This window comes from Paramisgurnus dabryanus, chromosome 20, assembly GCF_030506205.2.
Source record: "Paramisgurnus dabryanus chromosome 20, PD_genome_1.1, whole genome shotgun sequence".
In the NCBI taxonomy this organism is placed as follows: domain Eukaryota; kingdom Metazoa; phylum Chordata; class Actinopteri; order Cypriniformes; family Cobitidae; genus Paramisgurnus; species Paramisgurnus dabryanus.
Window position 1 is genome coordinate 33,517,657 of NC_133356.1, and position 60,948 is coordinate 33,578,604.

At 37.2% G+C, this 60,948-nt stretch overlaps 2 protein-coding genes across 2 annotated transcripts; one reads left to right on the top strand and one right to left on the bottom strand.

Annotated features, from left to right (window-relative positions):
• Positions 1–21,489: 21,489 nt before the first annotated feature.
• Positions 21,490–33,582, bottom strand: plek (pleckstrin). The gene is made up of 9 exons (XM_073812843.1): positions 33,428–33,582; positions 31,560–31,715; positions 31,296–31,477; positions 31,088–31,179; positions 29,623–29,807; positions 28,759–28,863; positions 23,226–23,309; positions 23,069–23,141; positions 21,490–22,852 (listed from the first exon to the last, which is right to left on the bottom strand). The coding sequence occupies exons 1-9, from the start codon at positions 33,467–33,469 to the stop codon at positions 22,713–22,715; spliced, it is 1,059 nt and encodes a 352-aa protein (XP_073668944.1). The 5' UTR covers positions 33,470–33,582; the 3' UTR covers positions 21,490–22,712.
• Positions 33,583–37,414: 3,832 nt separating this feature from the next.
• cnrip1b (cannabinoid receptor interacting protein 1b) lies at positions 37,415–51,542 on the top strand. Its single transcript, XM_065248126.2, has 3 exons — positions 37,415–37,718; positions 38,689–38,833; positions 50,256–51,542. Exons 1-3 carry the CDS (start codon positions 37,540–37,542, stop codon positions 50,418–50,420), a joined length of 489 nt encoding a protein of 162 aa, XP_065104198.2. The 5' UTR covers positions 37,415–37,539; the 3' UTR covers positions 50,421–51,542.
• Positions 51,543–60,948: the final 9,406 nt, after the last annotated feature.

Here is a 60,948-nt window from a genome sequence, read left to right on the forward strand (position 1 = left end):
GGGCTGCACAAGATGAGGATGCTGCAAACGCTGCCGTGGTGGGCTAACTGTTTAAATAATTGCTTGAATTGTGTATCTGAATTTAGCAGGATGCGCCCAACAATATTCAACAACAAACAACTGAAACCTACAACAAAGGTAAACAAGACAGCGTTTCTTAGGAACAAGACAGGTTTCTGTAGACTTCTCTTGGCATCTATACTCTGTATATTGAGCTGAGAAGATTGTAGATCATTACTGTAAGATTGACACTGATTCTTTCTCTTGTACAGCTTTAATCTCCACTGTGAATCATTGATATCTTTTATAAGCTTTATTTAAATGGCATGTGATAAAATGAAACAAAGCACTTCTATAGCTTTCTGTTTAAAAGCTTACAATTTAGAACGGTTTTACAAACCTTTTCTCTGTATCCTCCTTCCCTTTACAATTGTTTTAATCTCCCTCTTGATGTTTACTTAATATTTAAATGAATGTATTTTTCATTGCAATGTTTACTTTATAAATGTTTCTCTTCTCTCAAATAATTAACAATTATCTACACTGAGATGTAGTGTTGGTAAAGTTCCATCTGTATCTGTACAAGTAAAAAACTTGCATAGATTTTTATGTAATTGTTAATTGTCAATCTACAGTTACTACAGTTAAATATTATGTATATTAGTCAACAGTACTTTTGTCTATTTTTTTCTAACTTTTCAACTGAAGTGAGTGCTCTGATTGTAGTTTGTGTTACTCTTAAGACACATTTTTTGTAATTTTTGAGCAAGAGGTCTGGGCCCGGTTGCATAAAGCACCTTAAGTTTTTCCCTTAAAGGGGCCATGTCACAGGACTTTTTTAAGATGTCAAATAAATCTTTGGTGTCCCCAGAGCACATATGTGAAGTTTTAGCTCAAAATACCATATAAATAATTAATTATAGCATGTTAAAATTTCCACTTTGTAGGTGTGTGCAAAAATGTGCCGTTTTGGGTGTGTCCCTTAAAATGCACATGAGGGGATGAAATTCAAACAATGATCACAATGATGGTGGTTTGTTGAAATTGAAACTCAATTGTTCTGTGAATTATTTTCTCTCTGCACTAAATAGCAGTGCTGTGGTTGGATTAAGGGGTGGTTTTATTATAATAAGAGCTCCTTATGACATCATAAGAAGAGCCAATTTTCAACAACCTATTTTTTCAAGTGCTTGTAGAGAATGGTTTACCAAAACTAAGTTACTGGGTTGATCTTTTTCATATTTTCTAGGTTAATAGCAGCACTAGGGACCCAATAATAGCACTTAAACATGGAAAAAGTCAGATTTTCATGCCATGGCCCCTTTAAGTATGACACTTAAAGGATTAGTCCATTTTCTTAAAAAAATCCAGATAATTTACTCACCACCATGTCATGCAAAATGTTGATGTCTTTATTTGTTCAGTCGAGAAGAAATTATGTTTTTTGAGGAAAACATTCCAGGATTTTTCTCATTTTAATGGATTTTAATGGACCCCAACTCTTAACACTTAACAGTTTTTTCAACTAAGTTTCAAATGACTCTAAACGATCCCAAACGAGGCATACGGGTCTTAATTATATATCAATTTCTGTAATTTAATTTAAAATGTATATAAATCAAAGATCAAAAAAAAAATACATAAATAGCTACATTATCAGTGGTTTACCTTACATAATGAACTTTTGTGTTTTTATTACCTTACAGTAATAAAATGCATTAAATGGCAATTGCATTATCCCTTACCGTAGAACATCATTTGCCCAAACTGCCTTTTCAATAAAAGGGGTGAAATTATGGAATTCTCTGCCAGGCCACTTGAAATGTATTCCAACGTTTTTCACTTTTAAAAAACATACTAAATTGTGGCTAATTCAGGAACAAAACTGCTCTCATATTTAGTTTTTATACTGCTCTTTTTGTATTTAATTTAAACTGGTTCTTACTTCACTTAATGTTGTTCTGTATTTCTTTTTTTCTTTTCTCTTTTTTTTCTCTTCTTTTTTAACTAAAAGCCCCTCTAGGGGCAAGTGTTGTAAACTAGCTTCGGCTAAAAACACTATGATACATACATCAAATGACTGTTTACAGTGTATTTATGTCTCTTCTTTGTATCTGTCCCTACTAAAATAAACGTAAATAAAATAAAATAAAATACAGTAGAATGAGTTGTTTTTATCCACATCACCAGGGGTCCCCATACATGAAAGTCTTAATTTTGCAACTCCATGGCGTTGGTTGGATCTGCTATATGAGTGGAGTGCTTCCCTGGTCCCAGCCACTGTGATCTCTGGTGTGTGTGGCTCCGCCCGTATCTACTGCCGTCGAGGAGTGTGCGTTAAACATCTACGTGCTTTCCCTCGGGTGCGGGAGTCGGAGGAACTGAAGGAGTTGTATAGGCCGTGTCTATTCAAGCTGGGTCTTTTAAATTCGAGATCGGTGGTAAACAAGACTTTTATTATAAATGAACTGGACTGCCTATTTATTACGGAAACCTGGCTTACCGTTGGGGATTTAAGCCCCCCCTTTGCCTTCAAAATGTTTGTTTTTAAATTCGCCTTGGTTGATTGGCAGGGGTGGCGGACTACTTTTAAAGATATTTTCTCATATCACCAAATAGTACAAAATGACTATAGAAGTTTTGAGCTGCAATTATTTGTATTTGAACTGAGTAGTCCATTGTTGATTGCTTTGATATACTGCCCTCCTAAACACAATGCAGATGTTTTAAATGAACTTGCAGACTTTTGGGTCAATTTGTACCAAAATATGATAAACTGTTAATTTTAGGAGATTTTAATGTGCACGTGTGTTGCCCAACAGACTCCTTAGCTAAAGAGTTTATTACCTTGATAAATGCCTTTGATTTAGATCAGCATCTTAATGTTCCTACCCATCAGGGTGGACATACACTAGATCTTAGCCGTTTCTCAAAACCAAGTACGCCGAACTCGGACTTGTGTCCTTCGTAGTTCGAACTTGCAAGTTCAGACTCGGAAGAACGAACTTCTGACGCGAAATGCATTCTGGGAAACTTCGCTGTCATAAGTCCACACAAGTCTCCTCTGATGCATCCTCGATAAAATGGGCGGATCAAGAACACATCCGGGGATTTTATGTGAACTTGGGCTTGATGCGAACTTTGAATTGGAACAGTACTTGGGCCGCGACTGATGACGTTTCACAAGTCCGCAAGAACACAAGTACAGACAAGAACGCATATTGAGAAACGGCTCTTGTGTTATCATATGGTATCTCTTTGTCTGCTCTGGAGATAGTGGAAAATGGGTTTTCAGATCATAAATGTGTTTTATTTTCAATTCCCACAACTTCAAGCTCTTTGAAACCCAAAAGACAGTAAGTTCGTAAATTGCGATTAATTAATTCAGATACTTGTGCAATTTTTTCATCAGCCTTCTGTGATACTATGCACATTATGAATACAAACCAGTATGCATTAAGTGCAGAGGAGCTTTTGTACGAGTTAAATTCTAAATGTGTGGATGTTTTAAATACAGTAGCTCCAGTGAAGACTCTAAAATCTAAACCAAGAGTCGACCCGTGGGTTGACGAAAATATACCTTGCAGGAAAGCTGAGCGCAGATGGAAGAAGGATAAGCTTCGTGTTTCTTTTGAAATGTTAAGTGATTCGTTGTTAAACTACCAAAAGGCCTTGAGAGCAGCAAGATCTGACTTTTTTACAAAACTCATAACAAACAATTACCACAGGCCAAGAACACTTTTTACTGTTTTTAATTCTGTTATTAATCCACCTGTTAATGAGTATTCTAATGTATTAAGGACCCTGTGTGATGACTTTCTGATATTTTTTATGTGAATAAGATCAATGACATTAGAATGGGGATTTGATGTGCGTCCTTTGATCCGTCGACCTTGATGGCCTGTTCGGCGGAGCTGAAGAAATTTGAACCTGTCTCTCTTTCTCATCTGCAGGACATAGTGAGCCAGTTAAAGCCGTCGGGCTCCTCTATGGATGCCATCCCGCCCCTGCTGTTGAAAAAAGCTATGGAGACTTGTTAATTATTATAAACCGATGTCTAAAAACCTGTGTGGTAACTGACTCATTGAAACATGGTGTAGTTTGTCCGCTGTTAAAGAAACCCAACCTAGATTTAAATGTTACGGACAATTTTAGACCCGTTTCAAATTTGCCTTTTTTTTCGAAGATTTTAGAGAAGATAGTTTTGAACCAATTGCAGAATTTTTTAGATGAAAATAAGATATTTGAGTGTTTTCAATCAGGTTTTAAAAAATATCACTCGACAGAGACTGCACTTTTGAAAGATGTGTTAATAGCTGCCGACTCTGGGGTGTCTACTGTATTATTATTACTAGATCTGAGTGCTGCCTTCGATACAGTAGATCATTCGATTCTTCATGCTACATTAGGGTCTATTCTCAGGAAACACGGGTTGTCGTTTCACTGCTATGCAGACGACACTCAAGTTTATTTACCCCTAAAACCAAACTGTAATGGACTGGAAAAATTAAGGCGTGTATATCTGATGTGAAAGCTTGGTTAGCTCTAAATTTTCTTAATTTTAATGAAAATAAAACCAAAATTATAATTTTTGGCTCATCAAATTCTCCAACTCAAATAACCCTAGGTAATTTAACACTGCCTGCAAAGACTTGGATTAAGAATTTGGGTGTTGTTTTTGATGATGGCCTGAAATTCCACAAGCAGATAAGTTCAGTAGTCAAATCCTGCTTTTTCCAGCTTCGTCTTTTAGCCAGAGTAAAACCAATTTTATCTTTTAAATTTTGAAAGATTAATACATGCATTTTTGACAACAAGGCTCGACTATTGCAACTCACTGTACAACGGGATCAGCCAATCAGCTTTATCCCAGCTACAGATCCTAACAGGTACTAGAAAACGGGCAAACGGGACCATATTACTCCAGTGTTATGTCGGTTGCACTGGCTGCCTGTACGATATTGTGTAGATTTTAAAATTCTTCTTTTGGTTTTTAAATCTTTAAATGGGTTGGCACCTACTTATCTTTCGGATCTATTGATAGAACATTGTCCAGTTATGTCTCTTCGGTCCTCAAACCAGAGATTATTATTTATACCGAAATCTAAGTTGAAAAGTAGGGGAGATCGCACGTTTTCAAATGCGTTACCTTTTGCTATTAGATCTGCTCCATCCTTGCCTGTTTTTAAATCTTTTTGATTTGGCATATGCCTAAGGGATGAAATGCACTGTAGGTATTGTGTATTAATGTATTTTTTATTGTTGTATTTATGTAAAGCACACTGTTCAACTGGTGTTGTGTTAAGTAGTGCTATAGAAATAAATTGACTTTGACATTGACATTGGCTTCAGCCCGTTCTCCCGAACCCCCTTTTTCACCTCCGTTCTTCAAGCCAGCAGCTTCACTTCAGACCTTTAAGTCATTCATGTTACACTGGTCTGTCAACCTCTCAGGTTCCACCAGATTCTTTATCTCTGTGGGCTCTGCCTCCTTTTGTAGGCACCATGCTCCGATCAGAAGTCCAGTTGAGGCTCCGCCATGGCTCTTTCTCCCTCTGATGGCTCTGCTGTTCCCAGTGCCTCCTCTCTCCACTATGGACTTCCTTAGCAAATTTTTCTTCAAGTTCACTTTATTTCTAGATCACAATTTTAAAACGATGGGAGGGATGTTACAGTACAGTTACAGTACAGAAATGTAAATAAAAATGGTTCATTTAATAGGGAACAACAATGCAGAAGTAAAAATAAAAACATGTTGAAAATGTGTAGATGTAATCTATAGGCGTAGAGCAGGGGTGGGGAATCCTTGGCCCTGGAGGGCCACTGTCCTTCAAAGTGTAGTTTCTACCCTAATTAATCACACCTGCATTTCATTTTCAAGTAAGCCTGACTTTGATTTGGTGTGTTTAATTAGGGTTAGAACTAAACTCTCTAAACTCGCAGGACAGTGGCCCTCCAGGACCAGTATTCCCTACCCGTGGCATATAGGCTATCGCATAGGTCAGGGGTGGCGAACGTCGGTCCTGGAGAGCCGCAGTCCTGCAGAGTTTGCCTCCAGCACTAATCAAACACACCTGAACAAGCTAATCAAGGTCTAAAGAGTTACTAGAAATCTACAGGCTGGTGAGGTTTAATCAGGGTTGGAGCTACAATCTGCAGGACTGCGGCTCACCAGGACCAACATTTGCCACCCCTGGCATAGGTCATTGGTCTCCAACCTTGTTCCTGGAAGGCTTTTGTTCTGGAGATTTCAGCTCCAACCCCAATTAAACACACCTGAAACTGCTTATCAAGTTCTTTAGGGATACCTAGTCCTCTGGAACCACATTTAAGACACTTATAAGTATAACTTACACTTTACCCTGACACTGAAACACAGACATGATTTTTACTCATCATCTTCCCCTAAGTAAGAAACATCACAGATGACATATCTTAAAAATCTCAATTATTTCTCTTAGACATCAATGAGATTAACTGGTTAGCAAATAGAAACTTGTGTCCAAATCCATGTTCCTTTCTCCAATAGAGTTTCAGAAGAGTTTTTAAAGCCTGAACTTACAAACTGGCTTTAGATTTGCTAAAGGTCTTTACACACCGGGACGTTTTTCGTGCGCGTTTATCGTCGACGTTTAACGTCTCGTGACTCAAGAACGAGCGCCAATGTGAGTGCGCACACCCACGCGAAAAGCGCGAGGCGCAAATGCGTCATTTTCAGAAAAACGCGTGGGACACGTTTTTTTGGTTTGACGCGGCGCGTTAAAAGTTGGCCGACCAATGAGATTGGCGCTATTGTTCACGTGCCTGGCGCTGCTGAAGTTCCAGTAAAACACGACTTGGTGGCGCTCAAGCACAAAATGGTCTTGCGGAGCACGTGGAACAGGTAAACACACAAAGAAGCATCGAGGCTGTGGAGGTTTATGAAGGTGTCGGAGTTCCTCACAACATCGACTGAATTTCGAAGGTAACGTGATATATATAAGAACATAACAATACATAGCTGTGTGGGCTATATGATTAGATTAGATTCAACTTTATTGTCATTACACAAGTACAAGGCAACAAAATGCAGTTTAACGTTAGGTCTAACCAGAAGTGCAAAAGCAGTATAAAAAGTGCAGGATATCAGTATTTGCATAGGTGCAGGATTATGTAATACGATGGAACAATTTACTGTGGGTGGTGCTATGAACATAATATACAGAAATTTACAAATGGATATGTACATAATAAATTAAACTATACAGAACAGGAGTGAAATTAATATTTAGGTAGTGCATGAATGAATTTGGATTGTAACTAGTCAGTTAAGAGTGCAATGGCATAAGTTATTGTGCAGTGAATAGTTATTCTAATATTCATTACATAGTACAGGGGTGTAAACGATGCAATTCAAGTAGTCCAGCAGTGCAAATGAACAGGGAGTATGAAATAGACAGTCCAGTAGTGTATTTAACGGACCAGTAGTGCAAATTTACATTATAACTGTGCAAGTAATAAAAATGAATATTGGTGCATTACATTATGATATGTAATGCACTGACATTGAACAGTGATTAACTTCATACCATGCATGTTCCCTGTACACCGTGTGATATCACGTTTTGTTGTTTGCACCATAATACTTTGTGTGTAACTGGAACCTGTTGTACACAAACGTGGACAATTACACTGCTTCATGTTCAAAGAAAAATATTTGGTTATTATATTCATTGCTTCTTCCTAACCCCAAAGTAACTGGAAGAAATCTAAAATGCAAGCCAAACCAAAGGTCGGGTTTTAGGAGGTTAATTTGTGTTCTGTGTATAGGTAACCTAGTTTGTTTAGTCAGATGAAATACCATGAATCTAAATTACATTTGTAATCAAATATTGACCTCATGGATATCGTGGCATGGCCCTCAGTGTGAAAGATTGATTCTGATGAAAACTACATTTATCTTTACAGTGTTCACAGCAATATTTCTGCTAAAAATGATGTGAGGAAAAGTGAGGAGGCCCCAGCAAGCACGTCTTCAGGATCATCCAGCACCAGCCGTGACAAGGTCCAATCTAAACAAAAGAAAACAGTCCGAGACAAACCTCTGGAGAGGTCCCTCTTATTAAAAGATGCTAAAGGGAAAAAATTTAAAGCAGTGCACAGAAGAAAGAGGAGCACAGAAGGAGCGCTCTGCCAGTTTTTGGTCACACCTATAGATGTTTATTATATACCATTTTATTTAGTTTTTTTATGTTTATACATTCAAGAAATACAGTTGAACATGTACATTTCATACATATGTTTATTTGCACTACAGTTCACTTAGACTTCTATCATTGTGACTTTTTTGCTCTACAGCTCTGCCAGTTCTTGTTCACACAAATTAATGTTTATTATATACCATTTTACTTATGTATTTTAAGTGATTATACATTTAAGAAATTCATTTGAAAATGTCTAATTTCTAAATGTTGATTTGCACTACCGTTCAGTTGCACTAAAGTCATTGTGACTTTTCTGGACCAACATTTCTGACTCCTGTTTTATTTGATTTTACTGTCATGTCTCTGATTGTTATTGCAAACTGCAGTTCATTCACAAAAATAAATATTTGATTAAAAAACGAATTGAAAATAACGTGCCATTTTGACACTATGCATATATTTGTACATCAGTATTGTTGACCTCTTATTGTAATAACTACATACCTACTTCTTTAGCCAAATCACAAAATACAATACATTTGGGAGGAAATGTGAGAAAATTGTTAACAAGAGAAAGTGCTTGTAAAAGATTAGTTAAAAATACACACATCGGATCACCCATTACCTTATATTTTGTGAAAGAGCTTTAATTTTGATATAACGTGTTCTATCAAAATAGTTAATTTTATGTGGAGAGTGCTGATAATAGAATCGAATTATTTGATCAAATAGATTTGATTTAACAAATGTATTTAAGTTCACGGAGATATTGTTTGTACAATATATATATATATATATATATATATATTATAAACACACCGTTTTCAAAATGGCAATAATGACTATAACACGAATGCACAGTTTGCTTTTATCTGAGAAGATCATATTTCACATGATCATACTGTCAAGTAGCTGATGGTGAGTCCTGATGGTGAGTTGAAGTAGTCTTTGTATAGTTGCTGCTACTAGTAATATCCATGTTTTGTTAAAAGCAAGCATATGACTTGTTATTGACTAGCGTGTGGCTTTCTTCTTCTGTGTGACAAGTGAGTGTAAGAACAGAAGCATAAAGTTTCGCTGCGCCCCTTGTGTACCGGCATAAATCTGTTTTGTATTAAGCGCCATCTAACGTCCAGGGGTGAATTTGCACCTCACTCGGCTCAGCGCCAGTAAAAATCGTCTGGGTGTGAAAGCAAAAAAACGTCACGTTAAACGCCGACGATAAACGCGCACGAAAAACGTCCCGGTGTGTCAAGACCTTTAGGCTGCATTTAAAAGTCAATATTACTGCTTATTATAGTTTGGCAGACTTCAGGGTTTATCTGGGGGTAAGTTAACCCTATGGCTTGGTACATCCCAGATGTTATTTCCTGTTGAGTATATCAGTGTGAAAGAAAATGAAAACTGGATATTATTTATGAGATGTCCCCTCGGGGGAGGGCCCATGTCTGGGTTGCAAAAATGCTTAGATTTCAGTCAAATAATCCACTGAAATGTTACCCAAAAGGCACTCGCTTCCTTTAAAATTGTGATTTGAAAAGTGTGCTAAACTGATTTGAAAGTGTGCTTCTATTTACTTAAAAAATGACAGGTAGGCCTACCACTAAACATTTTATTGATCCTGCACCTTGTACATGACAGACAAACCGGGTGCCATTTCCAAGATGTTTATTATCCAACTAAGCTTTTCCAGAAGCTGTTGATAGCACGTGTTGGGTGGTTACAGTCTCATAAAAGCGTCAGGTTTTATGTCGTCAGCTTTTATGTCGTCAGCTTTTCACTATTAATAGTACCATCCCTCTTCAAGGATCGAAACTGTCTGTCAAAACACCCAGCTAATTTGTGTGTGGCTGGGGGTCAGGGTGATATAATATGGTGATGGGGCTGATATAACTTCTAATCTACCTTCAGCTTAGTTCTGCTCTCAGAAAGCTGGGGGAGCTGCCGCTCGACAACATTTCCTAACGGTAGTGTTTTTTCTTAGGAGATTATTTCTGAAGAGGTTTATCAAATGGGTTAGGGCTGCCACTTGAAACTCATAAATGGAAGAGAAGTTATTTTTGATTTTGACAGGATCACTCAAGGTGCCTCAGACAGATGGGACACAGCAGAAGGGGATAAGCCGTATGGATACACAAAAAGACCTTTCCAGTGCCTTCCGTTAATAACTACAATGTGGCCCTCGAGTGAAGATTAGTCGTGTGTGTGTTGTGTTTGTGGTATGTGTGTAAGTAATTGTGGTTTGTTGTTATTTGAGGCTCCTCCAAAGCACATTCATTACACTCAGATAAGGTTAAGTACCTATTAATGTTCATGTTGATGGACCTACAGGCTGTGTCTCCTAAATGTCATTTATTGGCAGTCATTAAGAGACTTTTACTTTCAAGCCGCCCACAATTTCATGTAGAATTCCTGATATTTTGCAAAGTGCATTTAGTTCATAATCAACCATGTTAACATAAAACATTTCTCCAATTTGTTTCTAAAATAACTAACTTTTTCGCATATTCAAGAGAAAACTGGAGCGCTGCATGCCTCTACAAAACTCTCTAATCATTGCTAAGCAATTGCTAAGGTGGTCTGAATGGTAGTTGCTAGGCTAGTCTGGCTGGTTGCTATGTGACTGCTTACTGGCCCAGATCTAAAGAGCCCATCCCAATATCTCTGATCCTCTGGTCTCTAGATACCCATTTTATCATCAAACAAGAAAAGATCCAAAACTGGATCATAAATTGGATGCAATAGCATTACAGGCAGAAGTTGTGTAGTACCAAGAATTCGCATTCACATCTGACAAACTGTACAGGGGTCTCATGTAGTGATCGACCGACATATTGCAGATGCCGATATGTTGGCTGGTATTTGGGCCATTTTTATTATCGCATTACCCAATAAATCTTTCAGTTTGGCCGATAGATTCTCCAGTTTGGTCACGTTAGTTCAGCAACCAGCCACCTCAGCTTCACCCATGACCTGCCACTTACTGTGTATTCAGAACGCCAACGGCGAGAGCGTCAAAGTGGCCGGAAGTCATTTATTTTCAATGAGAGCCGGTGGCGAGCTCCGGCGAGCAGCGGCGCGTCATGTACAGCATGAGCGTCGATGAGAGTTGAAATCAGCTTAACTTTATAATTATTATTATATGACGTGGTTCAGCGGCAACCAATCGGAAGGTGGAAATGTTCGGCGGCAACCAATCAGAAGGCGGAAACCTCCACCTGAGAGCAGTTCAGAGAATGCATTCGAGCATCTGAGCGTCCACTACACCTTTTCTTTAGCGTCGTTAGCAGGGCAGCCAGAGCTTTTATTGGTGGCGATGTGAATGCACAGTTACCGTTTTTTTATGTGATGCGCGGCCAAGATGGAGATGTTAAGCTTCAAAAATGGTCTTCACAAACCAATGATAGACTTCAAGGACACTACCATATACCATATAAAATGTCAACAACAACGTTATGGCATCAAGAAGCCTAAATAAAGGTTTTAGAAAGCTCACACAGATTGGAGGTAAAAGTGACCAGGATTCACAGATTTGCCCTGCTGAAAAAAACAGAATACCAGCAAGACCAGCATATGTTGTGTTTTGGTGCTGGTTTGCTAGTGAACACCAGCTAAACCAGCATCAGCACCAGCATTAGCACCAGCTAAATCAGCACCAAACCAGCATTAGCACCAGCTAAACCAGCATTAGCACCAGCATCCCATACTGGTCATACCAACATATGTTGTGTTTTGGTGCTGGTATGCTGTGACCACCAGCTAAACCAGCGTAGACCAGCATAATTCCCATGCTGGGCCATGCTGGTTTGATGCAGTTTTTTTCAGCAGGGTGTTTTGTCGTGTGTGTGTGTGTGTGTGTGTGTGTGTGTGTGTGTGTGTGTGTGTGTGTGTGTGTGTGTGTGTGTGTGTGTGTGTGTGTGTGTGTGTGTGTGTGTGTGTGTGTGTGTGTGTGTGTGTTGTGTGTCCATGACTTGCAGTGGATGGCTTTACTACTCAGTGGAGGGGTTAAATGCGGAGACATTCATTTCTCTTTCACTTTTTTATTGTCCGTATATTATATGCAATTAAATGCTGATGTCTCTGCAACATTTTTCCGATTAGCAAACGCTAGAATTTTAGTTCTCTGAGTGACATCTGGTACTTTTCATACCATGTGCTTTATGGGTAGTATGAGCTCCCAGTGAGTGTGCAGTGACCTCATATGGTGACCTTAATATATGAGCAAACTGTGAGTGCGCTGTGTGGTTACAATTTTAGCTCACTGTGATGCACACATTGTGACAACATTTTGAGGATCTTGTAATCTCATGCTGACTTCACTGACAGATCAAAGTGTTGACTGGGTTAGCTGTAGTTTAACTAGTTTGACTTATAAGTAGCTTGTCTAACAGTTTCAGAGTAGCTTTCCCGACACTGATCTTTCATACAATATTTACTCTCCAGATTAACCCAGAAATGTTCTTACGTTTATGTATGGGTTGTGCTAGTTTTTGCAGGATATGAGTAACAGAGTGGTTAAAAGATTGCGGCAAACAAGTGAAAGATAACCCCCCTCCCTTTCAAACACTCCTGGATACAACAGTCCAATGTCAATGCCCCGAGGAGTTTATAAAGACACATGCACGCACACGTACACATGCACATACAGAGAGACACAGGCAACCCTGAGGCCATTATGGGCTTACACGGAGGCAGAGGTCGATTGTGGCTCAGATTAAAGGCTCACCGAGGTCTGAGTTGATGCTAAGTGCTTCTGAAAAGTGGAAACCTGATGGAAACCAAGACAGCAAAGAGCGAAGATACAACATCTGCTTTTTCTGTTTGATATCCGTGAAAGCAAAATGATTGAGCCTCAAAATATTTATTTATAGGTCTTTTCATATTTTAATTATTGCAGGAAGTCAGCAGAAATTTCTTTAAACAGATGTCTTATAAATGGCAAATGATTTCTTCGTTCTCTGAAAATATAAATGTTTCCAAAAATCGATATTAAAGTCTGTCCTAATGCTAAACTCTTCTATTTCTCCTTAGAAAAGATGCCAGTCATATCTACTAAACTGTGCAAAGTCTCCAATCTAATCAGATATTTTACTATGACCCCCACACAAACAATATTACAGATACAGATTGCAAAAACTGAGGAAAGGTCTACGGTTTAGAACTCTAAGAGCACGGATTTGTTAACTCATGCGTATGGTTTATTAATCTGTGTGTACGATTTGTAAAACTGAGGGAACAAATTACAAAACCATGATCACAGATTTCGGGTCTTGTTTTCTATTCTCCAAGGTGAAAAAGCACCCATCATCATTCACGTTTTATCCATTGTCCAAAAGAATAATGGGAGAGGCAGGTTTTCTGTTGTGGTGACACTCACTCTCTCCTGTGTGTTTGTACACCTTTCACCCTCGATCAAGGTCAGCGCAAGAGTCCTAAAGTTTCTGCTTATATGACAGTTAACAGCAAAAGAGCACTCACGCTTCAATATTTGATTGACAGGACAACCTGCTCAGTGGTTGCCTAGCAATATTAAAAGCCATGCCCGCACTGTTCTTGTTTAAAGTGACCAAAAAAGGCAGTGTGGGGCGCCTTGTGTTTCCAAGCGTTTAAAACGTGTTTTGTGTGATCAGTCCCTTACCGATGTCTGGCTAGGTTTACACAACAATGATGTAGTGAAAAACAGAAAGGTTTTTACTTTGTGTTTATGAAAATTTTCCAGTGTTGTCGTGTGTATGGAAAAAAAACATTCACATTTATTTCCAAATATAAATATTTTATTATACAGTAAGTGTGTGCTGTGTCAAATGAGAGTAAAAATGTCAGATTTAGACCATGTCCAACTGTAGTGTGTTTAGATGACTGAAAACCTTAACTTTACAATTCTGATAATTAAAAGCACCACTTTTACACATCTTTTTGTCCTTACACTACAACATCAACACGTTTAATCCACACAAATAAATACACATTTGAAATTAATTAACCAGATTTTTTTTAACTTCTGACAGAATATTAGGTTTCTGTGTATGAATGCACAAGAAAATCAATACATTGCTATAGTAGCTATCTTACAAAGAGGCTCTTGACCATTTCATTTAGACTAGATCATTTCACAGAGATGATTAATAACTCCTTCAAACAAGATCTGATTGTAAATGCATTGCTATGCAAAATCATAGCAAATTGATGACAAGTGAGAGACGCATTTAAAAGTGTAAATCAATTCAATTAAATTAAAAAAGCTTGCAGACAGTGCAGAATACAAAAATCTAACTCAAGAAATATTTTTAGAAGGAGGGTTCAATTTACTGTCTAGTGTTTATTAAATAAAATAGGTCCTTGACATGGTAATAACAAAGATTATTTGGTTGACTGGACTGGATGTTTATTCAGCTGTTGGTATATGAGCAATTCCGGCGTTTTGGACGGTGTGACATTTGTAGTCAAATATTGCAGCGAATGCATTCAATATACTGAACCATCTATTTATATTTTTCCAAACACCTGAAGATAGAGATGATAGAGACAGAAAAATATCAGTCTATTCTCATGTTTTCTATTTAAGATGAGAGACACATGCATGCGTTATGGATGTGACAAAAATGAATACTTTGTAGGAATTTTGTGAATTAAAATGCACAACCCAGAAGCAATAATACCCAACAAATGGAGAAGGGTATTATTGTTGTCTTCAAAGAACAAATAATATTTATTTTATTTAAGTTTTTGTATGCACATTTATGGACAGGGACGGACTGGGGTTAAAAAACAGCCCTGGACTTTCTCCCAAATAGGCCCATCATCCGGCCATTCGCCCCTAGCCGTGCGCAACAGACACAAGGATGTCCTGATACTATGCCACATTACTGTCAGACTATTAGACAAGGATATTTAATATTTTGTCCATGTCATATTAAACTTTGATGTATAATAAGGCTGTGAAATAATGAAAATAGCTAGGCCTATTAATTTTGTCTGTACAGCTTTCACAAACAACCACCAGGTCTTTGCCAATTCCACAATACTAAACACAAATATGAAAGACAAGGAAAAACTGCACTCTGATGGAAGACAGACAGAAAGTGCAAGCTAGGATTTTTTTGGTTAAACTAATATTTGGTCAATTATTTAGCCCCCTTTCTTGTATATTAGCACGTTAAGAGTGGTAGCAATGCATGCCTGATATTTACCCGTTTAATTCAATACCTTAGTCTTCATTGTAGCAGAAAATGTGAGCTCACTACAACCTCTCATATACAATAAAGTCAATGAAAGAAATGAAAACCAATGCAATACGATGAATGTCCACCCACAGACTGTTTTTAAACGGGGTTGGATAAATATTTTTTGCTTTGATGTGTGTGATTTTAGTTAGATGACAGTTGTAGGTAGTTACAGTTTGACAAGAGTTTACAGTTTGACAAAAGCAAAATGTTTTGTTTTATTGCGACTGTATACAAATATAAGCAAACACTTTGCCGTTTGAATGATGTCCCATATGAACAAAATGACAGAGTATGTATTGTTTTTATGTTTCCACTGTTCAATCGCGCCCGCGCCTCTCTCTCTCTCACACACACACGCGCGTGCGCACACCCTCACATCACGTCTTTCTAACACTAGTTGCGACTTACGTTAATTTTCACGCAAGTTTTATTTATTTTTATATCGTGTATATTATATTATAATGTCACGTGTCCTGCTACTACTGGCACTTAGCTTTTGCTGATGTGAAGTTAACTCGGTCTGTCCCTCATCATGACCAGGCTGTGGATGCTCAGGCTCGCAAACATAGACGCTCGCGAATTCCGGGAATCCGTGGACAAATCACGGCTAGTAGGCCGACTCTTCTTCCTTGTTTTTTTTTTACACGTAGCAGCATATAAGTGATCGTATTAGTGCCTCTGCTGTTGGCTGTTCATATTGCGTTATTAGACTTTTTTGCCATCGGCCGGGCGACGGCCCTCCGCTGAACGGCCGTTCTGGACTTTTCCAGAACGCACAGATTGCCAATCCGTCCCTGTTTATGGAAGAAATGAACGTTGCATTTCTCCGTTATGGATGTGATAATTATGAAATTTGTATTGAAATTTTGTAATAATAAGTATTTTAAAATGCTTTAAAACTAAACAGAGACATTGTATGGGTAAAATACAGACATATGAGATACCAATATGGCTAAAACTTTGGTTAAAAACCTTTCATGATAAGGTAGACATTTGCATTGAATTGCCAGAACACAGGACTGTAGAATAAAGTTTTTTTTAAACCCCTATTTCTAGTTATGAATAAAAACATGGTTGATGTATTGTAAACCTTAACAATTCACACAAATTTAATGCCACACCAATTATCTCAATTACATAAATTCATTATGTATTCAAATGTTTTTCTGTGTAATTTGCTTCAGAACCTACCAAATATTTATGATCCAGAGTTTCTATCTCAGACGCTTAGGGATATGATTAATAACTTTTTGATGAAATGTGTGTCCTGCTTAACCCCTGTGCATTGTTCAAATTTACTACCTTTTCGTTTTGTTCTTGGATGAAAAATCCACTAAATTAAACAGCTGTCAAAATGTATCAGATTAATATTTTCTTTTTTTTCATAAATCTGTTAACCTCAGTACAGATCAAAACTACCAAATATTTACAAAAAACCTCAATGATTTTAACTCTTTAATAGCCAAGTTCATAGGTGATGTCACTCATTTGTGAGGAATAAATGATTCAATATGAAAGTGATTGTAAACTGGATTTTTTTTTACTTTTTACACAGTCTTGGGCATGTCAAAGATAAGTAAAAACACTGGCTTTGATGCATATTTTAGTTTTTGTTCAGCATAAGATTTTATTTTTCTCCCTCATTTGTGTCTGTTTTTGCCCCTTTGACTTCCATTATAACCACAGTTTTTGATTGCAGCGCCATGACACATTTTTATCATGCATTTTTGAATGTTGGTGGTTTTTCCTTTTGCAAAGAGGTCAAATGTTTCATATTTACTGTTAATCACCATGTGGCACCATTAACCCTTTAGAATGCCTGGTACATTGTACATTGAGTTATATGGAGTATAGCTCCATAATAAATGCATATTATTTGTGTATGAGTGATATGATGATTTTCTGTAAAAAATCTACTCTGCATCAGATTTATGAACATCATTTATTATTAACACAAAAACAACTGAACAATGAAGAAAAACATTCAGCACTTGCATCTGTTGTGGTGGACAAAGTGATATGCTGCAAGTCCTGCCGGAAAGACTGAACACACACATGTGCACACATACACACTAAAAGTTACTTTGACTGTTTAGTTCTCCATCCATCCTCATCTCTTGCTTCATTGTTCAATTTATTTGAAGTTGTTTTCAAAGTTGTTTTTGTGTTCATAATAAATGATGTTCATAAATCTGATGCAGAGTAGATTTTTTACAGAAATTTTTTTTTGCATGCACACAAACACACACACACACACACGCACGCACGCACGCACGCACGCACGCACGCACGCACGCACGCACGCACGCACGCACGCACGCACGCACGCACGCACACACACACACACACACACACACACACACACACAAAATAATATGCTATTATTATAGAGTTATACTCCATATAACTTAATGTACAAGCCAGAAATTAAGCTCTGTTTTTGCACAGGCCTACTAAAGGGTTAATGGTGCCAGATGCTGATCAACAGTAAAAATGACAAATGTGACCTCTTTGCAAAAGGAAAAAACACCAACATTAAAAAAATGCATGATTATATGGTGTGATGGCTCTGCAATCAAAAATTGTAGTTATAATGGAAGTCAATGGGGCAAAAACAGCCACCAAAATTCATTCCATTTGCTGAAACACAAAGAAAGTTGTGGTCAAAATAAGACAAAAAAACACTAGTGGATGAAAACATCCCGAAACAACACATAAGGGTTGAGTTAACGATGTACTCTTGCAGGAAAAATGTGTTAAGTTTATTTCATCACATAGATTCTGAGAATATGATGGCATAATAATGGCACTACATCAAGTCTGTCTTTCAACTGTGCTGTGCTCTGTCAGACTCCTTTTAATGTGACTTCTGTGTGCTCCATGCTCTCTGAGGAAAACAATCAATTGATCTTGAGTAAAAGGCATTAGAGAAGACCATTAGAGATATCCATGCTGTGTTATACTGAACATGTACGTTAATCACCCGCTAACTAAATAAGTTTTGCAGAAACAGATTTTAATGTCAGTGGCTGATTGTCTAATGTTATCCAGACAACTAAACGATGGCTGTTTATTCCTGTGTGGGCTTTAAAAGACATTCAACTCTTTACTTGAGTTGTTGCCGCTGCTTGTTTGGCTTCAACATCCTACTGCATACGATGGCTCGAGGCTTAAAATGGCTTGAACAGTAAATTATTGGGTGCTGAATGTAATGTTGTTGTTGTTTCACAAATTGATCTGTTTTTGTTGTGAATGCAATTGAGAGAATTTGCTTGCAACCCAAAAAGATTCACTTAGATATTTGTCATGTCATTGCTAGCAGGGACTCCAGATATGCGATTGTTCAGTTTATTTTCAAACACCTCTCTGCTGGACATGGATCAGTTTGATCAATGCGTGTCCACGTAGACCAAGAGTTAGTTGTACAATATTCCTAGGGTACAATAAAATGAAAAAATCCCATAGGTGGGACCCTAGCAATAAGAGACTAGTAACCATCAGTCACGACCCATCAAGCCCTAGCAACCACACACAACATCTTAGCAACCACACACCACTGAACTAAAACCACTTCTAATGTAAAAATCTGGTTTAACATTTGCACAATATTCAACAGGCTTTTCAGTATCTTCTAATCTTGATATGGTATGCTGTGCTTCCATTCTGATTAGTTTACTATGAGCTTACAGCGGTCATACTGCCCTAATGTAAAGCCATCTGCTATATGTTTACGAATCAAGCCTCACAAACCTTGTGTGAAACAGAAAGGTTCTTCAGATGATCAAGGTTCTCTTTATTGAACCAGCCTAAATGGTGCACAGGGGTTTTTTGCAAACAGCTTTAATTCTCCAAGCCTTCAGGAACAACAACAACATCTTTATAATTCCTACAGGCAACCTCTCATATCACAGTAGGTTATCTTACATTTAAACCTTTATAGATTTACTTGAGTGATACCAGATGATGAGAAAATGAACTTGACTATATAACCTTTCATGCATTTTCTGTGCCTGATTTTGTGATTGTAATAAACTCGTGAGCTAATGGTTCTCATTTCATTTTTATTTATTTGATGTGCACTGCCCTCTTGTGTAATAAGCGTGAACTCTTCTAACAGATTCTTTAGGCGTAACCAGAAAACCTATTTACAGTTTTTTTCGATTGCTAAACGATAGTGGGCACAACTGGAGCTACATGTGCAAAACTCTAACTACAGTCTGCAATACCAAAAGTCACGTGAGCTAAACTGTACATATCACCTGCAAAACTCACTTCAAGCAACACAACTCTAAACACATGACTCAAAACAGCTCAGTGCAGCCAAACACTAAACACAACCCTCAATGAGATAACACACACTGTCACTCACAACACACTGAGAGGAAAAACACTAACATCAAACACCAATACACAAAATACTAACTTTTTATCTTTACAGTTTCCACAATTTCAGTGACTTCATACAAAGTAATGTTTTCTTCAAATAATTATTTATTTATTGATTGATTTATCACATGATTTATTGAAATTTTTAAAACAGAACAATTCTTTAAGGTAAATGAAAATTAGCAGTTTGCTTCATTAGTCTGATGTAGTTTATGTAATTATAGTAATGAGGAAAAAAGGTAGAAAATAAAAGTACATACTGTAATTCAAACAAATAATTGAGGAGCTAATCGTGCCTCTCTCTAGCATCAGGCCACTACCTGCCACCCTTCTCCCTCCACGAACCCGTCTTCCTTGTTCCATTTCCAAAATTAGTTTTTCTGAGCTCTACATATATATATACATCATATTTATATGAAAGGTAATATTTTATATATATGAAATATATATATGAAATTGGAATTTATATTTATATGAAATTGCAGTCAGCAGTGTTTGAAAGGCACAAGACTGAAATCAATTCTGTTTTGAATGTGTGGTTCACAGTTTTGACAGCAGTGTGTTAGCATTTGAACAAAGTGCTGTAAATCCACAGTGTTGTGCAGGTTGTGTTTAAAGTCATGGGATAAGTGTGTAGAGTTTTGAAAACTGTGTTCAAGCAATGAAAAACGAACTAGAGTTTGGTCCACATGAACTGCTGCTGTGCAGACTGTAGTTAGAGTTTTGCACATGTGACTTCAGTTGTGCCCACTGACGTTTAGCAATCGAAAAAAACTGTAATAGATGACCATATAGTATGTGTACAGCTTTAATAAAGACTGCATTCTGCAGAAACAAACTAAACAACATCCCTACAAAGTAAAAAGCAACAGATTATTTTTTCTAAAACACTTTCATACCTTACCTTACATGTATGCCTTATTATACCTATAGTGTAAGTACTGCATTGTAGTTGTATTGTATGGTTAATTGAACATTTTGTACTGTATATAGCAATTCCCTAAGACAATTACAGTATCTCTGTAGTGCAAGTACATTTTGTCAGTACACTAAACTTGATAAACAGTATACAGTATTTAAACTTAACTGTAATTAACCAAAAGATTTAATATTGAATCACTGTTTCCCCCCCATTGAGCCATAGAGGTACTGCAGCTACTTTTTTATTAATTTATTTAAAGTTATCGCATTCTGGTTGTGAATAACTGTTTGACTTTCTCTCAATCGTCTTTGTCTATTAAGTGGATGTTTGTGTTTATGCAGTGTTTTCTCTTGTGTTTTCTGGTCTTATCTGCTGTGATGGCTCAGAGTTTGTAGGTGGGTGGGTTGGGATCTTTTGTGGTAAATGACATGATATGAGAGGAAGTGAGCGTTTTTAACCAACAAGTGTTGTAGTGCTTGTGGTGTGTGTGTGTGTGTGTGTGTGTGTGTGTGTGTGTGTGTGTGTGTGTGTGTGTGTGTGTGTGTGTGTGTGTGTGTGTGTGTGTGTGTGTGTGTGTGTGTGTGTGTGTGTGTGTGTGTGTGTGTGTGTGTGTGTGTGCACGTGTGTGTGTTTGTTTGTTTGTGTGTGTGTGCGCGCGTGTGTGTGAAATTAAGACATAAAAATGTGCAAAGTTTTTACACAAGCTTCAGTTGCATCACACACACTGAAGACAGCTTGAAGCAGCAAGAGTTTATTTCACATGCAGTTGTAAATGTGCTACACACTAAAAACAAGCGCTGCTTAATAGCACTAACAGTGGTTCATTGGCTCGTAATCATAGGGGAACCATTTGAGTGCCATGTAGCACCTGTGTAGAACCATAAGTGGTGCTAGAGTGGTGATAAATCACCCTGTATGGTTATTTTATAGGTACTTTATAGCACTAAAAATGGTTTTCCCATGATTACAAGCTTTTATTGCTATTTAGCACCATTTTTTTAGTGTAGTGAAAGACAAACTGAGAATTTGAGTATATTGAAAGCAGTCTTATAGTTTTCTCATAGTGCTTTTCAGTTCCTTAAGAGATTACCTTTCTTCAATTTGATTTCACAACTGATGACAGAGTTGTAGTTTATTATAATATAGTTTATTTTGTGTAGTTGTCTTGTAAGGTTGTGCTACCATGGCACCATCTGTATTACAAGCAAGATAATTAGCATTCTCATTGTAACAATACATTATATCTATCAGCGTACGCTCTCAGAATAAAGGTACAAAAGTTGTCACAGGGACAATACCTAAAAAGGTCCCAATATGTATCATTTTGGTACAGATGTCATGTGTACCTTTGAGCTACCAGTATGCACCTTTTAGGAACAAAAGTGTACTTTTAAAAAATGGTACAGCCCCAGTGACAATGTTTGTACTTTCTTGTAGCCTACCTTTTTTCCTGAGAGTATAATATAAGACTTCAGATTCATTATTATGATCTTTAAGTTTAAATGTATGAAGCAACTATTGAACAAACATGTGTAGGTGAGTAAATCAGTACAGTAAGTTTTGGCTGAAGTATTTCATAAGTATGTACCAGTGAGCACAGTTACACCACCTCATCCTGACTGACTGTTGTAACATTTCTAAAAAAAGTCAAACTCAAAATGTCAAACAGGAATTGTTCCTACTTTAAATAAAAAAGAGGAAATTGCTGGACGTTTAAGATTTCCACTGTTTTGACAGTTTTGGCTGGACAGATCACTGCCAATTCAATATCTGTCACTGGAAATAATGTGAAACACATTGTCCCACATCCTGGCTGAGCCTTATTTTTATCTTTTAATGTGAGAAAATGTGTCACATGATTTGTCAGAAGGCCTCTAGTTTTGTCTAAATTTCGAAGACAACCAACATTTGTTTTCTTAACTGCACAATAGAATAGCATTATCTAGTTTAAATAAGTATGTTGTTTGGATAAACGTTGTCTTCAGTGCTTTGCAGTTATTTTCCAGACTTTGAAACACTTTGGATAGCTTTGATCCAATCCTTGCGTTCGTTGGCTGTAGCCGCCTGCAGGTAGTAGTGTATCTCATCTGAAGTGATGATTTCAAATAGATTCCCATCAACATCGTATTTCTTTGCTGTCAGAGGTTATATGAACAAACAAGCACAATAAAGAGAACGTCACGTTATCATATGCATTTGTCACATTATATCAGTATGTGTATTCATTGAGATTGAATCTATGGCCTCTGCTAACCCTGTGTTATACTAATTGAGCTTTATATATGAGTGTGTTGTTGTTGTCGTCACATTATGTTGATGTCATATAGATTAACTGGGCTTATTTTTCATACCATCAGGCACAAATTCCACAGCAGTCACCACCGATCCACGTAAGTGAATGGAACCTAATGGATCTTCTTCACCCTTAAACACACAGACAGACAGAGCAAAACATCTTAATACTCCTACAGATCTTTAAAGATTACAAAGGACTGCACATTAACTCACCTTGGTGGCATCATAGTAGTGGATGTAAGCTGGATCATCCCTAAGGATAAATTTCCTGACTTTCCAATTCTTTCTGCGATGGCCCTGTTAAAGAGAATTAAAATAAGGGTAGGTGAAGAATGTAAACCCCATGCATCAATTAAAAAAAACTTTTTTTAAAGTTTAAAAAAACACCAAACATTCATTCTTTTTTAGCATGTTTACCCCTTAAAGTCCAATTGTGGAGTTGTATTGTTGTTTATATGTGGTGTTTTTAAGGTGGTAAACTATTTCTGGAATTCTGACTTATTAACACTGTTTAAAGGTAGGGTAACAGATTTGATCCTGAAACATTTTTAGTTATGCTGGTTAAAAGTCTCCTCACATTCTGATAGCAATGACTGTGATAAGTTGTTTAAATGTATTTGTAAAAATTTATGTCATCTGTGAAAGGCGTAGGACCAAAAAATGTTCAACAAATCATAGATTTCGGTCCGAACGGACGTTTCCTTTTATGTCCCTCATACGTAAGCGTAATTTGAATTCCCACCGCGCAGCGAGTCTACGCAGATACCATACGTCATCGGCGCGTTCACGTGCTCTCTGTCTGTAAACAGCGAGAACAGCAAACTTTTCTGCTGAATTGACAACCTACACAGGAGCAACAAAACTAAAGGCATCTTTTATAACAACAACAGCAAAAACTGCCTGGATCAGCAAGAGCAAAAACCCAAATGAACATCGGTAACTTTACTGCTTTACCACGAGATGCAAACAGCTACAGGAGGCAAAGGATCTGAAAGGATCGTTGCACTGTTTATTTTGGTAAGGAAGTAAGCGATATGTTTGTATTGAGATGGATTCAGATATTCTACTTTGATGAAACATTGTGTTGCTTATGAAATTTGTGTTCGTTTACGGATTAGCATAACGATATAGTTACTACGTTTACACAATCGAATGTGTGCTTAAACTAATTCTGATGTAAACCAGTTGTTTATGTTGGTTATTTTGAAAGTGTTATTTAACTTTGTACTGCAAAGTTTTCTCACTGCTGAATGAGACATGAGACGTGACCGTCTGATCTGTGCGTGTTCATGTGTTTTGAAAGAGGCGTGACTTTGGATGGCGATTTGACTTGAGGGTGGGATCGGGATTTCATTGCTAGGTGGCTACCGTTAGCATTTTTCAAAATGTGTTACCCTACCTTTAAGAGTTGGCTTTCTCATGCTAAATATAGGCAAAGTGTCAAAAAAGCATGAGGACATCTGACAGAGTATTTCTGTGCTGAATGCACTTTCACCAGGGTTTATACAAGTTTCTAAAAAATTTCAAACATAAAAGATTCATACGTAACAATCTTCCTTTACATTTATATGGACAATTTAGTGCAGGAAGTACAGTGGAAGTCCTTATATGGACACTTTAACCAGAATAGCACATCAGTGGGATCCTTAATAATATGTTAAACTATTTTGCCTTGTATAGTGATGAGAGTTGATGTCACGCATGATGGTGGAACCGGAAGGTTTAAATAGGGAGGTCAAACAGAGCATACCAGCTTTAGTTATGGCATGAGGAGTTGGTAAAGAATGAGACTCTCCTTCTCTATCTTAGGCAACAGAGGTTATAGTCATAACCAAGCTGTTCCCTTTCGAGGGAACTCAACGCTGCATCATGATGAGACACTTTGGGGACGAAATACCCACTATCCCATAGTGAGTTATATCTGTCCAGGTCTGAAAGTGTCACGAGCACAGTGTATAAATTGAAGGGGCTGGGATGGTCCCGGACCTCCTATAAGCATTGAGGGACCCCCTATAAAACACAAAAATATAATATAGGGGGTTCCCTGTTTTTTTTTTTTATTAAAAATGAACTAATATGTGAATTAAAAATTCTCACGCTGAGCTGCCACAAAGCGATACTGTACATTATTTGTCTCAAGTGCACCTCACAAGGTTTTCTTTAGGATTTAAAGTTTCATGGTTGAGGGAAAAGTATGATTAAAGTACGAAAAGTATGTTTAAAGTACTATTTTTAATAAAGTACGATCTCAACAACCTTGGTTGAAAGACCCTTGTTCTATAACTGATCTACTTTAGCAGCCAGACCAATGATTTCCACATATCTGGGTATGGGTGGATGTGACCCCCCAGCCTGTGTCTTGAAGCGAATGATTGTCAACAAATGTCTGATTAATTTAGTTTAATATTTAATATTAGTATATATAATGTATATATATATATATATATATATATATATATATATATATATATATATATATATATATATTTAAAAAAAGCTAAAAAAATATTGGTGAAAAATACATTTTGTAAACGTATTTCAAAATATAATTCAGCACATACATTTTTTGGCTATTTTTTAATATTTTGAATTAAAATTATATTTGAAAATATGTTTTTTTGCCATATGGGGTATTGGAGCGGAATTTATAATTTGCAGTAGTGGAGAACCGGGGCAAAAGTAACACGGGATGAAAGTAACAACGCGATTTTCTCCGAGCCCTGATAACATTTGCATCCCAAACTATGACAGCATCTTTAGCACGTTACCCGTGACAGAGCTGACAAATATCGCGTTATTTTCTCATGTAAATCCAGAAAGATGTTTTCAACCATGATAAGTAAATTCCTAAGCAGTCATTTTTTTCTGATAACGCATTGTGTCTCTCGTTTGATGTGTTACAATACTGATCAAACTAACATCCTAAAGTTTGACTTCTCAGAGTTTTTCAAAATAAAAGTAAATCGGGTTTAAATTTGAGGAAATCCTGTAGGGACAAAAGTAACATTTGTTATTCTAATTTGATTTAATGTTATTTTCAGAGGGTTCAAACTGTTGAAAAAATGTTTTATTTAAGTTTATACTGTTGGTTGCTTTTGAAACTTTTGATAAAACTGAAATTTAAAATGAATGTAATTTTTTTATTATTTTTTACAAAGATAAATTACAACATATGTTTGCAGTTACATATTAACCAGGTCACAGTCATGTATATTTAATAAAAACAAGTGTAACACAAAAATCTATTTTGCTCTGTTGTGTTACTTTTGACCCACCTGTGTGTTACTTTCGTTCCTGTGAAATTACACAGAAGTCGTTTTATATTTGTTCAAAATTACACCTGGTATTAATAGACCACACTTGTGAGTTACTGACCAAAGCAAAAAATAAATCTCTGTCTGAAACATTATCTTTTAAAATTAGGTTTTTCTGAAAAATGGTACTATCGCCCCTGCTCTCCCCTACAGTATAATGTCTTTCTTTCAAACTGTGTACACCCTTACAAACATATATTCTTCGGTACACACATGCACAACACACACTCTGACATCCATACCAACACACACACACATGCTGAGTCCCAATTCGCCTACTTATACTTGTCATGCCCGGTTTTGCTGTGTTGGGGTGCTCACTCTATTTTTGACCCAATTTGTTTGGCCCGCCTTTCTCCTCCCAGGCTGAAGGGGGAGTTGTCGTTTCTAGGTGTATCTGATAGCAGCTGATGGGCAGGACTATAAAGGACATTTCCTGCCAGCTGTTCGCTCTCTGCTCTGCACGTTTTGATGGCCTGGGCTCTGGCCTTTGTGCTGGCAGCAGTGCCTCCATCATACTCCTTCAATTGTTGTCTTTTGGCACAACACATATGCTGCGTCCGAAACCGCCTACTACATACTATAAAGTACGCGAAAAGCAGTAGGCGAGGCGAGTAGTATGTCCGAATACATAGTTTTCGAAAAACAGTATGCGAAAAGTACCCGGATGACCTACTACTTCCGGTTAGATTTTGCAGTGTGCATACGATGGACGCTTCACTATCCCATGATGCCCCGGACGAGGAGTTATCCAACGAAGAAGAAGAGGCACGCGGCTATTTTCGCGCTGAAATGACATGACGTGATGACGACGTATGTCACGTGATGTAGCAACATGGCGGATGTAGTACGTCCGAATCTCATTCATACTACCCGGATTCATACTATACAGTACCTACTGTTTTAACGCCAAGTAAGTAGGTACTTCATCTAATTCAGTACCTACTATATAGTATGGGGTTTCGGACGCAGCCATACACTTTACTGATTTGCATTACACTTTTGATTAGTCTTTTCTTTTTCTACATTTACTGACTTGATACATTTATTGATTTAACTTAAGATTTTATTAATAACTTGAATGATTTAATAAATTACTTTTGATTTAACTGAACAGTTGATGTGGTCTCCTCTATGTCATTGCTGCTGTGAGCTAAGTAGTCGTGACATACTACGACCTAAAAGTTTTTGTGAGGAAAACGTACATACTTTTGAGTGTGTAGCAAAAGAGTATGCACGTTCTGGGACATACTTCGATGACGTCATGCACCATGAACGAAAACGTGGTTGCCTAGTTACGCACACCACGACTGTTAACAATATTTCATTCATTCTTATAACTTATGTCAAATACAATTTTATTTACTATTCCCATCTTTTTTTCTCATCGTTTTTTTCCACAATAAATTTTACAATGTGTCCTACCCAGTTGAGGAGTGAAGCAGAGCGTCATTAGAACCAAACGCAGGTCTTTTGGGAGGCGGCTGGTTCTGACGTTCATGTGCAATATGTGTAACGAAAGCTACTTATTTTAAAGTCAAAATATTTAAAGTTTATAGTATAACTATTGTCTAACGGATTTTATACTTAATTTCATACTTATATAACTCAAAAATACCTCAATGAAAATGAACCATGCTTTTACTATAGTAAAAGTGTAGTAACCATGTTTCTTTGGTTGGACTAATAAAGTTAACATTTGTACAGCCACTGTATTACTACAAATAAGTCAGTGTGGTTAAGCTCCTCCCTCCCGCACGCAATGGGTTGTGGGCAATATTAGAGTGTGCATTGATCTGCACTTCGAATTCTATATAGTAGATCATCCGGGTATCTTTGGGATACTCATTTCAACATACTACGATTTGGGACGTACTAATTCTAGTTTCGCATACTATTTAGGATGGATAGTATGCAAATTGGGCCTCAGCAACACACACACACACTCTCTTAGCTGCATCTTTAATTTAGTTTGCATGCAGTGCTCTATGCCTTTCCCCTCATTTGATTGGACAATGAGAAAACATATATGACACTGGGCTCGTTTCCGCTCAGAGCGTTCCTGTAAAAATGCGTGGCACGGGAGGCAGCTAAAACCCGAGATGTTCAAAGTAGATAAACAGTGAGTATAACGTTTACTGCCCCTAATGCCCCTAACACATCCAAAATGACAAAAAATAACTACATTCAAAATGAGAACAAAGAAAGCAGGTCAAGCTCACCCCCAATTATAAAAAAATCACTATTTAAATAATAAATTATTGTTTTTAAACAACAATGTCATAGCAGTATGCAAAACATAATTTGCATTGATTTTGTTTTAAAAGGCTGAAATCGTTTTGTAGGATAGGTCCCAATCCTCAGACATTTGAGCAAGTAATGGCAGATACTGTGTGTTCCCTTCACACTGTTAAACCGGTTCAGATTCTTACCTGCTTCAGCAAACAGCCTTGTTTGACTATTGCTCCTCTGAACTCCTCTTTCATAATCACATCTTCATCACTGGAGTAACCCTCACAGAAGAAGCCGCTATCTGCCTGAAGATCAACACAAACGTCTGACATAAGAGCCTTTAGATCACTTCCTAAAAAGTTATTTACACATGGTGCTAGTGAGTAACATCGGTGTCCCCATATAGACAGCTGCTTATAAAGAAACTATTTGTCAGGAAGTGAAATGAAAGCTCGAAAGTGACTCGGCAAACAACTTCTCTGTGGAATTATACTGTAAATTTAGTGGCTGTTATGTGAGTTTTAATAAATTTTATCATGTTACACACAACAATTAAATGAAATACTTTTATATAGCCCACATAATACAACAGGTGTTGCCCAAGGTGCTTCACAAAAAGTAGTATAAATTATTACTTTAACATTACAGACATAACAACCAGGACAACCGTAGAAAGCAAAAAAGCTAACCTACACTAGCAACAAGTCCAGTAAAACACACGATATATTTAAAAAATTTGTTTTTAGCAGGGCCTTGAACACAGCCAACGACTTTGCCAATCTGACAAAATAGGTGCCGATGCCCATAAATAGGTGGAATAGCTGCTTTTAACAATATATATATATTTTTTTAATGGTTTTTTTTTTTAATTACTAAAATTGTCCCCCTGCATTAAGGCATTGTCATCTCTGAGAATATAAGCAGACATCTTAGATAGCAATAGAGATGTGTTACCCAAAACAGCTCGTTTTAGAAGTACATCTGTGATGCTTTAAATGCTGCAAAAGCAACACTCTAGGTGAGAACAGAGCCTGCAAATAGCAGCGTATGGTTTGTTAACTCACAAAATAGTAAAGCGCATCTGTTTGGTCCAAGAAAGCACTTTCTGTTCCTTTCTCTGCTGCGTCTTTGGACAGATCTCCAGCAGGCTGCAGAAAACCTTCATTGAGAAGCCCGGTGGCCAACATCAAACCTTCAGGTCTGTTTCGAGCCTTTCCTTCAGAAATCAACCAGTCGATCACTGTGTTTCCTGTAGATCAACCATAAGAGGATGAAGCAGATGATTCATTTGCAGGTGAAACATGGCTTTAACATTTTAAGTGTTTTTTTCTAAACATTTTAAGTCCGCTGCATCTTAAATATTGTTTAAAGCTCTCCATGAGTTTCCAGTGAGATCTCACATCTCTACCTGTGCTCAGAATCATATTTCTTATCAAAATCATTCAAATGATCAAAGGGTGTTTTCACACTGGCACTGTTTAGGTCAGCCCAAATCGGTCCGAGTATGGTTCGTTTGGGTTGGTGTGAACACTCTGGTGCACACTAAACGGATTGTTCGGCTGTTGCCGAACTCTGGTGCGACCTATATGTGGTGTGAACGTTGCTCAACCTCGGGCCGAATCAAATACAGGAAATTCTGGACATGTTTGAGCCACTGGGCTTCTGTTGTGACATGAACCATGTGGCAATCTTGGTCCGTTGCAGAGATTCACCGTCTCCTGAGGTATGAGCTGATGATTTCATAAATGCACATCTTTCCTCCACACACAAAAAGAGTGACATTTATGGGATTTTTAGCAAATGGCTCCGTGAGAAGGGCTTTAATAGATCAGTTGCGCAATTCAATCTTAAGATAAAGAAACTTCACAAAGACGTGCATAGTTTATCTCCATATCTTGCTATCTTCGCTCTTTGTGTCTGGGGTGCTCTTAGGCCGCACCACGGTGCGCATCAACATGTGTGAAAACACGTTAAGCTATTTTACCCACAATCATTTTTAGGCTATAGGTACTCTGAGTCAGTGCATGTAGTGAGAAGTCTGTTTTCTTAACCTTTGACAAAGCAATGTTTGAGCAATATAGCATTTATGACTTTTTAAGTAAAGTTAGTAGTAGTTAAGTAAAGACTTTATTTCTGAAGAATTTCTTCACTGTCAGAAAAAATGTGGGCCATTTGGGTACAGATATACATTTGCAGTCTCTTTATAGGTTCAAAGGTGTGCTTTTTGAAAGGGCATTGCCCGATCGTGCGCACTATAAAGTCTGCCTGAAAGTGAAACATCAACAAAAATACACTTTTTAAGATTCTGCTGTTGCCACTATTTACTTTGCAATTACAGTTGAATAGATTTTAGACACTTCCTTCGCAACAGCCATGCATTCTTATATTGTAGCTCATTTCAAAGGTGTTATAATTACACTGTAGTTCCCAGTTGTGAGTTGTAGTAAGACAGGTTTTGTCTTTCATTTGCAAACAATGACCCTGGTTCTTCTTTTTACCAATGAGTTTTTAACTGATCTGATATCTTACCTGTGAAGCAGTGATTAAACTGTCTTTTATCCTTTTCTAACTTCAGCTCTTTAACTCCTGTGTCTTGATCTTTCATTAAGACATACAGCTCACTGAAGAAAGACAGAAGAGTCTTTATTCAACCCATAGTTCTTGAAGCAAGAGAGTAATAACATCACACGTTTGTCACATGATCCATATTTGAAAAAATAAAATCATAGGATAATACCTGAGATTAACACTTTCTGGTAATCGAATTGAGCGGCGTGTTGACTTCCTGGCAAACTTTTTACCCCCCTCTAAACAAGAGATTGCTCTCTTAATATCTTTGATCCAAAGCTCTCTTTCCTCCAGAAAAGTTGCTTGGAAGAAATGGTCCTGGTTCTTAGCTGTGCTGACCTTAAACAGCAACTGTTGGAAAACATCTTGAATACATAATTGGGAAAAAAATAAGGTATTTGAGTAATTTTCTTATAAGAAACACATTGTTCACCGTTTTTTTGGGGAAATCCTGACACGGGCTGGTAAGAGTTGCTCCTTTAAGCGGGATCATTCCCTTTGGACTGTTATCAGTCTTCTTCTTATAAAACTCTATGGCATCATCTGCTAACACCACCCACAACACCTTCCATGAGTTCAGCACAGTACCCTGCAGAAAAAGAGCGCTGCTGAACCTCCTAAACTTATCAATGTTCAATATTACCAAGTGGCCGCTATAAAAATGAAACACACTGTCAGCATCACATTCAAGGAATTCCTGCATTTTGGCAGAGACAATGGTGTGTGAATTTCCTTATATGTTTCATTGGTTCCTTCAAGTGGACTATATACAGTAGTGAAGTAATAAAGGGAATAGTGAATCAGGGTATATGGGGAGATTTGGGACCCAGCCCAGGACCTAAACTAAGTGGATCAGATAAAGAAGACATGCCCTGCGTCTAAAATTGACTACTTCCCATATATATACTAGTCAACATTTGAAGTGGATCAACAACGTTCATCAAAGTTGTCCTAAGATAAGAATGGGTATTGGGTATTGGTTTTAAGACAACTTTTAGGAAAGGTTTTGATCCACTTCATATGTTGACTAGTGTATATATAGCAAAATGCAAAATGAGCAAAATGAGTGATATGGCTGAATCAGACATACTGTAAAGGGGAGAACCGGGGCAAAAGTAACAAAGTGATTTGCATTCCAAAGTATGACAGAATTATTTTGTCATTGTTTCACGCCTGTAGATCTATAAAGCTGTTTTCAAACACTATAAGTAAATTCCTAAAGCAGTCATTTTATTCTTATAACGCATTGTGGTTCTCGTTTCATGTGTTAGTACTGATCAATCTACAGTTTATGTAAAGCTATAAGTGGCAGGCCGCTTTTGAAACATTTGATAAATTTAAATTTAAAATAAATGTGATTATGTATTTTTTGATTAACAACTAAATTTGTTTGCAGTTACATATACTGTAAACAAGGTCATAGTCCTGTATATTTCCTAAAAAGAAGTGTAACACAAAAATCTGTCTTGTTTTGTTGTGTTACTTTTGACCCTGTCAGCTTGGACAAAAGTAACATTGCGCTATTTATGTTCAAAGTGAAATTATACTGAAGTTGTTTTACATTTGTTCAAAATACCACCTGGTATTACACTTGTGAGTTATTGACCACAACAGAAATACATCTCTGTGTAAAACATTATCTTTTAAAATTACGTTTTCTGAAAAAATTTTACTATCGCCCCTGTTCTCCATGTGGAAAATACCCAGACAGTCCAATGCTTTCAAAGAGACATTTAAATATCCTTTGAATAGACACTATCATGTCCCACAAGATTTTAAGTTTATAAATTAGAAATAACAACAAATGTGAACGGCTTGCATCTCTTTATCTAAAAAACAAAACATAGCAAACATTTAGATGCACAGGACAGTTTGCACTTCACTCAAACATTATTTTGTCTTTTTCAGTTCTCTGTTTTAGGTGGCATGCAAAGCAGTGGTCAAAATATCTCTTTACTTTCAGTTGCCAGATTCGGATGACAAAATTACAGCTTTTTTCACTGAGAAATGGGAAATTTAATGAAATTATGTGAACAAACAATGTTTTTGGGACCCCTAAAAGGTTTCACAATTATCAATCATGATTCTGGTTTTGGGAAAGTATTTTGTTCCAAAAATAAACTTTGTGGATAAGATAAGATAAAAAAAAAACGCAGCATTATAAGTAACATGTAAATGCAAGCATCCCCAAAGGAATGCAAGCGATACAATACTGTATCACATGTATCACAGCACAACTAACTTTAAATCCCAATGTCATAGAAAAGATGTTATAAAAAATATAAAAAAGTCACGTCTTACCTTTTTCACTAAGTAGCCCTCTCTTATCTGTGTGGGCTCCATGGCAAGCTGGTTATCTTTTGTAAGGTGCAGCTGTGAGTGTCAGAAACATGCAACTCTGCATGAGAATTTATATCTCTGACGTGTCTGACCTCTGTTGACAGTTATAGCAGTTTTTGGTAAAGGGGAAGTTGCACATAGCCTATGACAGACAACTTTATGGTCAGCTTGTTTCCTCTACATTTATAACCCACACATCGGATGAGTCAGAGGTAAATGATAGTGACTGCTTTCTGCTTATCAATGATACAGAATGTTTTACACCATTCTGGTCATAATATCAATTTAAATAGTTGTATTCTTTTGAGCGTACTAATGGAAAAAAACTACAGCTTTATCAGCAGTCACACTTGTTTCAGAAACAATGCTTTCACCGGAAGTTAAGAGGTTTGACAGTGTGTTTGCGGTCACCCAAGAGGGACCCAGCCCATCGTTCCTGTAGGGTTTAGGATATTTTGAATAACAAAACAAAGAAGTTGTGTTACATCTCTTTGATATATACAATCATGTTTGCTGCTCTAAGCAACAATGGTGTTAACAGAATAAATGTGTTTCTAAAAGTGGTTTTGAAAAGTGAGATATGTCGGCTCTTGATGTCTTCACACTGGAAAACTCTTCTTCTTGAAGCTTCAATGTAACCTACGGTTGTACAAAAATATTATGAACACTCTTTTTGTCATATGTGAGCCAGTCTGTGAAAACCCAGCTGAAGTCATTTGATGTGCTTCCACATAAAATCATCCTACAAAATGTAAAGCAGGGGATGGGAGATTGGGTATAACAAATACATACTGTATGTAGATATAAAAAAGAATATAAAATGTAGGGTATACAAAAAAAATTTCAGTTTACCTTTATTCGATTTGTCAAAGGCAGGGGCGTTGCTAGACATAAAGCTCTACTGGGGCACATACCCCCCATTTTTTGCTGACTTTCTTTTGAAAGCCTGCTGTGTGCAAGAAGTGTGCAACACTTCTATACGATGTCCTTTGCTTAACCCACTTTTCTACAGTGCAACAGTTACTGCGAAAGATATATACAAGTGTATTCTTCATCATACCTAACATTATTAACATGTTTGGAGGCATAAATGGCATAACATGTTTGGAAATAATGACAGCAGAAAAATATTTTCTACATTATACAATGACAGCAATGATTAACAACTTATTTTTACAAGAATATTTTTACAAGAATATTTTAAGAAACCAGTCATTTTGACTCCTATACTAAATAATCTCAGTCATAGTTACTGCTAACTGTTATGTAAGTTAGTGTCCTAGAGTTTAATATTAGTGAACTAAATATTAATTTAATATCTGAAAATACAGAACAGTATAACACATACATCTGTTGATTTTCTCGGCAACAATGCAATTCTATAGACTTGACAAGAGGTTTTCCTGAGATTTTTCCTCTAATGTTTGAGACCCGACAGGGTCAGGATGTAGTTTGTCTTACCTCCCTTAAACTCATCATCTCTCCTTTCTTCTTCCCTTTCCCTGCTTTGCTCAAAACATTTCTGATGTCCATCTACAGAAGCCAATATAATGATGGAGTCAAAATAATATAAGCATTATTATTTAGAAACTTACTTTAGTTTCGTTATGCTTTCATAAGCACTCGCGTGGCGTCACCTTTTGAATGTGGTTGTGCGCTGGTGAACACAAACGAACGCGGCCATGGATACGTGCGTGCACGCGTCAATGCGAATGCTTCGTCGCTTTTACAAGCCTAAATTGGGTAACTACTTTGCATAAAGATCCGTTTTTGCCGCGATTGTCTTTGTAAAGGATTGCACTAGTTAACTGGTTAAATTTAAACTTGAGATTTACACTGGGGCACAAAAGATTTACACTGGGGCACGTGCCCCACTAAAATGGGTCTAGCGACGCCCCTGGTCAAAGGTAAACATTTTAATGTCAGCAGAGTAGAGAAAAAATGTCACAGAGAAAATAAATGAAGTCTGTCACTCAAATTATTTGCAAAATATGAATGAAGGAAGCCGGTTGGCTCATGCGAAATTTAATCACCCCTTAACCAAACTCTTTATCAGACATTTTAACAAAAGAATGTTCCGACGACGACTGTCTTGGCGACTCTTCTTGAAAATCTGACCATGAACTCTTTAAGCTCCACTTGTTGGTTCTCAGGGCAGAATATACATTTATATTTATACACACACACACACACACACACACACACACACACACACACACACACACACACACACACACACACACACACACACACACACACACACACACACACACACACACTCTCACCTAAAAGATTGTGGAGAAATGTTGGCCCATATTGATAGGATAGCATCTTGCAGTTGATGGAGATTTGTGTAATGCACATCCAGGGCACGACGCTTCCTATTCACCACATCCCAAAGATGCTCTATTGCAGTGGTTTTCAAACTGGGGGCCGCGAGATGGTGCCAGGGGGGCCCAGTTTTATGACATTTTATGAAATACATTAATTTATCATGAATTCTGTGTAATTAAACCTAAAAAAAAATAAGGCTACTAACCAAAAGCACTACTTTTTTGTATAATTTAATGTTTTTTTTTTTTTATTAAAATATTGATTTTTAGAACAGTTTTTTTGTCACAAATGTTCTTTGGGGGGCCGCGAAGGAATGCACCGTACACAAAGGGGGCCACACGCTGAAAAAGTTTGGGAACCACTGCTCTATTGGGTTGAGATCTGGTGACTGTGGGGGCCATTTTAGTACAGTGAATGCATTGTCATGTTCAAGAAACCAATTTGAAATGATTCGAGCTTTGTGACATGGTGCATTATCCTGCTGGAAGTAGCCATCAGAGGATGTTGTACATGGTGGTCATAAAGGGATGGACATGGTCAGAAACAATGCTCAGGTAGGCCATAGCATTTAAATGATGCCCAATTGACACTAAGGGGCATAAAGTGTGCCAAGAAAACATCCCTCACACCATTACACCACCACCACCTGCCTGCACGGTGGTAACAAGGCATGATGGATCCATGTTCTCATTCTGTTTACGCCAGATTCTGACTCTTCCATCTGAAATCGAGAATTGTCAGACCAGGCAACATTTTTCAGTATTTTAACTGTCCAATTTTGGTGAGCTTGTGCAAATTGTTGCCTCTTTTTCCTATTTCTATGGTACCTTAAAATTGCTTAAATCAAATTGCTTAATTCTTTCCCATTCTGACATTCAGTTTGGAGTTCAGGAGATTGTCTTGACCAGGACCACACCCCTTAATGCATTGAAGCATCTGCCATGTGATTGGTTGATTAGATAATTGCATTAATGAGAATTGAACAGGTGTTCCTAATAATCCTTTAGGTGAGTGTATACTATCAATGTTGATGTAACAGAGAAAAATAAATTAAATAAGTCATATCACTAACAATTATAAACAATATATGACATAAACGAAAATCATATTAAGCCTTGGGCTACTACTGACAAATTAAGTAGGCTATTTTGTGGAGGAGGAGACCAACCCACATTTTTTTGTTTCCGATGCTCATCATTAAATTATGAGACTTTAACCTGGATTTCATAGACAGTCACAAATTGTTGCTTTTTCCTGTCAACAAATGACAGAACCACCATTTCAGCAGGCGTCACCTGGTGGTTAAATGTCGGGGTAATAAATTAAAGGTTATAAGAAAATAAGTGTTAATTCATTAACAACAAACATTGTTTAAGCGACTATGTTCTATATGATCACAGTCATTTTAATCATCCTGTGTGAAAGTAAATGACAGAAAATGAGTGAAAAACGCACCTGATTCTACAGCGAACTGCGCGCTCTCTCTCTCTCTCTCTCTCTCTCTCTCTCTCTCTCTCTCTCTCTCTCTCTCTCTCTCTCTCTCTCTCTCTCTCTCTCTCTCTCTCTCTCTCTCTCTCTCTCTCTCTCTCTCTCTCTCTCTCTCTCTCTCTCATGAGATCTGTATGGATTACTGGGTGTGTAGGGGATTATGGAAGGCATCTCTGTGACTCTTGGCATGGCAGTATCCAGCATTAGTTAAGGCTGATATCTGGATTGGTTTCCTTGCACCTGGCCGCATTATGAGCGTCATACCGCAACAGATTAAAATAAGCGTTTCCTTAAAAATGACTCCGAATAATGGAGCCGTTTACTTTAAAGCGGACGGCACGAGGTTTGGTCAGAGCAGAACCATCAAATTATTAACCGGGACCAAATACAAGATTGACGTGATTGTTAAACCGGGAGCCGTCGAGGCGACGTGAGTAGGCTATTATCTCTTCAGTATGAACGGGTTTCTCCGAACAGTTTTGCATCCAGTCTGCGTTTAAGGCTATAATATAAAGGTCTGAAATAAAATAGGCTAATAAATCATAAATCATCGTCCTGTACATTGCTTGTCGATGTGCTACTGTATGATTATCATATGACGCAGTTCTGTCAGTGCTTCATATATAATATTTGCATGTTGGTATTAAAACGTCCTGCAACCATATACTAGCAGGGAAGGTAAAACATCAAAAAAGCTTTTCTATGAGAAATAATGCTTGAGTTTAATCTGCAGGATTGTGCCTGTATCTCATGCATTGACAGATTACAGTAAAATCCACAGATTAAGATTTCGACCGCGCTGTTTTAATGCAATGTTTTAGGCTCACTGCTCACACAGCCATGGTTTTTGAGACATGTGTTTTTAATTGTTTTATAGCATTGTAGTATTGTTTTGCTACACAAAGTTTTGCACAAAAAAATGGCTTTCTTACTTAATATTTTTTATTTTGTTTTCAGTAGCTATAAATAATCTAAAAATCCTTAAATTAAGATTTATTTTCTTGATGAGCAGAATGATCTAGAAAAATAAGTCTAGTTTTTAGACAAAAAATAATAAACTTTAAGTTAATTAGTGCTTAGAACAAGCAAAAAAAAATCTGCCAATGGAATAAGATACATTTTCTTGAAAAACGTTGACTATTTTCATAATCACTTAATTTAAGAAAATACATTTAAAAATACTAAGTAACAAAGTCATTTTTTGCAGTGTGGGTTAATTTACAAATGTAGATTAAATGCACTTGTAAAAATATACCATGGAAGTCACTTTGGGTTAAAATGTTTTCCAAATGCATACATGTACATTCTTATACCTTTCCTCTGAACTGGCTGCTGTTCACTAAAGATATAGTGTACTTACAATAACGTTATACTATTGTGTGAATGTCTGGTTTCCTCAGATCTATGACTGTTGGTGGGGTGACGTTTCCTCTGGAGCAGCAGTCCAAAGACCCCCAGTCTGTAGTCTACACTGGAATGTATGACACTGGAGGAGTAACACACACCAAAAGTGGGGAGAGACAGCCCGTCCAGGTCAATATACAGGTGAGACTGTAGTTTATAATAAATGCTTTCTTGTTATTTCAGTTAATGTGTATCTCTCAATTACGGAAGCCGAGAGTGGTGTACTATTATTTTGCTTGCTTGTTTTCTGGTGATCACAACTTAATTTCTCATGATTTCGAGCTAACAAAAGTTGTTTCTCCAGATCTCGACTTAATTTTCTCTTGATCTGGAGATAACAAAATTGTATTTTTGTGATGTGATTAAAGCTTATGTGTACTTGTTATAACGTGTTGTTTTGTTTGTAGACAGCAAACGCATATTCTGCCAAATTAGCATGGGTAAACTTTCACAAACATCACTTTATTTATTAAGTTTATCATCAATAATTAGCTACGCTTTTGGTGACACCAATGCACCAGCAGTCCACTTTAAAATACACAAAATATTATGGACAGGAAATTATGTTATGAGATTTTGATTATGTAACCCACCTTAAAGTTTGGTTACTAAGACCATAACTTTAGTATTAGATTGCTCAATAACTATATAAATATATACATATTAATACACAGAATAAATATAAATATAGCAAGAACAAAAAGCTGTTTACATTATATGTTTTTATTTTTCATTTTCTTTTGGTCTGCTTAAAGTGTTTAATAAAAGACTTTAAATTTGGTATAGTCAACTTCAAGGTGACTGGTTTGTTTTTGAATATATTTGAAAAGACTGTTACTTTGGTGCAGTTATCTCCTAGGTGACGGGTTTGTTTGTCATTCTGGAGACTCCACTTGAATTGTAATGAGACGTTATTAATAACCCTTTTAAGAAATATGATACTTTTGTAATATAATCTAACTACTTTTCTAAATCTGAATCATCTTACCATTCCTTGTACATATTTTGTCTACATATTGTTGAGGCTAGAAGACTTCTGTTGTTTTATCCCAAACTCCGATTGCTTTTTTTTATTGAGCTGGAACACTGAGCTGGAACACTGGATGGCGAGTCAATCCCATTGGATTTCGATTGAACTGGTTTTCCTTTTCACACTGGACAACCAAACCCCTTGAACTCTACCCTTGTATCAACCTGTGTTCCTTGGACACAGATAAGCCTTCACACATACACTGACATATACACCTTACATACCCGGGTACAGGACTTCTTTTCTTTTAATCATTTTATTGGAAAGCTTTTATTTGAAACTTTGGGAAAAGAGCTCTTATTTATTTATTTTATTATTTGTTTATGTGTATTTATTATTATTATATATTCCTCAATATTTAACTGTGGTTCTCTCTTTTGTGATCAGAATGAAATATTTTAAATAATTTATTGTTTTAATAAAATTACTGGATTTTTCTTCCACTCTTACACATTGTCCTTGTCAATTTACTCCCCCCTCAATGCTGAACCTAGAACTGGCCTAAACCAAATCATAAACTACAGAGGCACCTCCTTTTTTTTTAAAGCAATACATTTTTATTCTACACTGTAAAAAAATTCCGTAGAAATTGCAGCTGGGTTGCCGGTAATTTACCGTAGATTTACATTTATGTTATTTACTGGCAAGAGTTTGTTCAAAGTTAAATGAACATTTAACATTTACAAGTCTTTGTCTTTACAGAGTAAAACTAAAAAAACAGCATCAAGTAAAACATTCTGGGAAACAAAATCTGAAGCAAAAAACAGAAAAAGGTTGATGATGATTTCTGGTTCCCAGAATGCTGTGCATGAGGCTGTTATTGTATAGTTTTATTCTGTAAAGATAAAGACTTGTTAATATTTAACATTTATTTAACTTTGAACAAACTCGTTCCAGTAAATAACATAAATGTAAATCTACGGTAAATTACCGGCAACCCAGCTGCAATACCATTGAAATTTCTACGGAATTTTTTTACAGTGTAGTTAAGTAGAGCAGAGAGGTGCTACATAAATCTTGGCGAGCCAGACAGTGTTCCAGCTCAGTGTTCCAGCTCAATAAAAAAAACCAATCGGAGTTTGGGATAAAACAACAGAAGTCTTCTATATGGAATGAATTTCCCGCCTAATGTATTGAGGTCATGGATTAAAAAATAATATGCATGAATAAAATAATAATAAGCGCAAATCAGAACTTTAAACAGATTTAAGGTTATATTGCACAAAACTGAAAAACGAATGCAAAGTTATCCAAATTGCATACAAAATGACGTTTTATTTGTTTATATTTTTCATTTTTTTCTTCTCTCTAATATATTCTGCTCATATTTATTTGTTTTGTATGCTTGTGCTGTTTTTCCCTTGCTCTTATTTCCACACTCTGCGCTTGCATTTCCAAAAGTTGCAGTTAGAGTTTCATGCAAATCAGGGCAGACTTTAAGTGTCGCCATTGGTCCGCTAGTTTTAGATTGACAGCTCCTCCTCTAGCCAATCAGTCGAAGAGACGGTGTTGACGTCACTTCGGTGCGACTCACAGCAGGCGATCGTGATTCGTGCAGGTGAAGATGGATAATCGTCAGATGGGCTTTGATAATTTCAGATAACTTTTTGTATATTCACAGGTAGTGAAGTATGCATGTACAGTTTCTTTAAATATAATTATTGGCATTTATAGAGTCCGTTTTGAGCTTATTTAAACTTAGCGGATAGCGTATTTACCTCAAAGTTTACTTCAGTAATATTACCTTTATTTAAGTAGTACAGTTTGCATATCAATCCTGCTTCTTTATATGTTTATTTATGAGTTTATGCTGTTATGTGAAGTCATGAGAGATATATTTATTGTAATACGAGACATTAAATGCCGTTATATGAATACTTTTGCTTTTAATGTGCTCATTATACACTCACAGTGGCATTTTTGTGCTGGATTTAAATGCATGTTTATATATTTGTTTTTACGTTTATATTGCAAACGTTTTGGCACAATATTACGTGGTCTTATTGCAACAGGTCCTATAAAACTGTACACTGTACAAGTGCCTTCCCGTGTACGGTTTGAAACACATGTAGCCTTTCTACAACCCTGCCTGTCACCTAATAATCTTAATATATGTGGAGATAAATAAACCTTTGCACTAAATCTGGCTACTTTGATCCATTTCTGTGTTCTGGCTCTGACCAAGAGACATGCTGGAGATTTTAAACATCTTTAAACCAATCTCCTTATGTCCAATATTTAAAGTATATTATGTGTATCTATGTATTCACACACGTCATATGCAAGAAAGTAATGCAGTGTTTTTAAACTTATTTGCATTGTATGCTTTCAGAATATGAATATTGGCTCAATAAAGGACTATTAATGGAAATTCACAATTCAGAGATTGTTGGCAGATATATTTAGTTTCATTTTGTGCAGCTTGCTGGATACTTTGGAGCTTAAAGCACCAGTTTATAATTTATGTAAATTTAGCATACAGTTATTTTAACTTGTGTCATTTAACTCGGTTATGCAGTTCATCTATAGCTAGCACAGATAATAAACAAAGCTTTTTCTGTATTGTTGAGTTGTAATATTTATTATTTATTTGTATTAATACAAATAATGTAATGCCCGAGTAAACACAATGGGTCTGAAAATAAAACAAAAGCAATTGGTTTGAAAATGCTTTATTTCTTATCAATATTGGGAAATCCCCTACAGTAAACACAAAGCTTTCTTTTATAACATGTTATAACTACTGTGCATTTATTCAAAATAAAAACCTGAAGCACCACACTGATATTCAGGCCGTTTGCTATTATTATTTTTTTTTGTCAAGATCGTTCAGATGTACAACTTGGCTGAAGTCTACCAATGGTAATTTCATAAATGTATTTGTCCTAAAAAGCAGACAGCCATCTATGAAAGGTCTGAATGCCTATGATATCGTAATATTTTTAGTTTTATACTGTATACGTTTGCACATAACTTAACTATTATCACTTTATCATTATAGTGTACTGAGCATAGAATGTGTAAAGCCAATGTATGTAATTCATTTTAGCCTTAAACTGCAAAGACTCACTCCACCGCCTAAACCTAAACTAGCTAAAAGTATTCGTGTTAACGGACTTTCATTTACTTGGATGACACATTATCTTAAAGAACTGACAAAGAGTACTCACAACAGACATAAGTGTATTTCTGTCAAACACTAACAATATTTTGTTTAATGATATTTAATTGTCTAATATTTGCCAGCTGACGGTTATCCATCCTCTCCTGCACGACTATGCAGCCGGGAGTCGCACTGGAGTGACGTCAACTTCCTCTTCAACTGATTGGCTAAAGGAGCTGTCAATCTGCAACTAGCGGACCAATGGTGACGCTTAAGTCCGCCCTGATTTGCATGAAACTCTAACGGCAACTTTTGGAAAAGCAAGCGCAGAGTGTGAAAATAACAGCGAGAGAAAAAACAGCACAAGCATACAAAACAAATAAATATGAGCAGAAAATATTAGAGAGAAGAAATAAAGGAGTAATATAAACAAAGAAAATGCCATTTTGTATGCAATTTGGATAACTTTGCATTCGTTTTTCAGTTTTGTGCATTTTAATTTTAATTCTGTTTAAAGATCAAATTTGCGCGTATTATTTTTTCATTCACGCATATTATTTTTTGATCCGTGACCTCAATACATTAGGCGGGAAATTTATTCCATACTTCTAGCCTCAACAATATGTAGACAAAATATGTATGAGGAATGGTAAGATGATTCAGATTTAGAAAAGTAGTTAGATTATATTACAAAAGTATCATATTTCTTAAAAGGGTTATTAATAACGTCTAATTACAATTCAAGTGGAGTCTCCAGAATGACAAACAAACCCGTCACCTAGGAGATAACTGCACCAAAATAACAGTCTTTTCAAATATATTCAAAAACAAACCAGTCACCTTGAAGTTGACTATACCAAATTTAAAGTCTTTTATTAAACACTTTAAGCAGACCAAAAGAAAATGAAAAATAAAAACATATAATGTAAACAGCTTTTTGTTCTTGCTATATTTATTCTGTGTATTAATATGTATATATTTATATAGTTATTGAGCAATCTAATACTAAAGTTATGGTCTTAGTAACCAAACTTTAAGGTGGGTTACACCGCCGAGTGAGTAATGGTGCTCATGGAGGGAGTGCTGCCCTTGTTCTGCAGGTGTCCAATGAACCAGGGAACCGCTACAACATCCAGCTGATCAATGCATTGATGTTGCATGTGGGCACCCAGGCCATCGCCCACATCCACAACAAGGGCAGCACTCCCTCCATGAGCACCATTACTCACTCGGCGGTGTAACCCACCTTAAAGTTTGGTAGACAATATGAAAAACATGGGCCATCTTGGGATTGAGCGCACTTTGGACCTGGTGAGATCAAGGTTTTACTGGCCGAAAATGGCAGCGGATGTCGAGAGGAAGATAATGTCCTGTGGCAGATGCGTTAGAAGGAAATCTCAGCCAGACAAGGCAGCACCCCTCGTCAACATCCAGACCACTAGACCAATGGAGTTGGTCTGTATGGATTTTCTGTCCCTGGAACCTGACCGCAACACCAAAGACATCCACTGACCATTACACCAAGTATGCAGTTGCAATTCCAACAAAAGATCAGAAAGCCTGCACTGTGGCACGGTGTCTGTGGGAGCAATTCTTTGTCCACTATGGATTTCCTGAGAGGCTCCATAGTGACCAGGGACGGGACTTTGAGTCACACACCATTAAAGAGCTCTGTGCCATTACCGGGATCAGGAAAGTTAGAACAAGTCCTTACCACCCACAAGGAAACCCAGTTGAGCGGTACAACCGCACCCTTCTGAGTATGCTGGGAACATTAAAAGATAAAGAGAAGAGCAGATGGCGTGATTTTGTAAAACCCCTCACTCACGCCTACAACTGCACTAAGAACGAAGTCACCGGTTTCTCCCCTTATGAGCTCATGTTCGGCAGACAGCCCCGTCTTCCGATCGACATTGCCTTTAGACTGCCAGTTAGAGGCATACAATCTACCTCCCACTCTCAATATGTAAGAAAGCTCAAGTCTCACCTCAAGGATAGTTATGAATTGGCCATGAAAAATGCAGAGAAGGTTGCTGTCAGAAACAAGAGACGCTTCGACAAGTCTGTCCGCGCGTCTGCTCTGGCGGAGGGAGACCGTGTCCTTGTTCGACATCTGCGGCTACGGAACAAGCACAAGCTGGCTGACTGGTGGGAATCAAGTGTCTACAAAGTGATCAAGCAAGTGGATGACTTACCAGTCTATGTTGATCAACCTGAGGGAGAAGATGGTCCAACACGCACTCTCCACATAGACCTGCTGCTGCCTTGTGGAGTGTTGACTGATGAGTAGATTCTAGAGCAACCTGAGAAGGGAACGACACGACGATCACGAACAAGGAACAACCCTGTTCAACAGTCAGAAAGTGAAGCTTCAGACCCTGAGAGTGATGACTCGTCCTGCTCAGAAAGTTCCCCAACTCTCTATGAGAAAAGATTCTCCAGAGTCTACAAGATTCCCAAGTGCCACCATGAATCCCCAGCTGTTCACCCAGTGGGACCTGACAAGCATGAGGGAAAGTTACCTGTGAAATCCATGGAAGAAGGTCCTGTAGACACTTTTACTGCTGAAGGTCCCGTTAATGCTGCTGATGTTGAAAGTCTTGCGGCCAATGCTGAGGGTCCTGTCCGTAGTGCTGCTGCTACTGGAAGCCTTGTTGCTGCTGAGGAAGTTGAAAAAGCAGCAATCAGTGAGAATGACTTACCTGAGCCTGTGGATGACTGTTGGAGAGAGGAAAAAGAGTCTTGAGAGGAAAAAGAGTCTCAAGATGATCCTCTCTTTGGGAACTTGGAGCCCTCAGATGTATCTGAACTCCATGAAGTGCCAGATGATGAAGTGCCTCCTGAAGATCCTCCTACTAGGAGATCTGAGAGAATGCGGAGAGCTCCCAGCCGTTTTCAGTATTCCCTGCTTGGGAACCCCCGTATATCTTTTGCCCACACCATATTAGATGGTTTTGATAGGGCCATGGTCTCTTTTAATGAGCTAGACAATCACTCACCCCTGAGGATATAGCTTTCAGAAAATTTGACTTGTAGACACCCATGAAGGGACTCAGGGTGATTTGGGGGGGAGGGTGTAACCCACCTTAAAGTTTGGTTACTAAGACCATAACTTTAGTATTAGATTGCTCAATAACTATATAAATATATACATATTAATACCCAGAATAAATATAAATATAGCAAGAACAAAAAGCTGTTTACATTATATGTTTTTATTTTTCATTTTCTTTTGGTCTGCTTAAAGTGTTTAATAAAAGACTTTAAATTTGGTATAGTCAACTTCAAGGTGACTGGTTTGTTTTTGAATATATTTGAAAAGACTGTTACTTTGGTGCAGTTATCTCCTAGGTGACGGGTTTGTTTGTCATTCTGGAGACTCCACTTGAATTGTAATTAGACGTTATTAATAACCCTTTTAAGAAATATGATACTTTTGTAATATAATCTAACTACTTTTCTAAATCTGAATCATCTTACCATTCCTCGTACATATTTTGTCTACATATTGTTGAGGCTAGAAGACTTCTGTTGTTTTATCCCAAACTCCGATTGCTTTTTTTTATTGAGCTGGAACACTGAGCTGGAACACTGGATGGCGAGTCAATCCCATTGGATTTCGATTGAACTGGTTTTCCTTTTCACACTGGACAACCAAACCCCTTGAACTCTACCCTTGTATCAACCTGTGTTCCTTGGACACAGATAAGCCTTCACACAAGTAGAGCAGAGAGGTGCTACATAAATGTCAGGATAATGAGAATTTTCTCATGATCTTGGGATAACAAAAGATAAGTCGTGATCACGAGAAAAACACTTTTTGTAATCCAGAGATCATGAGAAAACAACCAATGTGTTATGTTGAGATTACGAGAAATTAAGTCGTGATCATTAGTAAACAATCAAGCAAAAATAACAGCACATGGCCTTGCTCAGCTTCTGTACTCAATTGATATGATGCAGATCTAATTTTTATCAGATTATGTCTCTTTTCCAAAATCCAAAAAGCTTATACAACCCCAAAACAGAAAAAGTTGGGACACTGTAGAAATTGTGAGTAAAAAAGGAATGGAATAATTTACAAATCTCATAAGCTTATATTTTATTCACAGTAGAATATAGATAACATATCAAATGTTGAAAGTAAGATATTTTGAAATGTCATGCCAAATATTGGCACATTTTGGATCTCATGAGAGCTACACATTCCAAAAAAAGTTGGGACAGGTAGCAATAAGAGGCCAGAAAATTTTAATGTACATATAAGGAACAGTTGAAAGACCAATTTGCAACTTATTAGGTCAATTGGCAACATGATTGGGTATAAAAAGAGCCTCTCAGAATGGCAGTGTCTCTCAGAGGTCAAGATGGGCAGAGAATCACCAATTCCCCCAATGCTGCAGCGAAAAATAGTTTTCTGAGCTTCTCAGAGAAAAAATGCAATGAGATTGAAGTTATCATCATCTACAGTGCATAATATCATCCAAAGATTCAGAGAATCTGGAACAATCTCTGTGCGTAAGGGTCAAGACCGGAAAACCATACCGGATGCCTGTGATCTTCGGGCTCTTAGATGGCACTGCATCACATACAGGAATGCTACTGTGATGGAAATCACAACATGGGCTCTGGAATACTTCCAGAACACATTGTCAGTGAACACAATCCACCGTGTCATTCGCTGTTGCCAGCTAAAACTCTGTAGGTCAAAAAAGAAGCCATATCTAAACATGACCCAGAAGCACAGGCGTTTTCGTTGGGCAAGGCTCATTTAAAATGGACTTTGGCAAAGTGGAAAACTGTTCTGTGGTCCAACGAATCAAAATTTGAAGTTCTTTTTGAAAAACTGGGATGCCATTTCATCCGGACTAAAGAGGACAATGACAACCCAAGTTGTTATTAGCGCTCATTTTAGAAGCCTGCATCTCTGATGGTTTGGAGTTGCATGAGTGCGTGTGGCATGGTCAGCTTACACATCTGGAAAGGCACAATCAATGCTGAAAGGTTTATCCAAGTTCTAGATACATATGATCCCATTCAGACGTCGTCTCTTTCAGGGAAGACCTTGCATTTTCCAACATGACAATGCCAGACCACATAGTGCATCAATTACAACATCAAGACTGCATAGAAGAAGGATCTGAGTACTGAAATGGCCAGCCTGCAGTCCAGATCTTTCACCCAAAGAAAAGATTTGGTGCATCATAAAGCGAAAGATGCGACAAAGAAGACCTAAGACAGTTGAGCAACTAGAAGTCTGTATTAGACAAGAATAGGACAACATTCCCATTCCTAAACATTGGTCCTCCTCCAGCTGTTCCTTTATATGCACATTTAACTTTTCTGGCCTCTTATTGCTACCTGTCCCAACTTTTTTTGGAATGTGTAGCTCTCATGAAATCCAAAATGAGCCAATATTTGGCATGACATTTCAAAATATCTTACTTTCAACATTTGATATGTTATCTATATTCTACTGTGAATAAAATACAAGTTTATGAGATTTGTAAATTATTCCATTCCTTTTTTACTCACAATTTCTACAGTGTCCCAACTTTTTCTGTTTTGGGGTTGTAGTATTTATTAGTATTTTTAGTATAAAGTATAAAACGGGTAACAGTATTATTTATGTACAGTGAGGAAAATACGTATTTGAACACCCTGCTATTTTGCTAGTTCTCCCACTTAGAAATCATGGGGGGGGGGTTGAAATTGTCATCGTAGGTGCATGTCCACTGTGAGAGAAATAATCTAAAAAAAATCCAGAAATCACAATGTATAATTTTTATGATACAGCTGCAAATAAGTATTTGAACACCTGAGAAAACCAATGTTAATATTTGATACAGTAGCCTTTGTTTGCAATTACAGAGGTCAAACGTTTCCTGTAGTTTTTCACCAGGTTTGCACACACTGCAGGAGGGATTCTGGCCCACTCCTCCACACAGATCTTCTCTAGATCAGTCAGGTTTCTGGCCTGTCACTGAGAAACATGGCGTTTGAGCTCCCTCCAAAGATTCTCTATTGGGTTTAGGTCTGGAGACTGGCTAGGCCACGCCAGAACCTTGATATGCTTCTTACAGAGCCACTCCTTGGTTATCCTGGCTGTGTCATTGTCATGTTGGAAGACCCAGCCTCAACCCATCTTTAATGCTCTTACTGAGGGAAGGAGGTTGTTTCCCAAAATCTTGCAATACATGGCCCCGGTCATCCTCTCCTTAATACAGTGCAGTCGCCCTGTCCCATGTGCAGAAAAACACCCCCAAAGCATGATGCTACCACCCTTATGCTTCACAATAGGGATGATGTTCTTTGGATTGTACTCAACAATCTTCTTCCTCCAAACATTTGATCATCCAAATGTTCATTGGCAAACTTAAGACGGGCCTGGACATGTGCTGGTTTAAGCAGGGGAACCTTCCGTGCCATGCATGATTTCAAACCATGATATCTTAGTGTATTTCCAACAGTATCCTTGGAAACAGTGGTCTCAGCTCTTATCAGGTCATTGACCAGCTCCTCTTCTAGTTCTGGGCTGATTTCTCACCTTTCTTAGGATCATTGAGACCCCACGAGGTGAGATCTTGCATGGAGCCCCAGTCCGAGGGAGACTGACAGTCATGTTTAGCTTCTTCATTTTCTAATGATTGCTCTAACAGTGGACCTTTTTTCACCAAGCTGCTTGGCAATTTCACCGTAGCCCTTTCCAGGCTTGTGGAAGTGTACATTTTTGTCTCTAGTGTCTTTGGACAGCACTTTGGTCTTGGCCATGTTAGTAGTTGGATTCTTACTTATTGTATGGGGTGGACAGGTGTCTTTATGCAGATAACAACCTCAAACAGGTCCGTCTAATTTAGGATAATAAATGTAGTGGAGGTGGACATTTTAAAGGCAGACTAACAGGTCTTTGAGGGTCAGATTTCTAGCTGATAGACGGGTGTTCAAATACTTATTTTTAGCTGTATCATACAAATAAATAGTTTAAAAAATCATATATTGTGATTTCTGGATTTTTTGTAGATTATGTCTCTTACAGTGAACATGCACCTACGATGACAATTTCAGAACCCTCCATGATTTCTAAGTGGGAGAACTTGCAAAATAGCAGGGTCTTTAAGCACTTAATTTCCTCACTGTTTTTATGTAGCATTTGAAAGCATCTCATGTGTGCTTCTGATAGAAGATCATTCTTAAAAGCTATTAAATCCTAATATGCACTGTGATGTGGATCTGAATGATCTAACAAAAGAAACTTCTGCATTTTCATTCAGTACTGAAACTCAAAATTACAATTACTTAATTTCTCTAAAACTTTATACAATTAAGATTTTGTAAAGCTAATTCACAGACTTTATACACTCGAGGGTCACAGGTTTCTCATAGTGTAATAGTTTTATACCTGATAAAAGTGTGATTTGTGTGCTTAACAGTTCACTCAGGCCGGCCTTTTTGAGACTGTCTGGCAGGTCAAGTTCTACAACTACAACAAAAGAGACCACTGCCAGTGGGGGAACAGCTTTAACAGTATTGAGTATGAGTGTAAACCAAATGACACGCGCACATTGATGTGGATAAATAAAGAGCTTTTCCTGTAAAAAAAATTACACATCTCCACATGCAATGGTTGTGTGCATCCCAGCATGCGCTGATGACCAACAGATGTCACAACTTGCACATCATTTCTACATTATGTGGTGACACGTGCTTATGTGAAATATTTCTAAACCAAGAATTCTTAGTCATACAGAATTGTAAAACATTGACTGATTATTTCCTATACATAGTATATGCTACAAGTAACACAATGACACTAATATGCAGAAAACAAAAAATGAAGGAAAAAAAAAGGATATTTTTCTAATGTATAATACAGTTTTAGACATATTTTTGGACAGTAATGTTAATTTACATGCCAATGGATCCTGGACGTGTGTGAAACTGGGAAAGAAGACATTTTATTACGGAGCTTACACTAAAAATAGCTGGGTTATTTTTGACTCATAATGTGTAAATATTGGGGAGAACACACAGCTGGGTTAAAATTGATCCAATGCTGGGTTGTTTTAACCCAACTGCTGGGTTATTATACCCAATGGTTGCATAACAACAACCCAACATTGGGTAATTTTTATCCCGGCATGTGTTCTGTCCAGTATTTACCCATTATGGGTCAAAAATAACCCACCTATTTTTCGAGTGTAAAGATGAGCTAGAAACCACCCTACTGAATCAAATCCTTCTTTGTAAAAATACTCAATAAGGACGTATCGGTTGTCATATTTTTATATAAAGTAGCTTTATTGTTGAATTTATAAATGGGAGTTTTTGTTGAATATGTCTTGGATTTGATACAAAATGGTTGCACTTTATGATGTTTCTTGTGGTGTTGTCTGTTGTTTGTCTACCTCTAAAAATCTTGTAAGGATGTTTACTCTAACAGAATTTAGAATAGAAGTTGTTATTCAAGGTAGCAGGTTTACAGTATTTACATGTAGGCTAAATGAAAACACTTCCGATGGTTTTTAATGGTGTTTAGTTATAAATATGCAATAATTGTGTGTAGTCAGTACAGTATAATTGTGTAAGTTAGTACACTTGTGAGCTTTTGTATGTTAGATGTGTTAGTTTTTCCACTGATATTGTATTTTTCCGAATTGCAACATATAATGTATATTAAATCAACTAAATGTGATGTGAAATTTGACCATTTCAGGTTTAATATCATATTAAATCTGGGTTCAAGCACTTCAAATCTGATTTAGTTTCTTTCATAGTTTGTCTGAATATAAGTTATGGCTGAAGTTAGCTGAACACTGATTTTCAGGAACAGAATTTAGAGAACAAAAGGTTTAAAGGAGGGCAATGAAAATGAAAGCACTCAAGTATTACAAGTAAATGTCACTTTACCATGTTCAAAGACTTATTTTAGTCACTATACATGTTGTTAAAGATAAAAATGTGTCACTTTGACCCAAAGGAACAGCCAACACTTACAGACATTTGGACAATATTATTTTATGATATTACCGGAACCTCATCTATTCACTTTATTGTATTTTACTGTCATTGAAGTTTTACGTGTTTCATGGGCACAGGCCCGGAGGCATTAGGGGCAGTGCCCCCTAATCGTATAGTCAAATTTTATTTAAAACAAAATTGATGAGAACTTGATCTCTGCCCTATATGTGAAGGACTCTCGTATTTAACCTCAGGAAAGGAACTACTTTATATCTCTACAACGGTAACTTTAAAAAAAATCTTTAACATTTAAATCAGATAATTTAACACATTATTACATTAAACGTAATAATATAAAACATAATGATATGAATCAAAATTAAATTTGTAGTAAAACAACCCCAAAATAGCCTCCGTAATTCCTAAAGGGAAAGTTCACCCAAAAATGATCTCATCCTCATGTTCAAACCTGTATGAGTTTATTTTTCTGACGAACACAAAGGTTATTTTGATGGTAAATGATGGTAAACACACGGCTGATTGACTTCCATGGTAGGAAAACAAATATTATGTAAGTACTGTGATAAAAAAGTGACTCTCTTAGAGCCCTGACTACAGGCCCCCATCCAGCCAAGGGTCATTACGCCCTTTTACAGGTGTGCTTTAGCCCCCCCAAAATTGTTCCCTGACACTCTAAAAAATTTTGATTTATTTCACAATATGTGCATGAATTTGTGATCACTTTAGTCCCTTTGAAATCTCATATAAAAACGGCCGCCCCATCTTTTAGTCTGGTTTTAGCCTCTTTTCTAAGTTCATTTAGGTTCCGCAGCCAAGGTAGCAGAGCAGAGCGAACATCAAAGGTGAGTACTTTAACTGATGACATCTGCATCTATGTAGTTCATTATTTTTTATTTATTTAATTATTTAGTTTACATATGATGCAGGAGCAATACAAGACGCTTTCCTATCCACATAAAAAATCCCACAGATATACACATATTTTTAATACAGTGGAATACTGCATTCAAGTTAGTATAAAATCCAATCATATTATTAAAAATAATTATCCTCCACTAATTAAAAAAAAAAAAAAAAACGCTCGCTCCTGCATGGCCAGAGAGACCATGGATGAATTTCAAAGTACCTTCCTGCGGGAAGGGGATGCCGCATATAACTCTTGCTCCAGATAAAGAGAAAATGAAGTAGTTTTCATTGCTCAATTCTCCAAGTGCCCAACTTCCTGCACAGTCAAAAGCTCTGATCTTCGAGGGGAACCAGGCCGAAACATACAGATCGGAAGTTCACTTTGGTTTAGGTTCGTCCCCCATAGACTATAATTCAAAAAATAATAAAATAAACAAACAAATAAATAAATAAAAATCGATGCAAGCTCGTACAGCACTCAATCATAGAATATAAAAAGTCTTTACTAGGTAGTGATAACATGGATGGAAAATCATCCCGAGTTTTATTACCCGACTAAAAGTGAGCATGCGCAGTGTCTTGTTAACTCAGCTGCTCATCCCATAGAGAGGAGCAAGCAAATGGGACGATGTAAACAACTTTCCCACTAAAAAAACAGACAAGCACACAGGCACGTTCTGAAACGTGAAAGGCGTAAATCACCTGCAACAATGCAGCGTTATGTTTATTAGCGCTCCTCCGCCGTGCTGTTTTGGACAGTGAGCAGAGACAGAAAATAAGCGTCTGACCGCCCCCTGGTGGAGGAAGGGAAAATGACGAGACTGAGCCGGCACACACAAACGGAGAAGAGACAAGCCAACGCAGAGCACAGAAAGGAAATGCACCAATCGGCGTAAAAGAAGAAAAGCGAGTATGGGAGAAGGGATTCCGGTACAGAAGAAAGGAAACCCAAAAGCTTACAGCACCTGGGCTGCGTTCAGCCCCGACAGAACGTTGCACAACGTTTATTAAACTGAAACGGTGATGCATTGAACACCCTGTTGTGATGACGCAAGAGTTGCAACTACGGTAGCTGAGAGGCCATGTTTTGTGTTCTTTTTTATATGTTTCTGAAGCCTGATGAAATCGTTATAAATGTGTGTTTAATACTGTAAAATACCCTCGATGTTACAGTCACTGACCTTGCCGTCCAGAATGAAAGACAACATTCCAACTTGAACCCATTGAGAGAGCTGTCTCTTTACTATCGCGTGGTTTTATACATCTTGCCGCTGATTGGGCTGACATTTCTGACACACCCACCAAACAAGAGAAAACGCTTCTAAAACCCAAGTAGAGGTAGCTGCAGGCTGGAGCAATGGGCGTGGCAAGAGGTCGGAAAGAAATGGGGCGTGCCACGAGGAATGGGGCGTGCCGTAAGGTCTTTTCAATTGGACGCGAAAAGCTTCCTGATCCGCATAAAAGCGAGCCATAAACTTAATCACTATATATTATGTTGCTTGTTGATGTATGTATATAAACAATTTTATCGTAACACATAGAGCAACACTCACACGCTGTTTGCTGATTCACTCACTTCTTTTACTGCTTTATTCAGTACAGAACTCAGTCTAATATAGAACACTGTTGCCCCCTAATGGCAACTCTTCATATAGCACAACATTTAGCTGCATATATAACACTATACAAAATACATTTCTATGGAATGAATTTCCCGCCTAATGTATTGAGGTCATGGATTAAAAAATAATATGCATGAATAAAATAATAATAAGCGCAAATCAGAACTTTAAACAGATTTAAGGTTATATTGCACAAAACTGAAAAACGAATGCAAAGTTATCCAAATTGCATACAAAATGACGTTTTATTTGTTTATATTTTTCATTTTTTTCTTCTCTCTAATATATTCTGCTCATATTTATTTGTTTTGTATGCTTGTGCTGTTTTTCCCTTGCTCTTATTTCCACACTCTGCGCTTGCATTTCCAAAAGTTGCAGTTAGAGTTTCATGCAAATCAGGGCAGACTGTAAGTGTCCCCATTGGTCCGCTAGTTTTAGATTGACAGCTCCTCCTCTAGCCAATCAGTCGAAGAGACGGTGTTGACGTCACTTCGGTGCGACTCACAGCAGGCGATCGTGATTCGTGCAGGTGAAGATGGATAATCGTCAGATGGGCTTTGATAATTTCAGATAACTTTTTGTATATTCACAGGTAGTGAAGTATGCATGTACAGTTTCTTTAAATATAATTATTGGCATTTATAGAGTCCGTTTTGAGCTTATTTAAACTTAGCGGTTAGCGTATTTACCTCAAAGTTTACTTCAGTAATATTACCTTTATTTAAGTAGTACAGTTTGCATATCAATCCTGCTTCTTTATATGTTTATTTATGAGTTTATGCTGTTATGTGAAGTCATGAGAGATATATTTATTGTAATACGAGACATTAAATGCCGTTATATGAATACTTTTGCTTTTAATGTGCTCATTATACACTCACAGTGGCATTTTTGTGCTGGATTTAAATGCATGTTTATATATTTGTTTTTACGTTTATATTGCAAACGTTTTGGCACAATATTACGTGGTCTTATTGCAACAGGTCCTATAAAACTGTACACTGTACAAGTGCCTTCCCGTGTACGGTTTGAAACACATGTAGCCTTTCTACAACCCTGCCTGTCACCTAATAATCTTAATATATGTGGAGATAAATAAACCTTTGCACTAAATCTGGCTACTTTGATCCATTTCTGTGTTCTGGCTCTGACACACCAAGAGACATGCTGGAGATTTTAAACATCTTTAAACCAATCTCCTTATGTCCAATATTTAAAGTATATTATGTGTATCTATGTATTCACACACGTCATATGCAAGAAAGTAATGCAGTGTTTTTAAACTTATTTGCATTGTATGCTTTCAGAATATGAATATTGGCTCAATAAAGGACTATTAATGGAAATTCACAATTCAGAGATTGTTGGCAGATATATTTAGTTTCATTTTGTGCAGCTTGCTGGATACTTTGGAGCTTAAAGCACCAGTTTATAATTTATGTAAATTTAGCATACAGTTATTTTAACTTGTGTCATTTAACTCGGTTATGCAGTTCATCTATAGCTAGCACAGATAATAAACAAAGCTTTTTCTGTATTGTTGAGTTGTAATATTTATTATTTATTTGTATTAATACAAATAATGTAATGCCCGAGTAAACACAATGGGTCTGAAAATAAAACAAAAGCAATTGGTTTGAAAATGCTTTATTTCTTATCAATATTGGGAAATCCCCTACAGTAAACACAAAGCTTTCTTTTATAACATGTTATAACTACTGTGCATTTATTCAAAATAAAAACCTGAAGCACCACACTGATATTCAGGCCGTTTGCTATTATTATTTTTTTTTTGTCAAGATCGTTCAGATGTACAACTTGGCTGAAGTCTACCAATGGTAATTTCATAAATGTATTTGTCCTAAAAAGCAGACAGCCATCTATGAAAGGTCTGAATGCCTATGATATCGTAATATTTTTAGTTTTATACTGTATACGTTTGCACATAACTTAACTATTATCACTTTATCATTATAGTGTACTGAGCATAGAATGTGTAAAGCCAATGTATGTAATTCATTTTAGCCTTAAACTGCAAAGACTCACTCCACCGCCTAAACCTAAACTAGCTAAAAGTATTCGTGTTAACGGACTTTCATTTACTTGGATGACACATTATCTTAAAGAACTGACAAAGAGTACTCACAACAGACATAAGTGTATTTCTGTCAAACACTAACAATATTTTGTTTAATGATATTTAATTGTCTAATATTTGCCAGCTGACGGTTATCCATCCTCTCCTGCACGACTATGCAGCAGTGTTGCCAGATCTCGCGAGACAAATAAGCAACCAGGCCTGTGAAAACAAGCCTAAAACAAGCGACTTTCTACGCACAAACCCCCCCCCCCCCCCGTCCGTCCGTCCGTCCGTAAGCCTCAAAAAACACAATGATGTTAGTTTATTTTGGTCAAAGCTGTGAGTGATAAGCACGCGAGACGGCAGAACGTTGCTATGGTTATTTATGTCAATCATCACATTTTCGGGAGTGAGTCTTGTTCCGTACAGACATGAAACGAACATGTAGGGGATTCGCTCCAGCATTTACATGCGGTTGTCATTCCCGAAAGTTTGCAGTGTGTACGAGACCATTGAGGAGAACGGGGCTGTATTTGTTATGTTTCTATGTGCTATCATGTTGTACGAGGTCCGCATGGTGTGCACGTATTTCACACTTAACTGATACTCTGCACAGTGCTTTGAGTCGTCCCACACGACAGGTTGAATCCATTCTTTTACTCCTTTCTCTTTCTCCCAGTCTTTTCCCACTTTGTCCCAGGCATTTGTTCCTCCAAAAACTCTCCTACAGTCCAGTCAGTCAACATCAGTCGCAACTCGCGCGCATTAATTTAAAGTTTACATCACTCACTGGTTACGTTTTCCTAGCCAGAAAAAAAACTGATTGCCCTGCTCTGCCTCTGATTGGCTAGTACTCGTTGCCATCTGGGTAAGAGCCAATTAGAAACAGGTGTGGGTGGGAAAAAACTGGGCTGCGTTCAGCCCCGACAAAACGTTGCACAACGTTTATTAAACTGAAACGGTGATGCATTGAACACCCTGTTGTGATGACGCAAGAGTTGCAACTACGGTAGCTGAGAGGCCATTCTTTGTGTTCTTTTTTAAATGTTTCTAAAGCCTGATGAAATCGTTATAAATGTGTGTTTAATACTGTAAAATAACCTCGATGTTACAATCACTGACCTTGCTGTCCAAAATGAAAGACAACATTCCAACTTGAACCCATTGAGAGAGCTGTCTCTTTACTATCGCGTGGTTTTATACATCTTGCCGCTGATTGGGCTGACATTTCTGACACACCCACCAAACAAGAGAAAACGCTTCTAAAACCTGTTGCATTCCGTTGCACACCGTTTCCAGGAAACATGTCGTTCAACCCGGAAACCGTAGCAAAACGTTGCGCACCGGTGTGAGATTGAACATGCCCCAGCTGTCTCCTGTGTGTATGGGGAAAGGGGAGAGACGGAGAGAACAGGCTAGACAAACTCCTACGTTTAAATAACATATAGAAAATATCTGATTGACAACTTATTATGGAGCTGGGATCAAGCCCAAAATAAGCAACTACACTTTGGAAACAAGCCCAAAATAACGCGACACGCGACTACTAATATTTGTAAGCGACTTTACAAAAAAGCAAGCCCAAAGTCGCTTATAATAAGCGGACTTGGCAACACTGCTATGCAGCCGGGAGTCGCACTGGAGTGACGTCAACTTCCTCTTCAACTGATTGGCTAAAGGAGCTGTCAATCTGCAACTAGCGGACCAATGGTGACGCTTAAGTCCGCCCTGATTTGCATGAAACTCTAACGGCAACTTTTGGAAAAGCAAGCGCAGAGTGTGAAAATAACAGCGAGAGAAAAAACAGCACAAGCATACAAAACAAATAAATATGAGCAGAAAATATTAGAGAGAAGAAATAAAGGAGTAATATAAACAAAGAAAATGCCATTTTGTATGCAATTTGGATAACTTTGCATTCGTTTTTCAGTTTTGTGCATTTTAATTTTAATTCTGTTTAAAGATCAAATTTGCGCGTATTATTTTTTCATTCACGCATATTATTTTTTGATCCGTGACCTCAATACATTAGGCGGGAAATTTATTCCATACATTTCTTTCACTGTTAAAATAACAATAATGATATTGAGAATTCATTCAAAAGTACGTTACCTTCGACACCTTCTGTATGGCGCGGGTTACATGACGTCATCACCACCGCAACTTTTTCAGGATCAATCATTAAAAACATTCGTAATGTTTGTGATAAATGCACTTTTTGTAAAACATCAATTAAAGATATTAAACATTTATTTTTGTATTGCCCTTTTTCTATTTCATTTTGGACTGACTTCAAAATAGATATTCCCTTAAATAGAAATTCCCAGTATTAGAATTTAGAACCTCATGACATTTTACTTTGTTTCCAAAACCCATATTTTTCTGGAAAAAAATTATATAATTAAATTATTTTGTCGACGTTTTATATGCATAATACACAAATAAAAGAAACCCTCCTATATTACCTTTTATAATCCTCGCAGTATACTTTGAAACCCGTTCAACCATGAGATCACAAAACAAAAAGTTTTTGAAAATATCTATAAATACTTTGATTCATAAACTTTTATTTTTGTATTAATTTGTATTTTTCATTTTATACTTGTTATTCTCCGATTTACACATTTAGAGCTGTATTTGCAATGCTTTGTATTCATCGTTTTTTATTGCACTATACTTGAAATGTCTGTATTTGAACTAAATAATAAAATAAAAAAAATCATTAAAAACAAATTATTATTTTAAAGATAAAAATGTCTCTAAAAGTAATGTTATTTTTATAAAAATGGTACAGCAAATGTTTTGGCTGTATAAAGGCATATACGTGTTTGATCAAACACTCACCATATAATTATTAAATGAAGTAAAAGTAAAAACGATTTAATAAACTTCTTTTTAGTGACATTAATCAATTAAGCAAAACAAACACCATTTTATCCAAAAAACATTTATTCAGTCATTTTTACAAATTTTTTTTTGAAACGTCAATTGAAGTTGTCATCAAAGGCTTGTGTTCTTGTGTTCAAAACTCATTCCTTCGAACAGAAGCCATCAAACTCTCTATCTAAATAGAACGCACAGTGACCCCCTTCATGGCGAACCGCACGAAGTCTGTGGCTTTGCAAATGGCTTTGTATCTTGCGATATTCACGATAGGTCTAACAACATTGAGAGCACAGAACGGACATCGACATAAATCGCCGACTCGGATGTCTTCGATGCAAATGCTGTCATTAATTTTTCTCACTGTAACATGTATCTGTCAACAACAATTAAATAATCCCCGAAGCTGAAAAGACGTCAAGCAAAGAGACCATCAAATTATATCGCACATGTATTATATCCATCTTCTTTTTTCCATCAAAAGAAAATTACGATTTATTTTTAGCTAAAGGAAATGACGTTAAATTATGGTTACGGCTGATTGGCCAACGCAGTTGCCAGGAGGAAGCTCCTTTGACCAATGAGAAACCTCTTACCACGCCCCATACCTCCTGCCACGCCCCTACCTCTTGCCACGCCCATTGCTCCAAGCTGCAGCTACCCCTGTCTCCTAAAACCTGTTGGATTCCGTTGCAGACCGTTTCAAGGAACATGTCGTTCAACCCGGAAACCGTAGCAAAACGTTGCGCACCGGTGTGAGATTGAACATGCCCCAGAGCTCGGCGCTCAACGGACCAATCATTGAGCGAGGATTAGAAAACGTCATCTAATTTATTTTTTAATAATTTATTTATTTTTATTTTACTGGTAAGTTAAATATTCACATTTGGAGTCGGTGTCAGTGAGGAGCGATTCGATTGTGTTTCTTTACTCACAGGTTTGTTGTATTTGTGTGCTAAGTAGGGCTGTGACGGTCATTATATAACCGTGAGACCGACGGTTATAGTTGAACACCGTCATTAGAACTCTATAACCGACAAAACCGTGTTATTAAAATATTTAAAAAAACATTATTATCATAAAGAATTTTTAAATACTATTTAAAACAATTGTTAACAGTCTGTGTTATACGCCCCACCATGTTCTCACGCAGTGAAAAATACAGAGCGGAGCAGACACTGACAACACGCTGACATACAGGACAGACCAGGTTACTTTTGAGATTAAACATATTAAACAAAGTCTCACCTTTCAAATCATCTCTTCCTTCTAGTTAATTTATAGCATCAAATAAACATGAATGACCATAAGAAGGAATGTTGTTTTAACCGCGGAAAGGCGTCAGTACACTCCTCTTTTCAAGTTCAAATCCTCCCATTCTAATCTACTAACTCTCCTGAAAGCAGATTCACTGCTTGTCTTGCTGTTAATTTTAAATAAACGTAGAGTAAGTAGCTAATCAGTGTCTTGTTTATTCAAACGCCGGTTTACTTCGCAAGTGTGAGCACTGAACAGCGCGTACTGTATGTGGAGTGCGTTTGCCGCGCGTGGCCATTGTCGGCTGTGTTTGCAGCGCATACTGTGCAGTTTAATAACAGTATAAAAATCTCAAGTTCATATTACTTTACTTTACATGCATTTATGAGCAAAACC

Bases quoted from the DNA above. Each gene is read 5' to 3' on its own strand.
- plek (XM_073812843.1), bottom strand. From the start codon at position 33,469: ATGGAGCCCACACAGATAAGAGAGGGCTACTTAGTGAAAAAG. The intron at 29,808-31,087 runs GTAAGATATCAG...GTTGATCTACAG, and splicing joins GTTTAATCACTGCTTCACAG to GAAACACAGTGATCGACTGG. The intron at 28,864-29,622 runs GTGAGTTAACAA...GTTGATCTTCAG, and splicing joins CAGATGCGCTTTACTATTTT to GCAGATAGCGGCTTCTTCTG.
- cnrip1b (XM_065248126.2), top strand. From the start codon at position 37,540: ATGAGCGTCATACCGCAACAGATTAAAATAAGCGTTTCCTTAAAAATG. The intron at 37,719-38,688 runs GTGAGTAGGCTA...TGGTTTCCTCAG, and splicing joins CCGGGAGCCGTCGAGGCGAC to ATCTATGACTGTTGGTGGGG. The intron at 38,834-50,255 runs GTGAGACTGTAG...TGTGCTTAACAG, and splicing joins CCGTCCAGGTCAATATACAG to TTCACTCAGGCCGGCCTTTT.